The 72,089-nt window shown below is 39.8% G+C and overlaps 1 pseudogene; it reads right to left on the reverse strand.

The window, feature by feature from the left end:
- Positions 1–39,515: 39,515 nt before the first annotated feature.
- LOC135052602 (5S ribosomal RNA) lies at positions 39,516–39,633 on the reverse strand (annotated as a pseudogene).
- Between the last annotated feature and the right edge of the window lie 32,456 nt (positions 39,634–72,089).

Raw genomic sequence — 72,089 nt, forward strand, 5'->3', positions numbered from 1 at the left:
GCTGGCTCCTGAGCTAGGAAGGGACACTGCAGCAGTTTAGCAATGAGGCTGTATAGTGTGGTATAGATGAATTTGAGGTGAGGTAGGGAGAGGAGGGAGGGAGCAGGGCAGAGTGGTGGATGATTAGGCCCAAGGTAGGTTAGAGGTGAATAACAGTGGGGTGTCAGGGCAGGAATGGAAGTGAGGCAGTGGGGCAGATGGGAGAGGAGGGGAGAGAGTAGGAAATGTAGGAGTCTAGGGACGAAGGATAGAGGTGGGAGTAGGGGACAGAGAAAAGGATAGGGCAGACAAGGAGTGTTGGAGGGTGATAGTGACAGGCTAAACATGCTGTAGTATGGAAGAGGTAAATAGGATTATAAGTGTGGAAATAGGAGTATTGGTTGTAAGAGAAACAAAGCAGTAGGATTGCAGAAATGCAGGGGAATGGATAGTGTTGGAAGTGTTCAGTGGCAGTAATTTGGTTAAAGCAGAAAGTTTATGTAGTTGTAGAAATTGAAGTTGAAGGAGGTGTTAGAAATGAGAGGCTATGAGAGGGTAAGCAAAAAGCAAAGGTAATTCAGACTGGATTTGCAAGTGTGTAAAGACAATATGATATAGGTTCAGCATGTGCATGAAGATGTTTGTGAATACTGCAAATAAACATAAAAGTAACTGAAGTAGAAATAAAAATTGTAAATGCATCAAAAACATGGAAATGCAGTGCTTATTGTCCAGGTTACACAGACAGGATTTGTTAGGTGTGATAAGAAGGCAAACTCACAATTGCGCCAAAGAAGATCTTTGTGATCCTGATTATGGATGGAAACTTGATCTTACATATGCTCCTTTCTGCAAATGGATTGCATAGTGTTAACAGAGTGAATGTTGGAGGGTGATACATTTGCACATAAAAATTATATTGATAAGTAGTTCATCCGTTGTTATTTGTGTTGTTAGATGTTCTCTTTCAGTTTTTCATCCAGTTTAAGTCAAGGCTAAGTACAGGCTTTGATATTAAAATTATATATCTTCTCCCTTTGAGCCTACTCCTTTAGAGTCCTACACACTGGATCAATCAGCCAGGCTTAATCAGCCTACTAAACTTTAATATGAACTAATACAAACATGTGTAAAGTATAGGTTCACTGATTAAACCACACCCATTGCCCAACACCCACTGGTGGGCAATAAAAACTAAAACAAACAAATAATGATAGGGGAGGAAGCCATGACAAATTTCCAAAATATCTACAAATTAAACAGACTAAAGTCTGCTTATAACAATAACTCCAGTATGATTACTTATGCAATATAGACAGTGCTATACAATAGTATCCTAGTTCACTGTGCAGTTGGTGAGAGTTGTAGTAATTGTTCTGATTACCTATGCAATATAGACAGTGCTATGCAATAGTATCCTAGTTCACTGTGCAGCTGGTGAGAGTTGTAGTAATTGTTCTGATTACCTGTAGGTGAGAGAATAAGATGTTAGGGTAAGATTGCAGTCCTTTGCCTACTGTATTTCCATCCAGGCTAAGGCCAGGCTTTGATATTAAAATTATATATCTTCTCCCTTTGTGCCTACTCCCTTAGAGTCCTACACACTGGATCAATTAGCCAGGCTTAATCAGCCTACTAAACTTTAATATGAACTAATACAAACATGTGTAAGGTATAGGTTCACTGATTAAACCACACCCATTGCCCAACACCCACTGGTGGGCAATAAAAACTAAAACAAACAAATAATGATAGGAGAGGAAGCCATGACAAATTTCCAAAATATCTACAAATTAAACAGGCTAAAGTCTGCTTATAAAAATAACTCCAGTATGATTACTTATGCAATATAGACAGTGCTATGCAATAGTATCCTAGTTCACTGTGCAGTTGGTGAGAGTTGTAGTAATTGTTCTGATTACCTATATAATATACAGACAGTGCTATGCAATAGTATCCTAGTTCACTGTGCAGCTGGTGAGAGTTGTAGTAATAGTTCTGATTACCTGTAGGTGAGAGAATAAGATGTTAGGGTAAGATTGCAGTCCCTTGCCTACTGTATTTCCATCCAGGCTAAGGCCAGGCTTTGACATTAAAATGATATATCTTCTCCCTTTAAGCCTACCTTCTTAGAGTCCTACACTCTGGATTAATCAACCAGGCTTAATCAGTCTACTAAACTCCTTGCAACAGTTAAACCACTAAGAGTGGGCTTTACCATTATTACATGACATTATACTAACTAGACTGAGACTTTTGCCAGCTATACTAACTCACTTGGAAGACTTTTAAGTGACTCTTTTTTAATAAAAGAAAAAAGTTTTTTTCATTTATTTTTGGAATGGTTTTAATATATGTGATAATATATAAGGAGAATTAGTTATTGTTACATTGTGTTGTACACTGGCTGTGTGTTGTTAATCTATATATATAAAATGCAAATACCTGTACTACTAACTCATCACAAAGTCTCCTGAAATATAAGGACTAGGAACTTTAAATTTGGACAGTAGCTTGCCTTTGTGACATAGGCACCCACTAAGAAGGAATATTTCAAAATTCCACCCACAAAGGGGTTGAAAGAGGTGAGATATTTCTCACCTCACGGAGGAGAGTTAAGACATCCCACCCAGCCAGGGTTATAAAAAATGATTGATATCAGCGATACCAAGTTGCAAAGGGTGGAGGGCACAATGCTCCTGGACTTCCTTGCAGTGGCAGTTGCAGAGCAGTCCATTTTTCAAATAGGAGAGCAACATCAACTGCCACCCCTAAACACTGTCAAACATCGCTGAGTGTGGCTCCCCTATTTAATAATAGACTGCTCTAAATCTGCCACTGGCAAGGAAGTGCAGCCTAATGGTTATGGAAATTTTGTGATGAGTCAGTGGTATTTGCCTTTTATATATAGATATCAGATATAAGTACTTAACCAACCTATTTCCAGTAAGGAGAGGATAGTTTCTCAATTATCAGAGGTTAACCTGTCACTTTAACTAAACATTGCTGAACCTCTCAGATAGCAATAGGAGGAAGGAAACATACATATTTTGACTCTTAAATGCATTAAAGGAATGCATGATAGTCAGCAACTGCTTATCTGCAGTGTAAAGGGTACCAACATCTCTGCCAGTGACCTTAAGTGTTGTGCAAAAATATTTACCTTTTTACCTGAAAGGAGGAGCCCTGAGGAGAGTGAGAAGCTAAGCAAGGAGACCTATGGCCCTTTGGAATAGAGTCAGCCTATTCCTGCAAACCTTACATATTTAACATACAGTGGGCGGAGCTTGGCCTGTCATCCCAGCATTTACAGCACTGAGCAGGGCAGCATCACAGGTGGGATGGGGCAGAGAAGGAGGAATATTTTTCTACTAGGCACCAGCCTTTTGTCAGCATCAATCTGGGGAAGGCGCATCCGGAGGTGCAGACTGACAAAGGGACTAATTCAGACCTTATCGCTGCTGTGCATTTTTGCACAGCGGGTAATAAGGTCTGAACTGAGCAGGTACAGGCGCCACGGTACACTGGCACATGCCACAGATGCGATCGGCATCTCAGCCCAGCGATCGCCTCTGCCTGATTGACAGGCAGAGGCATTCTCTGGGCGGGGGTGGGCCGGCGGCACTCTGGGATGCCATCTTGAGGGCACAGCCCAGGCAACTCAGGTGTGCTCGGACAATGAGGGGGTCGGGCCTTGGTGGCTGCGTGACATCACACGCAGCTGCTGCAACCCAGAGAGCGATGGTTAGCTCCCTGCCAGCACATAGGAGCTGCACTGGTAGAGAGCTACTCTTCAGGTACAAAAGCATCACCGCCGAGCGATGATTTTGTACCTGTGCGGGGGGCAGAGCCAGACATGCAGGGTGGAACAGCCCTGTGCTGGGCATCCCCCCAACATGTCTGTGAAAGTGATCATAGATGTGCTAAATTTAGCACATCTACAACCAAGTCTGAATCACCCCTAAAGACGGGAAGTGGTGGGTGGAGCATGTCCTGTTGTAAGTCTAATTAGTTTACCAGGAAGTCCTTCTTGGAAACATTGACAGCGTGCAGGTATCAGTGAGCCCATCACGGATGGGTGAACTATATCAAGCTGACACAATGGTGAAGGTTCATTGAGGGCATAATGATATAATTGCAGGCTATACTGAGTGGTGCATTGTTGTTGGTGCAAGTGCATACTTGTAATGATGATGAGGATAAAAAGATGATGCATGGTGCTGTTGCATAGATGTGTACAACTTTGGTTCACAGATGTATCCTCTTTATTGTTGCTTCATATAGCAGCATTTCATAGTGGTACCGCAATTCATATGCATCACGGTATACTGCACCTATTTGCAGCCGCTTGCTCCACCATTGAAGATATTGGATAGTATGTGCATGCATTCACATGTTTCCTGCTATCCCATATCATGAATGCCATTTTGCATACACAGTGGCGCATTAGCTATAGGGCTCACCAAAAAGATTCCTGGTAGGCTCACGTGTCTGTGGGTTCTGTTTTGTGAGTGTCATGTGGCCCTGCACCCCACATGACAGGTAGCCCACCGCACTCAGTACACTGCATTGTCACTATTAATTTTGTTATTCCATCTCTGCAGTACAGCAACTCTGCCATGGCTACATGGTATGTTATACCTCTTGTGCTGCCCATCACAGGCCACATCTACAAAATTCTACATTGCCACTTTTAGTTCCCAATCCACCCCTTGTCTGACTTCACAAATGCATCATAAGATGCAAGGAAGGCTGCAATCAGGCCATATGAGAAGGGATCCCGCAACCCTAAACAGACTCCATTCCCTCATCAGACTACACCCCCATTAGGGGTGCTTCCATAAATTTCCCGTGCTGGTTTTCCATCCCACTTGGCCACTGTGCATATATATATGGTGGAAACAATGAATGAGGAAACATCTGTTTGGATGAATAAGGGTACTTACAGTATTTCCTTGCACACAATCCAAGTGTAATTGCCGATGACTTGCATACAACTCAAAATTGGCTCCATAGTCTGCAGTAAAGCTCTAAAATTGAGTTTCTAAATTATTTTTGGAAGCTAAATTTGCATATGAGATATAATATTAAACATATGCACAATGCACATACTACAAATAGGGTTAGAGTTTCATTTAAAAACATTAATGATTTATGTATATTCTAGACAAAGCTAATTAATCCTGCTAATAAAACTTGCCTTGTGGAATACATCACTTCAAACACAGCTTATTTTAATACACTACTGCTATGGGATTGATGTTGAGGCTAAAATGTGTGGTAAAGCTAAGGTTTAGCTGAGCCCTGGTCAGCATACTCATTAGGTGCAAAGTGTTATTTCAAAAACATTTTTATGAACATAATTCTAAATGATATAAGCAATAATGTAAATAGTTTTGTATATCAATATTGTTTTAAATTACACGTGTGTCTATAGAGAGAGGAAAAATATAGCAGCACTCACATTGCCTTTATAATGCATAGTCCATTCCACCCTCATTTATGTTAGTAACAAAATCAGAACCCGGATATTAGGAGGCTTTATTTAATTCATATTTTCTCCTTTTCCTAATCTCTGTTGCTGATAAAAATTAGAACATAAATTCAATTCTAGCACCCTTCCCCTTTGACGTATTCAGCTAGTTGCTATAAGTTTCTAAATAAATATATTTAATTCTGTTTTGAACAAACAACTCTATTTCCTTTTTCTTTTAAATTGTTCTTTTATATTAGGAAGTTTCAGTAATCCCCTATTTGGAGCAGCAGTTTTTTGCTGAAATAGTTTACATTTTAACACTAATTCTTTGATTTTAGAGCTTGATTATTGTTTTTTTCCTCTAAGTATGATATGTGTATCATAACAATTATCAGGTCATGTGTTTAAAACATTCATCAATGTATTTACAGCAATACTACCACTCAATGGCGTTTCTACTGGGGGCGAGCCATGCGATGCGGCATGGCACTTTGTGGCTCCCTGCCTCCCTCTTCCATAATTGTACTCTAGTCGGGGGTGGAGTTTAATGCAATTGCGTGGTTGCATTGTGAAATCACAATGCAACCGTGTCATTCCATGGAACTCTGCCACACGAACGAAGTACTATGGAAGAGGGAGGAGGGGGAGCAGCTTAGCAGTGCTAGCAATTTGGCACCCGCCAGCAAGTATACACCCCTAGCAACGAGCATTATCATTGTAAATGAACATAACCATTGGCAACAAGCATGAACCCCAGCGCATGAAACCTCTGGCAACGAGCATTACCCTTGGCAATGAACATTACCCTTGGCAATGAGCATGGATCCAAGAGCATGAAACCCCTGGTGATGAGTATTACCCTTTGCAATGAGCATGCATCCCAGTGCATGAAACCCCTGCCAATGAGCATGAAACCCAGCGCATGAAACCCCTGGCAATGAGCATGACACACAGAGCATGAAACCCCTGGCAATGGTCAGGTAATTTAAAAGTAATAAGAAACTTTACTGTAGGGCATAATGTATCACTGGCATTGTGGTGTATGGCATAATATGGTGCAGGGGGCATAATGTGGAACAAGGGGCATTACTGTATGGGGCTTAATATGGTAGAATGTGTTTTTTCCTGTGGTTGCTGAGGTCTGTTGTTGCAGTATCAAAAACTGGGGTGTAAGGTAGCCTTTTCCTGCAAGGCCACCTTATTTTATCAAGGCCATGCCCATTATTGCAAGGCCATAACCCCTCATCACATTCAAAATACTTTTTTATGTCTATGGGGGCACATTTTTTATGTGTATGAGGGGGAGGCACATTTTTTAATGCTCGCACTGGGATCCAAATTGTCTAGAAACAGCCATGCTACCACTGACTAAATTGTTATCTATGTTTCCAGACCAAAATGACTATTGTAGCAGAAATATAATAGAATGCTTTCAGTCAAGCATCAAACTGTTTATTATTGTTCATTTAATGAGGAATCCATGCTGCACAGGACTCAAATTGTTTGCTTTCCACACTTCAAATGGGCCATGGATGTTAGCTATATTGCCCTTTTTTGAAAAAAAGAGGAAAAGTAGATCAACTTTTAATAGCAGCACTCATTCCCAAAATTATTTTTTGATTACAAATATGATTTATTCAGATATTTTATTAATAATAGTGTTAATTACGAAAAAGATTCTCAATACCCACATGTGATATAGGTGCCTTTATTATTACCACATATGATGTATTATATGTCCCCTTAATTTTAAAGGGGACAACTGAGTGAAATATTAAAACAATAGAGACAGAATAACGTGTAAGAAAAAATAAATTAAATTTATGTGTATAGAGATGTGTTTAAAAAAAAGTGCTAGTACGCTGTCTTGATTTCTAAATCAATAAATACCTGTGATTCAAAAATTTTTTTTGTTATTTAGTTTGTTTGATTTATTGAAACCACCACTGACTCTTTCTAGCCAGTGATGTTTATACAGGGTTACAGAATGTATCAGTGTTGTAACATTTCTGATGAATTCTCAATTTTATAGATCACAATGCAACATTTGTTGCTATATGGTGAAGTAAAGAGAATGTTAGGAAAAACACTGCAAATATCCGGATGATAGTTTATCTGTCTGTTATAAACATGAGGTTATTATTGCCTCCAATAATACCGGTATACCGTTACACGCTGACAAGTTGTTCTTGGGTATTTGGTATTATAAATTACCCATATTGGAATGTGTGCTCGCTAGCCACTACTCCTTACTTGATATCCTGCTATTATAGCAATGTACTCAGTGAGACTTGCACACAGTACTAGCTCAAAAATGAACCTGCTTAAACACCTATTCATTAGGTTATATAGGGAGGAAACAAGGGATTTATATATGCATTTTGATACTATTGCTGATAATACTGTCTAGAATAAACAGCTAATCCTAACGCATCTAATTGAATGAGGCCACAATCACTGTTTGTTATTATCCCAGTAATGTGTGCTGACAAAAAATTATTCCAAAATATTCAAAGGTGTTAGTGGTTTGTTGAGATCTCTCATATATGGATGTAACAATTCAAGCCTCTGTTGCTGTCTGAATATCTGGCTGGTATTGCCATGCAGCACAGTAAAGTCTATTACAAACAAGCTCAATTTATTCACAACCTCAAATAACTTTTCCTTCCTCATAAGAGATCCATCATATATCATATGTCTCTCATATACATGATGTCTCGCAGGTAGCTAGCACTGGGAGGAAACCCTCCTGTCTCCTATGTACACTATGCCAGCATGTACCGTTTAATCTAAAAAGTAACCCTTACTGATGATTTGGTATACACAGGTTAATAATACATAATGATTATAATACTGACAGCGCACAGCAAAGCAGATGCGCATTTCACTTCATAAGCTTCGTCAGTCGTCAGTATAGCTATATTGCCCTGTCACCATGGAGAAGAAATTAACAAATGCTGAGTATCCCTCTTAGGGGGTCATTCTGAGATGATTGGTAGCTACCATTGTTCACTGCGTAGTGATCAGTGTAAAAAATAGCTAATCTGCGCATGCGTAACCACCGCAATGCGCACCCGTGTTGTACAGGTACAAAGTACATTGTGATTTTGCACTGGTTCTAGCGACGATTCCAAACGCACAGCCAATCGCAAGGAGATTGACATGAAGTGGGCATTTCTGGGTGGCAACTGACTGTTTACAGGGAGTGTTTGGTAAAACGCAGGTGTGGCTGGGCGTTCGCTGGTCGTTCGCTGGGCGGGTGTGTGACATCAAAAGCCATCCCTCCAGCATTAGAGTCAATGCACATGAAGAGTAACTACAGGGCTGGTCTTGTTTTGCACAAAACAATTTTGTAGGAACTCTGCTGCAAGCGTTCAGACTTCTGTAAAGCGAAAATACACTCCCCGGTGGGCAGCGACAATGCGTTTGCATGGCTGCTAAAAACTACTAGCGAGCAATCAACTCGGAATGACCCCCTTAGTCCATAATCTAATGCAAAAATTTCCAAGGCGCACATGATTATTTTGTGATGTGTCATTTAGTTCTATGACAGAACTCATGAGAGGGGCAATGTGGAGATTATTAGATTTTAGGAGATAATGATGTTCTACAGAAAATGTAGACACAGAATTTGGATTAAATCACTATTAAAACCCCAAACACCACTACAGTCAAAATAAGGTAATGCTCAATGGACGTTTAGAATATAAGTAGGCACTGAAGCTTTGTGACTGTTATTTGCCATGTATATGAGTGTAAGAAGAAAGGGGACACTAAGCGCTCAGGTGAGTGAAACTGCAATATGATTGTCAGCAGCCTCTTGTAAAAGGGAATTGCCAATCCCTTAACACACAGAAGTACCAGAAAAAACCAAGTGGCGCTTAACAATCATGTGATATGAAACATTTAATAAAAATAAAATACAATACAACAACCTCCCGGGGGTGTAATACAATGTTAAAACATCACAATATATTAATAAACAATGTGATATAGCTGAACACCTGGTATTTAACTATAGCACCAGTTAAAAATTAATAATGAGGATTCAATTACCAATATTACCACGGGAGTCCCAGATTATGCAGAGTTCAATATGTACACTGATATGTACAGCTGCAAGATAATTTCCGAATGAATGGCTCACAGTGGCGTGCTCATAGAGTTTTACATGTAGTCCGGATTGAATGCATTATTCAGCCAGTATGAACAAATGTTAAGATAAATGGATATATATGCACCTGTTAACGCTGGGCAGGAGCTTTCGATACCTGCTCCCTGGTGCTGTCCCGTTGGCCAGGGGCCAGGTTGAACACCAGAGCCTCAGCAATAGATGTAGAACGGTGCTGCGGTGCACAAGGGGCTTGTTTTAGCCGTCCTCACCCAGACGCCTCCATATCCGAGAGCTCCATGTCCCCCACTCGGAGACCGACAACTGTTAAAGCCGGAGTGATGGCAGAGGTCAGGCCGAGGGCACTGACCAGTATCCCGCCTGTCGTTCGTGCCACCAGGCGGTGTGGAAGCAGCTGTGGCTGGAGCCGTGTGGATAGGAAACTGCAGACTGTGATCTCCGAGCTGCAGCGGTCAATCTGGGTTCCTGTGCGCAGCTCTGATGGGGGATGGAAGTACACAGCGGTACTGATCCTCATGAAGTATCCTGTATTCCTTAACGCGTTTCAACGCCAGCAGGGCATCTTTCTTAAAAGGCAGGTAAACCTGGGAGTAGAGTGTTCAGTTCTTATACCTACTCCACAGGTGAGGCTAATTATCGATAATTAAATTAAGCCATTCTCAATCCTCAGGTAAGGTAAAATGCTTTAAGCTCCTTCATTTTGGAGCAGACACACACATTAGGAAATAAAACAAGGAAGTTACTATATTGATGCAATGAAACAATAACCGTTAATACGGGGCTTATAGACATGCAACACTAAATGCAATTTCATAAACAATACAGATCAATTAAAACAAAAATGGAAACATGAGACTGGAAATAAAAAACACCATCATCAAAAATGTATTATAGTAAATACTAGTAGCCTTGGCATTTCACATGCATATAAATAAATATAGATACACACGGTCCTATATTATTATCACAATGATTCTAAAAAAAACCGTGATAAGAAGCAGCTTATTTTGTGTAGATCCAGATTGGTACATTCAATTCCAAACTCTGCTAACAGCAGAACATATTCTAATGGGTGGAAAAAAGACCATCCCCATTCCTAAAATAGTATGCTTATATACAAAAAAGCGAAAGAGAGGAAATGTGGAGATGCATTGAATGTGAAACCAGCTTAATTGTATAAAGAATAAAGAGAATAACTGCTTGCACATGTCTGATGTCTGAATTAAAAAAAAATGGGGGTGGGGGGAGGGAAAGAAGGGAAAGGGGAAAAAAAGGAGGGAAACCAGATAAACCAGTAAGGAAGATACTGGGTGTATAAATGACAGCTGTTGCACAACAAAGTACCAGAAATCCCTGAGCTTAGAAGGTGAATTGATTCTAAGACACTCCTAAAAGTCCTCAAATTATAAACAGACGATGGACCCCTAAATGAACTCTAGATCTATAGTTTCATTTAGACCTTGCGGATTAAGTGTCTGTAGTTTTAGGATCCATGCTGCCTCCTGTCTGCACAAGGTTCTGAAGCGATCACCTCCCCTGTTGGTGGCTGGAATATGTTCCAGCCCAACCAGAAGGAGCCCAGTAGGGTCGCCTCCATGAAACTCAGAAAAATGACATGGAACACTGTGATTCAAGCATTTATTTAGGATGTTTCTTCTGTGTTCCATAAATCTGAGTTTCAGGGGGCGTATGGTTCAACCCACATAGTATAATTGACATGGACATATTAGTTGATATATCACATGGTGAGTGCTACAATTAATAAAAGTGTTGATTCTATACTCCTTTTTGGAGACATAAGAAACAACACTCTTAGTCTTATTCAAAACAAAGGAGCAAGTGGTACACTTTCCGTGATTGCACCTATAAAAACCTGTGACCTCTGGTCTAATTAGGGTTCTTTTTGTGCTTTTTGAAGCCTGATTCGCATGTCCATTGAAAAAGCTGGGAGACAAAATATTTTTCAGATTCCTAGCCTTTTTAAAGACTATCACTTGTGTTTTATCTAAATGGTCCTTAAGAATAGGATCAGTAAACAATAATCTGTAATTTTTGTTCACTATGCTCTTGATCTTATTAGCAGCTACATTAAATTTAGATTTAAATACTAAACTATACTTGTCTTTATTCTTATTTTTTTTGTATTTTTGTTTTTATTATTAATGTCATTATTTCCATTATTTTTGATCTTATTAAGACTACCAGAAGGAACCTCTTGTGTGAGGATACTATCGTCATAGTTATTCTCCAGGTTCACACCACCTGGGGGACTAGATCCCTGCATGTCCATGTGCCTTTTGTTATCGTCAAACCCAAGAGTATCTTTTCGTATGAGTTTAGAGGCATATATCAAAGTTTCATCTAATACTGCTTGTGGATACTCGCAACCTTGGAATGTTTCCACCAGATCCATAACTTGTTCCTGATACTTTGTATCAGATGTGCAGTTTCTTCTTAACCTATGTACCTGACTTTTCGGTACATTCCTGAGCCAACTTTTATCATGATTGCTAGAATAGGGTATAAAATTACACGCATCTACTGATTTTTTAAAGGGAGAAACTGTAACGACTTCCTCTACCACCTCCACCGTTACATCTATAAAATTAATCTGTGAAGGATGGTGAGTGCATGTGAAGGTTAAACCATAAGTGTTGTTATTAATATAATTAACAAACTCAGTGACTGAAGCAGAATCCCCTCTCCAAACAAAGAACAGGTCATCGATATAGCGACCATAGAGGACCAGGTTCGCAACATGGGCGCCTCCCCAGCGTCAACAGGTGCATATATTTCCATTTATCTTAACATTTGTTCATACTGGCTGAATAATGCATTCAATCCGGGCTACATGTAAAACTCTATGAGCACGCCACTGTGAGCCATTCATTCGGAAATTATCTTGCAGCTGTACATCTCAGTGTACATATTGAACTCTGCACAATCTGGGACTTCCATGGTAATATCGGTAATTGAATCCTCATTATTCGTTTTTAACTGGTGCTATAATTAAATACCAGGTGTTCAGCTATATCACATTGTTTATTAATATATTGTGATGTTTTAACATTGTATTACACCCCCAGGAGGTTGTTGTATTGTATTTTATTTTTATTAAATGTTTCATATCACATGATTGTTAAGCGCCACTTGGTTTTTTCTGGTACTTATGTATATGAGTGTGTTTTTTTTATTTACTTTTTTTATATAAGAGTTATGTGTACTCATTAGTGACACTACAATTTTAATTTGTTGCTATCCATCACTTATGAAACCCACATGTCTAACCATATATTTTTTTATTCACCTTTTGGGAGACAGTGCCTAACCCAATGGTGGATTTCACACTAGGTACTTGGTAGTGGAGTTAAGTTGGGGCTGCTTTGGCAGTCTTGAGGTATCTGGACTGCCCCCAAAATGAAGGGGACATTGTTGTGATGGGGGGAGGGTGGTCAGCCAATAATGTGCCTAGGGGCATTCTGATCCCTGAAAAGTTCCCTGGCCTAAACTATTAATAAAGGAGTGATGATCTGGTCCCTCACTTTAAAATCACATCCTTCTACAGACCAGTCATCCACATACAAAGCCATTTAATTTGATTTTTGGTCAGTTCTACAGGTTCTTTACTTATCACTAAAGGCAACTTTTGTCATTATTTTCCTTATTTGACATTAAAAATGTTTGTGTATTACTAGTAGAAAGTCTTCATATTTTAACATGACTTTTTTTCTAAAGAATTATTTACTGTATTTTAGACATCCTTCCCACTTATCGTTAAGGTCAAGAATGTTGACTTTTTTGTCCTTTCTTTGAAAGAATGTCATTCTTTCTACATGTGCTTACTTTTATGTTATTTTGTGTTGACAGCATCTAGTTATTAAACAATTCCACTGTCCTTGGGCTGAAGCACAAAACCATTGATTTGTTTAGAGTATTAATGTCTACCCTTTAAATGACACGCAGACATGGCTTTGTGATGTGGCAATTGAAAGAATGCCAGTTAACAATGCTGTTGTGTTAGAGATAACAAACAGGGACCCAAAACACAACAGCAAAGTCACACTCTACCATTTGGAAAACCAAACAGAAGGAATTAAAACGTAAATTATTTTACACTTGAACTACAGCTTTAAAATCTGAAGCCAAAATAACATGATGACATGTGAAGTTTTAGACTTTAGAAGTTTAATTCTTTTTCAAAACGGTACATTAACCTGTTTGTTCTTCGAAAAATACTGTGTTTGCCATACAGCAATGATTAAACTTTGTAAAAAATACTCTATTTTCAGAAAGACTTTCTAGAGTGATTGATATTGTTTTATAGAACTTAATACAGAATTTTGAATTTGCTAGCTCTTTATTTTGTGTAATAATATGACAGTCACAAAGAACATTTCTAAAGAAAGACTGTTTAAAAAATTTTTTTTGGAAGTAAATGCTATAGGTTAAAAGAAAACTCAGTAAGAAAATACAGTGTCAGGGCTGTAGAAACTGGTCTAATGTAAAAACAAAATTAAAAGTATGAGCTCAAATCCATTCTAGACATTTTTTTAAATGGTGGACATTTTATGACTGTAGAAACTGGTCTAATGTAAAAACAAAATTAAAAGTATGAGCTCAAATCCATTCTAGACATTTTTTTAAATGGTGGACATTTTATGACTGTTGCCACAGAAATTTATATATTTTTTATATAAATAATAATTATATACATTCAATTAATATATATCTCTTGTTACTTTTCATTACTTTTCATACTCTGACACCCACAGAAGATTCACACAATTATATGCCATACTGTAGTTGTGATTAGTTAAAATCACAACACAAAAATGACACTACATACAAGTTGGTAGCTTAAGCACAATTATATTGGTATAGTATATACAATACATTTATTACTTATAATTTGTAGAGGTTCATATCATTTCTAACACTATTATAATGTAAAACATAATAGTTGTAACAATGGAATGCACACTTTGTTGTTTTATATATGTATATATATATATATATATATATTTTTATTTTATTTTTAACAATATTAATATAAATAATTCAATAGATGACATTTATCCAATCTGATGTTTTGGTACTGGATACTGTGAAGATGGAGAAATGCTATTTGAAAAATTCAGTAATCATCAGTACATAAAAGTGCAAATACTAATAGCTAACATCAACCTCCAAAGTATATATTAATCCTGTATATACTATATACACACAACTTTTAGTTCATTAAACATTATTTTAATAACAGTATATCAAAAATATATTCTATCAAGGAATTTAGAACTATAACTATACAGACATGAAATATAAAACTAAGGCCCAGTAATAAATTCCACGGTGATAAAGCACCAACCAATCAGCTCCTAAATGTCATTTTTCAAACACAGTCTTTAACATGGCAGTTAGGAGCTGATTGGCTGGTACTTTGTCACCATGCAATTTATCACTCTCCAAGGCTTGATAAAATCTGGGCAAACATTTGGATATTATATCTCTACATAAAAAACTGAATAAATCAGTAACGTTAACAATGTCACACTCTAGCAGTCCCGTGTGTCAGGCCACATCACACAATTCTTCACTGACAGTTTTTCTTAAAGATCCTTATGATAAGGTACATATAGATGGAGCCGCGCTCACCTGATGCGGCTCCATCGCATAGCAGCATTCCTGACGTGACTAGGTTATCTGTCCTCCTAGTAACACCAGGAGTACACAGAGACACTCCCATTCAAGTGAATGGGGTGTGTGCACATCATGGGTGTGCCCAGGGACAGATGGAGTCACGATTATCATGGCTCCATCTGTATAAGGAGGGAAGAGAGCACCCAATAGTGTAATACAATTTTAACAGTACTTATTTAACACAAACAATATAAAATGCTAGTACATCAAGTAATAAGAATAAAAGCTTTTCTGGTGAAAGAGGATTGCTGGATACCCTCAATGCATTTCGTCCCTTACACTCTCTGGCTGGACTTCCTCAGGAGTGTATACAAACATACTGCCCCTTGCACTTTATTTATACCCTATGTCATTATGTTAACAAGGGGACATGTGTACCACCGTTTTCCCTGTCATTACATAATTTCCTGTTTAACTCACAGGAAGTGTGGTGCACACCTTATCAGTATCCCCTAATACCATGGGAATACCTTTAATTTTTTAAAGCGCCATGCAACAATAGAGAACCACATCAAAGATGGCTGCCTGGAGACTTCCTGTTTTGATTTTACTGGAGGTATAAAATCACCATAGTAATCAGATATATGAAAACAACAACGTACAAATATTAGTAAACCCATTTTGTTAATAGCGGAAGTGTAAAGTTGCTATAGTAACTGGATACATTGACAGCGTGCAGGTAACAGTGAGCCCATCACGGATGGGTGAACTAGATCTAGCTGACACAATGGTGAAGGTGCATTTAGGGCATAATGATAGAATTGCAGGCTATACTGAGTGGTGCATAGTTGTTGGTGCATTATAATGATGATGAGGATAAAAAGATGATGCATGGTGCTGTTGCATAGATGTGTACAACTTTGGTTCACAGATGTATCCTCTTTATTGTTGCTTCATATAGCAGCATTTCATAGTGGTACCGCAATTCATATGCATCACGGTATACTGCACCTATTTGCAGCCGCTTGCTCCACCATTGAAGATATTGGATAGTATGTGCATGCATTCACATGTTCCCTGCTATCCCATATCATGAATGCCATTTTGCATACACAGTGGCGCATTAGCTATAGGGCTCACCAGAAAGAATCCTGGTAGGCTCACGTGTCTGTGGGTCCTGTTTTGTGAGTTGTCATGTGGCCCTGCACCCCACATGACAGGTAGCCCACTGCACTCAGTACACTGCATTGTCACTATTAATTTTGTTATTCCATCTCTGCAGTACAGCAACTCCGCCATGGCTACATGGTACGTTATACCTCTTGTGCTGCCCATCATGGGCCACATCTACAAAATTCTACATTGCCACTTTTAGTTCCCAATCCACCCCTGGTCTGACTTCACAAATGCATCATAAGATGCAAGGAAGGCTGCAATCAGGCCATATGAGAAGGGATCCCGCAACCCTAAAAAGACTCCATTCCCTCATCAGACTACACCCCCATTAGGGGTGCTTCCATAAATTTCCCGTTCTGGTTTTCCATCCCACTTGGCCACTGTGCATATATATATGGTGGAAACAATGAATGAGGAAACATCTGTTTGGATGAATAAGGGTACTTACAGTATTTCCTTGCACACAATCCAAGTGTAATTGCCGATGACTTGCATACAACTCAAAATTGGCTCCATAGTCTGCAGTAAAGCTCTAAAATTGAGTTTCTAAATTATTTTGGAAGCTAAATTTGCATATGAGATATAATATTAAACATATGCACAATGCACATACTACAAATAGGGTTAGAGTTTCATTTAAAAACATTAATGATTTATGTATATTCTAGACAAAGCTAATTAATCCTGCTAATAAAACTTGCCTTGTGGAATACATCACTTCAAACACAGCTTATTTTAATACACTACTGCTATGGGATTGATGTTGAGGCTAAAATGTGTGGTAAAGCTAAGGTTTAGCTGAGCCCTGGTCCGCATACTCATTAGGTGCAAAGTGTCATTTCAAAAACATTTTTATGAACATAATTCTAAATGATATAAGCAATAATGTAAATAGTTTTGTATATCAATATTGTTTTAAATTACACGTGTGTCTATAGAGAGAGGAAAAATATAGCAGCACTCACATTGCCTTTATAATGCATAGTCCATCCCACCCTCATTTATGTTAGTAACAAAATCAGAACCCGGATATTAGGAGGCTTTATTTAATTCATATTTTCTCCTTTTCCTAATCTCTGTTGCTGATAAAAATTAGACCATAAATTCAATTCTAGCACCCTTCCCCTTTGACATATCTCCTTCCCCCTTTCCTTTTCTGCATATTAATGTGAAATAACCAAATAAATAATTACTTAACTTGCACTGTAATGATGTAAGTAAATGCTTTCATACTGTATGTTGTAAGTAAATGCTTATACATTTCTGTAAAGAAAACATATAGCATAATAATCTCAAGTATTATGACTGTGTTTGTATAGGTGGAAAAGAGAAGGTTAAACAAAATTACATTAGTTAAATCACAGCAGGGTGTGTCCACAATCCTGATTATATTAATGTGTTAATGATTAAGGTTTGAAATTCTGAAATAATTTTAGTAACTATATGTAGATACCATACAAGGATATACCTAATTTAATATGCACCATAAGAGTTACATGGTGAAACATTAAAGACATAGGGCCTAATTCTGAGATGATCACAGCAGCAAATTTGTTAGCAGTTGTGCAAAACCATGTGTACTGCAGGGGGGACAGATATAACATGTGCAGAGAGAGTTAGATTTGGGTGGGGTGTATTCAAACTGAAATCTAAATTGCAGTGTAAAAATAAAGTAGCCAGTATTTACCCTGCACAGAAACAAAATAACCCACCCAAATCTAACTTTCTCTGCACATGTTACATCTGCCACCCCTGCAGTGCACATGGTTTTGCCCAACTGCTAACAAACTTGCTGCTGCGATCAACTCAGAATTACCCCCATAGAACGCTTGTTATTAAAAAGTTTTAGGATTCTAATGAATGGTGCATGATATCTAAAGGATTTGCATTCAATTTACAGTGAATCTGCTAAAATATTGCTTGAAATGGTAAAACAGAGAGTTAGTATAGCAAAAAGATTTAACATTTCTAGATTGTCAAATAATTTATATACCTAATTCAAAAGGGACCTTCTAATTAAAAGTACATAGAAAATTGTGAATGCTCTAATCAAAGTGTGCTTAATCCTAATGTAAGATCCCCAGTTTTGTTGGAGGAAATTTTGAACAATCTTGTTACTTTTGATATCTGTAAACCACTGACTCATGGCCCCTTGACAGCTTGCTGAGCATGTAATAACATTTCCTCTGTATTTGGAGACTAGCTTAGCTGGCTTTACAATAGATTATTGTGGATGTTAAAGTGAAATGTTATTCTTTACTTAAAGCTATCTGCTTCTCAGTAATTAAGGTTGTATAACAGGGCATTAAACACAATGCTGTCCCAGAAGAGAAATACAAATAGGTTAAGATAAAATAACGTGTTAGAGGTCTATTTATACTTTTATTATTAGTGATCATTATTTGTTTGTGAATAGCAGGCTATGAACTTGGCAAAAGTGTATACAATTTTCATTAATAAAAATACATCACAAACATTAGTCTTAATAAACTTTGAGATTGTTACAATTTATTTTAAAACACAGCTTATGTTTCTGTGTCCTGTCCAAAACGAAACATTTAAAGTTATATATGTTGCATTTTTTACATTGTGTAAATTTTATTTTTATGACAAAACAAAATAAACTGTGTCTAATCTACTGTAGCGTGTTGCACCATACAGACATATTGAGAGGAACAGTGATCTGTGAGGGAATACATACTTTTCAACGGCGGCTGGGATTCCAGTTGTAATGATTCTGACAGCTGCATCCCTGACACCAGTATGCTGGCAGTGGGGTGAGAGCGATCTTGTGATTGCCTCCCTTTGAAACATATACGCAAAGCATATATAATCTAATACAAATGAGGTTTATCATAATTAAATCTGCTAATGTCAATATAGATTTGAAGTTAAATGGTGAATTTGATGTCTACAAAGAAGACTAAAGTTCCATTTAGTAAGCAAGAAAAAGGTATAAATTACAAAATTCTGGAGAAGTGAATGATATAAAGTGGAAATGATTTTGAAAGGAGATAATGAGATATCTCTGGGTATATGGGTGAATCATAGGTAATAATGATTCAAAGTCTTGGAAAAGATTAACTAATAAATCATTAGGATTCAAAGAATAAAGTAATTTTAATGGCTGAATTTTACATACTGTAGAATGAAAATGACAAAATAGGAGGCAGGTAAACCAGAAGGATAATGCTGGAAGTTACTCTGCAGGGAAGGTCAAATTTAAAATATGCAGACATATTAAAAGTTGGAAGGGGCATGTTCTACTTTATTTATTGTGTCAAAATAAAGTTGCTAATGTATTGCATGATATATGCAAAGATAAGTAATATTTTCCCTAAATGCAAAATAATAATAATAATAATAATAATAATAATAATTGCATTTCCACATCTTACACTGCAGCATCTCCTGTTCACTGGCAAATTAGCATTTTCTATTTGCTTATTCTTCAAACTTGCCTTCACTCCTTGGATGCCTGGGATAGTCTGAAAATTGTGAGTATCCTTGACTTTCCAAGAGTGGATCAACCTTTGGGATCCTGGTCACTTCCATCGTGAAGAAGGTAGGGCTGGGCCCTTATTACATGATTTGGTGTAAATTGTCTCTGCTGCATCATGATGCAAATTGCAGCATTTGATGGGGCAATTTGCATCATGATTTACATTCCTTCTTTACCCTCCTTTATACAACCCACCAGCTACTATCAGTGCATATGAACTTCCTACTTCAAGGACAAGATTGAAAGGATCTGTAATGAAATGATATTCTCTTCCTCAGCCAGTGATATACTCAATCCCCTGCCAGAACCCTCTGGCTCCTTCTCTTCACTTGATCCCACAAATGAAGATGAAGTATCAACACACTTCTCATACTCTTACTACACTACCTCACCTCTTGATCCTACTGAATACCCTCATTAATCAGTAAAACTATGTATCCTGTGTTCTTTCCAACCTTAACTAAAATCTGTAATCTCTCTCTCTCTCTCTCTCTCTCTCTTCTCTCTCACTCTGGGATCTTTCCTTCACTTTTCAAAGATGCAGTGATTACTCCCATTCTGAAAAAACTCAATTCTGATGCTAAACTATTGTCCCATCTCTCAGCTCCCATGTCCATTCAAGCAACTTGAGAGAATTGCCTATATTTGCCTCTCACACTTTCTTAGATCACACAATTTTTTGATCCACTTCAGTCAGGTTTTTGTTCCCAACACTCCACAGAGACAGCACTGACTAAAGCAGTGAATGATCTGGTTACTGCTATGTCTAAAGACTATTACTCACTTCTTATTCTTCTAGATCTTTCTACTGACTTTGATACTGTTGACCACTATCTTCTCATACAAACACTACAATCCCTAGTTCTTCAGGACACAGCCTTTTCATAATTCTCATATTACCTCACTTCTCTTATTCCACCTCCTCTTCACTACCTCTATCAGTTGGAGTACTGCAAGGCTCTGCTTTTTACAATATATACCATATCTCTTGGCAAGCTAATCAGCTCTTCCTGATTTCAGTATCATTTGTATGTGGATGATACTCAAATATACCTACAGTATCCTCCCCAGATTTGTCACCATTGGTATTGTCTGTGTCACTGAATGCCTTTCTGCCATTTCATCTTGAATGTCTTCTCGCTACCTCAAACTTAATATTTCCAAAAAATAATTCATTATATTTCCATCAACCAACTGGAGTTACCAACCTGATATCTTTATTTCTGTTAATAACTTGACAATCAACCCTACCCCACAAGCTTGCAGCCTAGGTGACATCCATGACTCTGAACTGTCTGTATTTATTCACATTCAATCTGTCTCTAAATCATTTTACATACAGTATATCTAAAAAAACATATCCAAAATATGAGCTTATTCTACACAAGACACTGCAAAAACTCTAATCAATGCAATCATCATCTCCCTCAATGATTATTGCAATAGTCTCCCTACTGTTTTTACAAAAAAAAAACCTCTCACCACTACAGTACAATCGATTTTGAATGCAGCTGCATGGCTGATCTTCCTTGTTAGGAGTTCATAATTTGCTGATTTGCTCTGTAATTTTGCTTACATATAAAACTATTGACCAAACTACACCAACAGATCTCTCTTTGCTCAGTTCAAAATATATCCCTACTTCACCTCTCCGCTCTGCACAAGATCTGCATCTCTCATCCACATGCACTACTCGCTCCCATTCACGATTGCAGGACTTCCTTTGGGCTGCACCTACTCTGTGGAATGCCCTCCCATGCACAATAAGACTCTCCTTTAGTCTCCAAACCTTCAAGCATTCCCTGAAAATTCATCTCTTCAGACAAGAGTATTTGAAGCTTATCAAATTTCAGAACTGCCCCAAATCTTATATTTTATTTTCATAGTTTGATGGATTGAAGTCCCCACACTATTGTACACATTGGGACTGAAATGAAAGTAGGAAAGTATTATTTTTGCTTTATTTTGCATTTTATTTCCATAATGTCGTATCATTTATTGGTGTCTGTTTCATAAAATATATAAGTTATTTTTGACTAATATAATTTTTAAAGTATTTAAAATTGTTATTTTTAATGTAAATGTGAGCCTTTATTAATACTTTGATGACAATATGGAGAGCACATTTTGATTAAGGAAGTGGATTTACCAACTTATATATTGTAATCACTTTTGAACAACCACTAAATGGCTTTGCATTCAGGTAATTAAATCTGTAATACATCTAATCAACTGACATTGCTAATATCTACAGTATGTCTGTTTTTAATTTTCTTTACTGTATATGTGCCAATGCAAGGATAAAATATTAAAAGCTTTAGTTAATGTGATAATTACATTTATCAAAACTGTCATCTCTCTTTGAATATATTGCCATAAAGGAAGAAAAAAATATATTTTATTAGACATTGTTTATTGAATAATTGTTGTTAATACTATATACCATTAGAATGCAAAGAGTACTTATTACTTTTTTATGATTCAGTCATTTGAAATCATATACAAGTGAAATACACATGCCGTATTATATATAGCAATTAAATAATGATGTACACTAGCAATTTAGATGTCTTACCAACAGGTTGTGGAAAGACTGAGTGGTCACAAAATATGCACTACGTACTGTACTGTATCATGACCAAAAAAATGTCTGCCTGGATGGACCATTTTACTATATTTATCAGCACTGCAATTACCATTGCACTACCATTGTTCTACACTGCAGAAGTTTGCTCTTTTCTATGATGATTAGCTAAATATGTGGTTCCACAAATGAAAAAGCTCACATGAGCTGATCTTGGAGAAAGTAACTTGGTTGGCATGTAGCATTGTCCTCTATTTATATTGAAGAATATGAATGAGGAGATCTTAACTGACAAGAACAGTGAGGTTTAAAATTATACCACACCCTACTTTAAACTAGCTGAGCAGACCTGTTTTGCAGGTACTGCCACTACAGTACAATCTGCAAACTAAGGGCATGATGTAGATGTGCTAGGGCTAGTCCTCCCCTCATGCCAGGCCCTACTCTGCCCACCCAGAGGTGTGAAAGCAACACACAGCAGTGATGCTTTCGCACCTGGTGAGTAGCTCCCTACTTATGCTGCAGTGGTAGGCAGTTACCCATGTTTTGGCTTGCAGTGGCTGCGTGTGATGTCACGCAGCCACCGCAGCCTGCCCCAGCAATGGTCCGGACATGCCTGCATTGTCGGGACTGCGCTCCCCCAATGCTGTTTGAATGGCCCCTCCCACCTTGGACAATGGGCTTCAGGGTGCTATCACTGCCATTGCAGTGATCAGTTCTGAATTAGGCCCTAGGTACGATGACAGTTGTAGACATTGTCTCATTGAGAGAAGCAACTAAAACACACTCATTAATGCAAATAGAGTAAAAGAAACATAGAATTTGATGGCAGATAAGAACCACTTGGTCCATCTAGTCTGCTCCTTTTTTTACCATATTTTTACCTTAAACCTTATTTAACCCTAATTTCTTTGTAAGTATATAATTATGTCTATCTCATGCATGTTTAAATTGCTCTATTGTCTTAGTCTCTACCACCTCTGATGATGTCCACTACCTTTTCTGTGTAGCAATTTTTCCTCAAATTTTCCCTGAACATACCTCCTTCCAGTTTCAGTGCTTGTCATCGTGTTCTAATACTTTTCTGGACTTTGGGACAAATTCAGATCTGACTGCAGCAAATTTGTTAGCAAATGGACAAAACTATGGGGGTAATTCCAAGTTGATCGCAGCAGGATTTTTGATAGCAAATGGGCAAAACCATGTGCACTGCAGGGGAGGCAGATATAACATGTGCAGAGAGAGTTAGATTTGGGTGTGGTGTGTTCAATCTGCAATCTAATTTGCAGTGTAAAAATAAAGCAGCCAGTATTTACCCTGCACAGAAACAATATAACCCACCCAAATCTAGCTCTTTCTGCACATGTTATATCTGCCTCCCCTGCAGTGCACATGGTTTTGCCCAGTTGCTATCAAAAATCCTGCTGCGATCAACTTGGAATTACCCCCTATGTGCACTGCAGGGGGGTGCAAATATAACATGTGCAGAGAGAGTTAGATTTGGGTGTGGCTTGTTCAAACTGAAATCTTAATTTCTGTGTAAAAATAAAGTCTGCAGCGTCGGCACACATCGGGTTAGGTGAGCCGGAGGAGGCGGAACTGCGTTCCGTCTTCAAGTAAAACTGATGGAATGCAGTTCCGCCCCATTCCAGCTCACTTTAACCCCTGGTTGGGGGGCTGCTCAGCAGCTGCCAGAGTGTTGTGCTTGCACCCATTGTGACATGCGGCAACTTCAATAAGGTTGCGTGGCCTAATGGGACCGAAGCCATGCTCCAGTGGTCCCGATATGACAGATTTCCCAGTGCTTGGAGATGAAGTCATCTCCAAGCTCCAACCTAAAGAGACTGCCCCCATGTGCAGCGTAAATGGGTCAGCACCGCAGTGAGATAGGGGTAAGTCCCGGGTCTGACCCAGCTAGGACTGTGTTTCAAATCCCAAATCAACCCGGGACTTTGGTGTAAAAGCAGTATAAAGCTCTGCAATATTCACCACTAGAAGTAGTAATCGACTTACTTGTTTTCCAGGAAAAGCCTCATGTTAAGGGATAGTTGCAAATAATTTTGCAGTGCATCTTTCCTAAATGGTGTAGCATTAAATACCATTCATGTATGCTATCATTATATTGAGTTAATCCATATTAGACATTACATGTAACAGTATTTGCTAATATTATAGCACAGTAAATGTTAGAACATAAGGGGTAATTCTGAATTGATCGCAGCAGCAGTTTGTTAGCAATTGGACAAAACCATGTGCACTGCAGGGGGGGCAAATATAACATTTGCAGAGAGTAAGATTTGGGTGGGTTATTTTGTTTCTGTACAGGGTAAATACTGGCTACTTTATTTTTATAAGGCAATTAAGATTTCAGTTTGAACAAGCAACACCCAAATCTAACTCATTATGCACATGTTATATCTGTCCCCCCTGCAGTGCACATGGTTTTGCCAATTTGCTAACAAATTTGCTGCTGAGATCAGATATGAATTAGGCCCTTTGTTAAAACCCTTGGTATATTTGAAAGTTTCTATCATGTCCCCCATTTCCCTTCTTTGCTTCAAACTATATATATATTAAGATTTTTATAGTCGTTCTGGGTATGTTTTGTGATGGAGGCCATGCACCATTTTAGTTGCCCTCCTTTGTACAGTCTTCAATTTATTAATATACTTCTGAAGATATGGCCTCCAGAATTGAACACAGTATTCTAGATGAGGCCGTACCAATGACCCATACAGTGGCATTATTACTTCTTTCTTTCTGATGCTGATTCCTCTCCCTATGAAAACAAGAATCTACCTAACATTCAACATTGCTTTGTTACATTGCTTACCTGCCTTTAAGTCTCCTGAAATAGTGACTCCTATGATACCTTTCTTCCTCAGTTTTTTCCAGTATAGTGCCATTAATACTATATTTAGCCTTTTGATTTTTGAGTCCCAAGTGAATGATTTTTGCATTTTTTGGCATTAAACTGTAATTGCCATGCTATTGACCATTCCTCTAGTCTACCTAGATATGTAATTATTTATTTGACCCCTCCTGGTGTGTCTACCCTGTTGCATACCTTTGTGTCACCTGCAACCAATATCTTATAATTTCAACCATATTAGTATCAAATCCCAAGCTTTCAAGTTTATTTAGCAGCCTGAAATGTGGGATAGTGTCAAAAGCCTTACTTAAGTCTAGATAAGCTATATCTATGGCTCCCCCTTTATCTATTACTTTAGTCACACAGTCAAAAAAGTTAATAAGTATTGTTTGACATGATCTCCCCCCAGTGAATCCATGCTGTTTGGGATCCTGTAAACTGCTGGATTAGAGATAATATACTACTCTTTCTCTTAAGAGTGTTTTCATCAATTTCCCTACTACTGATATAAGGCTCACTGGTTGGTAGTTGCTTGTCTTTTCCTTTCTTCCGCTTTTGTGCAGTGGGACTACGTTCACTCTTTTGTCCTATGGAATTACTCCTGTAGCTAGTGACTGGTTGAATAATTATGCTAATGGTGCTACCAGCACCCCTTTAAGCTATTTTAGTAGCCTTGGCTCTATTGATTTATCCACTTTCATAGAATTCTGTTAGGATACTGCTGTAACTGTATGTTAAAATTCAAACTTGAATTGAATACTTGTAAAACACAATCAAAGCATGTGCCATACACTTTTTGAAAAATTATATTTTGATCTTGCTCCATTAGCATTTAACATACTCCAGGGCACTTGGATATGTATTAATGCACTATAGTATAGGGCAATACACTTGTGAATTACATATACAGTATTAGCATCATTTGTACTGTCAGACACTGTTGAATTCTTGCAGATCTACTGTAGAATGGGTACAGCCTTACTCAGTGAAACTTCAAGGAGCTTGTAAAAGTGGCAGATCAGCTGCCATGGACTATAAATGTACTGGCTTCATAATTGTCATGGTGAAGTTACTCTGCTTACCAGCTGCTCACAAAGGCTCCTTGAAATTTCAGTGACGAAATCAGATTTAAGTCTTCTCCAACTTCACCAAAACCACAATTCCTATATATAGTATATCAAAAAGAAATATAACAAGTAAAATAAAAGACAGTTGAAAACAAATAAAAAAGAAGTTCTTAACTCAAAAAGGTAAATACATAGGGGTATATTTACTAATATTCATGTTTGAGTCGGTTTGTGTAGTGTTTAAACTCATTTTGTATCGGGTGCATTTTCATGCAACTTTTTGAAACTATATACGCAAAGTTACGAAGCAGTCGACTTTATGGTTTTTGTGTTTTCCGATGTCGATGCCAGTCGTTTTTTCTGGACCATTCTCGGCCGTCATTGTCATTTGCGTACGTCTTTTGGTTGTTTTTTCCGGGATTTTTTCTAAGTTAAACGCAGCAGGGTTTTTTTAAGACCCTGGCCGCATTTTCACTTTTAGTTTCGTTTTTCATCCCCGTTCGTGATTGGTTGTGTTTCAGATGTAGGAGTGTCTGTGCGCAACCATATAAATACGCCCCAAACCGGCCGCACCTCGTGGGTTTAGTTAGTGGTGAGGAGGAGGGAGGTTGTGCTGTGGAGGTAGGTGAATTTGTGGTTTGGTGAGGAGTGTTGGTAGCGATTTCTGAGTGTGGTATTGTGTTTGAAAGTCGTCTTGTCATTCTTGTAGTCTTGTTTTTTGTGGTTTTGTCTCATTTTTTGTCCAAGTTATTTTTCTTTATAGTCCCTTGTCAGTGTTTGTGTGTGTGTGTGTGTGTGTGTGTGTGTGTGTGTGTGTGTGTGTGTGTGTGAGTTGTGTAGTGGTAGTGGAGGAGTGTGTTGTTTGTCTTTTTTTTTCTGTGTTAAGTGTTTAGACACACAATTATGTGTGACTCAGAGGTGGGTGAGGTGGAGGGTGTGAGTGAGGGGGAGGAGGTCGGTCAGGTGGAGGAGGTGGGTGAGGTTGCTGCAGCAGCCTCAAGTGACAGTGATAGTGACAGTCAGACAGCTACGCAGCCACGCACCACTACTAAGACTTGGCGGAATGTAAAGTTTAGTTTTGCTGAAAATGTTGCATTGGTGCGTGAGCTGATGAAGTATCAGCAGCAGCTAATTAGGCCTGAGTCCGCCGAGGTGCCAACATGGAGGAAGACGATGTTGTGGGCGAAAGTTGTTGCTGCTGTCAATAGTGAAAGGGTGGTCAAGCGGACGGAGGAAACGTGCTGCAAAAGGTACTATGACATAAAGCGACGTGTCAAGTCCAAAATGGTAAAGGAGGTGAAGTCGGCTCGAAAAACCGGTGGTGGCCAGCCCTATATTGCAAGATATCTGTAGTATGAGGAGCCCATGCGGAGTGTAATACCTCCTGAAATAGTCTCTGCAACCCATGTCCGGGATTCAGATAGGCCCAGGAAGAATGGTGAGCATGTGTATTTGCATTAACATTCTATGACCTTTTTTTTATTTTATTTTTTTTAAATGTGTGTCATGTCACATTGCATATTACTCCATTCTTCAAGTGTGTGTCAGCAAATACATTGTTTTGGGTAATGTTTTATACAAAAGACAATGTAACATCTTACTTTATTGTATGTCATGTGTTTTTTTGCAGTATATTTTGCATGTGTAGTTTGGACTTGGTGTGTCATTGAATTGTCCTGCAATAATGTTTTCCTTTTGGACATTTTTTGTTTTTAAATTTGGACTATGTTTTATATTTAGGTTATCCATGTGCAATGTTTCAAAAACAGTGGTTGTCATGTTAGAGGCTGGAGTAGTGGAAAGTGGTTTGGAAACCACTTACATGTGTAATGTCATTAATACAGAATGTAATATTTTTATTTAAAAATCCACTATTTGTTTGTTCAGTTTGAGTTTGTATTTGTACCGTGACACAACACTGCAGTGTAATTTTTTTTTGTTTGGCTCATATAGTGGTAATGTGTGTTTGGAGTGCCACATCACAGAGCAATTTATATATTGCATCTGTAATATTTTTCCTTTCATTACAAAATGAAGATGTGTGTGTTTGTGGTTGTTAATGTATGTATTTTTACTTGTGGCCTATGTCAGTGTCCTGTACATGTTTCCCTGTGTTTAACTTTCCATAGAGCATATGGCTATTGGACAATGTTTATTGTTTTATGTATTGTTTTTTTTGTTTCCGCTCCTTATGTTTTTCATAAAAATAAAGCAAGCATTTCTTAAAGAATACATGTTTATAAGCATAATAGCATAATGGGTGGATGTATCAACAATAGCATGAATACATGAGTGATTTTTTTTACAGTGTTTGAAAAAAGCAGTACTACTCGTCCTCCAGTAACTCCCAGCACATCTGATGATGATGACGCTGCGGAAGCAGGTAAAGTGTCTATTGTAGTATAGGGTATGTTTGTAAAGGAATGGCTATAACAAAATTTCACTTTCATTAATAGGTCCATCAAATGAAGTCTGGAGCAGCAGAAGTGGGACTTCTGTAAGACATCACCACAAAAAACCTGTGGCAGCAAAGAAAGCAAGGTCTGATGTCCAGGGCCAACCACAGCAGGCTACCCCGCCACAAAGATTATTGACAGTATGTTCTGTCCCCCCACTCCAAATTTTGAACACACCTCCAAGACGTCATCCACACTCCCCTCATCTTGATTGTGAGTATCAAACTGAAATAAATGTAAATATTTTAAGATCGTAATCAAACTTTTTCTTAATAGCATAAAGTCAAAACACATCAAAAACGTATATATTTACCGAAGTAAGTAAAACATGAAATGGAATCCAAGCAAAATGGCGTTGTCCACATCCAGTAAAGATATGTATGTCCACTTGAGCCATACAGTAGCACATTGTGTGTAAGATGCTGCAATAGAAACTCATGTTTGCAAATAGTAAGGTTGTTTATCAAATTTTCACATGTGTGTTTGAGCTCACATTGCCAAATACATATAAAAACATTACATATAAAATTACATTACATTACATATAAAAACATTGTTTGTTTTATAAAAGCTATAATGTAACACATTATGGATTGCAATGTGTTTTTATGGTGGAGTATGTCTGATCTACAATAAAACTAAAGTGTTTGCTTTCACAATTAAGTAACCAGACACATTTGCCACAATCAGGCATATGTATGTATTTAAGTTATGAGTGATGATGTTGCTAGGCAGAATATCTGAAAGCAACAGTGAATGACGTGTTCCATGTGTAGTGATTTGTTTTCATTTATCAAACATTTGGATAGCTAATGGCAAATTTTTCAACATTTCAGCTTCTAGTCCTGTTAACAGCATCCCTCCGCAACAACAGCAACACAGTGACATGGAAGAGACAATCATCTTAGAAATGCAGCCATTAAGCCAAGGAATCAGCCCCCCAGCACCTGTGAGTACACCACCACAGCAAATCACACCACCACCACAACACAGCCCAACAACACCAGTAACACAAGGCCCTGATCAGGTGTTTTGGACCATTTGGGCTAGACAGCAGGCCACTAATGAAGATTGCCTGCGTAGGCAGACACAAATGTTTGCAAGCCTACCATGTCACCTCAGAAGAATAACCAGAAATATGAGTAGACAAAATGAACAAACAACCAGAATTGGCAATACCATGGAACTCATGCGTACAGACATTACACAGGTCATGGGCCTCTTACAGCGCATAATGGAAGAACAGCACAGACTAATGGAAGAACAGCACAGACAACAGCAAAGTTATATAAACATTTTTCAAAACAATCAAAGGATTCATGAAAGTTTATTCTGAATTGTAGACAATCAAAATGCTGCTACACGTGAACTCAATGCCACCCTCACTAACCTGAATGAAACACTCAGATCCATGCACCAACAGCAAACAAGCAGCAGTTCTGATATGACTACTCCAAATATCACGCCAGTCTCATCACCACGAAGACGCTCCACCAGAGCACGACAACATGACAGTGCTAAAGGCAAAGGGCAGGACAAGCAGGCACCCAAAAAAAATTAACACAAAACAAACAAATTTTACATTTCTGAGAAGTAATTCAAAATAGTTAGTAAGTGTATGTTTGGCAAAATATATATAACACTTAGCTCCTTGACAATTTATACAACATCATTAATTATAAGTGGTACAAACAACAGCATAAAATTTGTACGCACATTTAAACTTTACCATCTTTGTTTTCTTTTGGAGGAGGGAAATGTTGTTGGAGCTGCACATACATGTTAGCAGGAAGTAACCAGACCACTTGATTTTTTTCTAATCATTACTCTTTCTAGATTCCAATCATTCTCCTATCCTGCAGCCAATCCACATTACAATGTGATTGTTAACTATTTTACCTTTCTTCTCTATACAACATTACAAGAATAATACAATTGAGTTGCGTAAAAAGCTTTTAATATGTTGTCATTGAATTGAGATAATTCATTGCCAAAATGAATGTCATTATTGTTGGGCCATGTTTGTGTGTGTTAAAAATGAGTAATAATGTTATTACACATGATGCAGAAACCACAAAAAAAAATTTACATCCAAAAAATACATAATGTGTATAATAATGTATATATGTGGCAAACTGTATTTACTCACAAATCAGCAAGTTTACTGCAGCAAACATTACGAAATAAATAATTTTGGATGAGAGTAAGTTTGTGTCCCTTAAATATGATGGAGCATCACATATAGGGACACATGTATTCCTCAAGGCTAACATATTATATGTTGAGGACTGTTTATTTAGAACACAGGTTCTCAAACTCGGCCCTCAGGACCCCACACAGTGCATGTTTTGCAGGTCTCCTCACAGAATCACAAGTGACATAATTAGCTCCACCTGTGAACCTTTTAAAATGTGTATGTGAGTAATTCATACACCTGTGCTTCTACTGGGTTACCTGCAAAACATGCACTGTGTGGGGTCCTGAGGGCCGAGTTTGAGAACCTGTGCATTACGACGTTACACACAATCATGAAGTAAAATACTAAATAAATTACTATGTGGATTATGTGTGCTTGTAATAAATTATCAGTGCAAGTTTAAAACACTTATCCAGACTTAATGCATGGCACTCATAATCTGTTGCTTTGATTTTTCAAATAAACACAATACACATGCGACATTAGTTTTGCATAAAGCAAGGGTATGTTTGTATGTCTCAAGGAGACAGACACATTCTGAGTAATGGTTTTTACAATAAAAATGGGCCAACATCTATTTATGATTACACAACAAATGAAATTAGCAAACCAAACTTACCTTAGAAATAGCGAGTGATGAGCTCTTGCCTAACCTGCCTCCCTACATCTGTACTCCAAGTATCACCAGATGTCTCTAATTCCTCTGCTTGCTGGCTGCTTTCTTCATCCTTCTCCTCCTCCTCCTCCTCAACATGTGCAGATGTTGTTGCAAACACATGTTATGAAGAAAGCAGCAGCAGAACACAATTTGAGTCACCTTCGAGGGACTATACAACAAAAGGCCACCAGACTTATCCAGACACTGAAACCTAGATTTCAGCACACCAAAACATCTTTCTATCACATTCCACGTGGACTTATGTGCATGATTGTAATTGTGTTCAGCAGGGGTATCAGGTCGGGACAATGGAGTTAGAAGCCAAGAGAAACAGCCATATCCTCCATCACCTAAAAGACAGATATAGTAATGTGATTCATGTTAAGATACAGCAACACATAAGTAACACATTGTGGGGCAGATGTATTAACCTGTAGAAGGCATAAAGAAGTGATAAACCAGTGATATGTGCAAGGTAATAAAGGCAGCGGACAATCTGTTCCTAAATGTTCATTTACATATTGGAGCTGACTGGCTGGTGCCTTTATCACTTTGCACATATCACTGGTTTATCACTTCCTTATGCCTTTTACAGGTTAATACATCTGCCCCTGTATTTGGACAAAGTATACCCAGGCCTACACATATCAATTACATACCAGCAGCCATCCATCTGGCATTTGTCCGTCCTCAAACTTATCAAAGAGGGATGACTGACTGAGGATGAAGGAGTCATGGCAGCCCCCAGGGTAACCAGCAACAACACTCATTATTTTGAGATTTGCATCACAAACCACCTGCACATTTGTGGAGTGTTCTTGATGGCGATTAGTATATATGTGCTGCCTGCCCCTAGGTGGTCTCAGCTGAATGTGTGTGCAATCTATGGCTCCAAGTACATTGGGCATGCCAGCCAGCTCATAGAAATCTACCCTGACGGCATGCCACTGAGACTCCTGGGTAGGGAAGCAGATTGAGGCATCGATGTGGGTCTGCAAAACAGCCAACACCTGTGTGTATATTTGAAAGAACAATAAACATGAGATTTTAGGACAGAGCTGTCCACCGAGAAATCAAAAAAAAAAAAAAAAAAGAAGAGGTAGTTAGGTATACATCACCTGTGTTAATATTCTCGAAAATGAGGGCTGTGAGATTCCTATTACATCCCCAGACACAGCCTGAAAGCTACCAGTAGCAATAAAGTGCAACACAGCCAGGAGTTTGTGCAGGCCTGAGACAGAGCGAGAGCGTGCTGTCTCAGGATCTAGGCCCAGTTTGACAAGGTCATACAGACGGAAAATGTTGTTACGATTTAGACGGAACATCTGTATAACCATATCATCGGACAATGCATTCAAGTGTAAACGCCCCCTAAAAACGAGGCCTGCGCAGCCTCCGCGGAACCTGTACAACCTGCTGACCATGTTCAGTTTGTTGGCCCTGGTTACTTACAGGCTGATTTCTGAGTCTGAGGAATCCCACAGCACACAAAATATCACTGGTCCACAGTCCTGCTGCCGTTTCTGAGTGAATTGGGCCTAACATCCTTTTATAGGCATCCGTATTCAGGTGTGATTGATTTTTGAGTTGCAACACATGTAAACACGCCTGAAAAAAGCAGGTCTATCTTTTTGCCGCTTTTTTTAACGATTCGCAAAAAAATACGACTGCATTTGAGCATTCAGAGACTAACACCCAAATATGAATGAATAGTGAATTCCCGTATTGTATGAAATAACCGCCACGTTTGACCGATGGTCTATTCATTCGTATTTCTGAACTTTGCAAATCAAACCATTACGAATAGTCCAAACACTACCGAGATTGGTGCTTAGTGAATTTCCGGATTGGGACTTAGAAAAAAAAACACAAATCGTCCAAATTCGGATTTTTAGTAAATATACCCCATAGTTTTAATTTCAGATTAATTTGGTTGTGATAAATTACCCCACCATTTTCCTTTATAACAGTTTTCCTAAATAAGCAACACAACACCTATATTGAACATTATTATGCAGATGTATAGTGCCTGGGACCTATAGTAATAAATTCCTAGGTATATCAATAACAGTAATGGCCTTGATTGATTGTCATCAGACAGAAAGTCTAAACACACTGCTACTATATCTTAAAGGGAAACAGTGGGCCATACTATGAGGCTGCTGGTTGCTCTGGGCAAAACATCTAAATTTTACACAGATTCAAGGATATGGCCCATCCATTCTACTTCAAAGGTTAATGATTTGCCAGTGTTCCATCATGTGAAAAAGTCAACCCCCTACCACTTTAAAAGCACAATATTTAATTCAGTACAATGCTTCCATTTTCTCATAAATTATTGGGTTTTTTTCAGTTTTAGTAGATTTAATTAATCATCAGAATAAGATTATGTGGAGACTCTCAACATTATAAGTAGCACTTTGTGAATTTGAGAACTGTACATAGTAAGCCTACAAATATAATTATTTGCTGAAGTACAACTGAAAAAAGCAAAGAGCTTCGGAAAGCACACTTATAGTATGTACTGTAGTTACTCTGTGCAAGGAACACCTTCACTTTATTAAACTCTCTCCTTCAGCCAGTGCAAACCTCCACTTATCTGCACGTTACAATCATGTTCTTCAGGTACAGCAATAATTTAGAATTTTGAGATTCCTATTGTATTTGGCACTTCGTAAATGAGTGTCAGTAAAGTCGAAGTGCAATTGCATGCAATCACAGTCCAAGTGCCGGGGGATGGTGACAGGGTGGCTTTGCTGCTTTTTGTGGGTGTCAATGCTGCATTGGGAAGGCACAGTCCAGACAATGGAGGTGTGTCTGAACCATTTGCAAGGCGAGCTGTGGTGACTGCGCGACATCACATGAAGCCACTGCGACCCAAAACATGGCAGCCTGGCGATTGTCCTTTCAGCTAGGCTGCGAAAGTAGGGAGTTTCCCTAAAGATGCGAGAACTTTGCTGTTTAGGGAAGTGCTCATATTTTAGCTGGTTTGAGGTCCCGGCATGCGGGGTGGACTTGCCCTGTGCTGCCCCGCATGCTAGTGGAAGGAGTTGGAATTTTGCGATTTTTCGCAAGACTACAGCTCATGCTGAATTAGGCCCATAGTGCTTTATGGGCCTTATTCAGGTTTATTGGCAAACCAAAAAAAAGCACACTAATGGGCTAAATCATGCTGTACTGCAGGTGGGACAGATGTAATATGTGTAGAGAAATTTAAATTTGGGTTGGGTGTATTCAAACTTAAATCTAAATTGCCGCTAGTGTTTACCATGCACAGAAACAATATAATCCACCCAAATCTAAGGGGGACATTTACTAAGCAGTGATAAGAGTGGACAAGTGAGCCAGTGGAGAAGTTGCCCCATCAACCAATCAGCAGCTCTGTATCATTTTATAGTATGCAAATTATAAATGTTACTTCACTGCTGATTGATTGCCATGGGCAACTTCTCCACTGGCTCACTTCTCCGCTCTTATCACTTCTTAGTAATTTCCTCCCTAAATCTCTCTGCACATGTTATATCTGCCCCACCTGCAGTGCTACATGGTGTTGCCCAATAGTGTGCTTTTTTTGGTTTGCTAAAAAACCTGATTAACCCCCTATGTTTTAAGATAGTACACATTTACAACTAATTTTAGAGGTTACATTGTTGCAAACTTAACTTATTTAATTACTGTATTTTCTTTAAAGTTAACTTCGGTATTTACATATAAATATCTGGCAGGAGTTACCTGCTTTAAATATACTTAATGTTTGGTAAATTACTGGATTACTAAATTGAAAAATAAATTTGTTTAAATGTGTATAGTTAATGAATATATATGATATACTGTAGAATACAGTAGAATACAGTATAAAAGCTTTTCTATAACATCTTCTATATACAACCTCAAATATGTTGAAGTCATTTGATTTATGATGATCTGGTGAACCTTGAAACCTTTTTCCTTATATCTGTCCTACAAATTGATATCTTATTCATATAAATGCATTGTATTACTTTATTAAGTCTAATGTTAAGTCAATTAACTTGTGATGAGTGATGTTAACTCAAAGGGGGACAACATAATCTAATTGCATACAATGCAATGTCTCTGAACTGAAAACATAATATGTTTTTAGTCTATTATCATCAGTCACTGTCAGAACACTGTTGGACAATAAACTATTGTCTTTACTTTTTGTCATCTAAAATGTTCATGGAACTTTCTTTTGTGAAAAAAAATCCAGAAAACAAGTTATGGTAGTTTAGAAATTCACTTTAATAAAATAAAAAATGGAAAAGTGCTTATTTATTTATCAATTTATTCCAGGACCACCAATAATAAATATAAGGAAGTAATATGTCTACAGCTAATTAATAGGCAATGCTTTGCTGTGCATCTAGGTAACTTTCAAGTCCCATCTTGGACAAACTTAAATTTCATATTATATTTAGATAATGACTCAGAAACTGTATGCTTCAACTTCCTCATAGGTAAACTATCAATTTTGACCTAGGTCCAAGTGTTACTTTAACAGCCTCTGACAGATTTCTGCATGATCTAATGACCATGGGGGTAATTTAGACTGAATTGCTGCAGCAGCAGCTATCGCAGTCTGAATTACTATGCGCAGTGAACACGCGTGGTAGACACACCGCGCATGTGCAGCCAGTGAGATGCGAAATCATCTCACTTGTGCGATCGCCTCTGCCTGATTGAAAGGCAGAGGTGGTCGCAGGGAGGTGGGAGGGGGTGTGCCAACACAGTTAGAATGGTCCAGACAATAGAGGCGTGCCCTACCTACCTGGGCCATGGTGGCTGCATGACATCACAAAGAGCCACTGCAACCCAGGCTGCGGCAGGTAGCTCACTGCCAGAGCACAGGAGCTGCGTTGGCAGGGAGCTACTCACCAGGTAAAAAAGCATCTCCACCATGCAATGCTTTTGTACCTGTGTGTGTGTGTCCATGTGGGGAGGTAGGGCCTGAAATGCGGGGTGGACTAACCCAGTGCTGGGCATCCCCCCACATGTCAGAGTAACTGATCATAGATGTGCTAAATTTAACACATCTATGATCAGCTCTGAATTAGGCCCCATGTTCCTTCCTCACACAGGTCCCATTAATTCCTTAGATGCGTAGAGCTGAACTCAAAGCACAGTTAGATACAGACAAAGAGCAGGTTGAAAGAGAATGGGGTTTCTGTGCATGCTATCTGCCTGACAACAGTTCAGTGGTTATCTAAAAAATGAAGCAAACCTACTACTGTACCTCTAGTGCTTTGGTGTGAGTATACTGTTTTATGCACCATGAACCCAGCTCCCACCACCACCAGGAGTGCAAGGTATATATCCAAACTGTCCAACCAAGCCCTGAGGATTCCTCAGGAGTGGGTACATTTTTTTTGGGGGGGTTCCCACTTTCTGAGGAATTTCAAGCCTGGTTTTACCAGTTGGGGCAGGTTCATATTATGTCAGTAGCATAAGGCCCCAGGATGGTTCAGCCAAAGGCTGGTTGTTTGGAAATCAGGTGGACTCAAGACAGTTTTACTCCTGGTTTTCCAGTACTAGTGCAGGCTTAGAGGTCCATGGCTGGTTACTGATGTAAACGGTGAGGGGCATGCAATTTAAAAAAAAATGTATTTACGGGACATCCTAGTGAAGCCTGCACAGATCATAGAGATCTGTGCAGTACTTCTTTCAAAATTACCTACCACAGACAGGGGAGGATTTACCACAAGGCAACCAAAGTGTCTACTTAGGGCCCTGCTGGTCCCCGGTGTGCACTGTCAAGGCTGTATAAAAATAATTTCCGGTGGACTGTGAACTTCACCAATATTGTCCAAGAGCTGGACTTGCAGAGTTTTCCCAGCATGCTGTCAGTGATTAGACAGCTGTTGGGTGCCGGTTTCAAGGCATGCCTGGGTCTCCAGTCCTGCAGTACTGTGCATGTGACCAGTCATGACACATGTGTGTATGACGTCAGATGATTATAGAGAGGAGCCAGAATGTGCCCAGAAAAAAAAACCATGAGGTCTTCCAGTGTACTTTTTTACAGTATTTTTTTAAATTTTGTATAACATCTACCTACTTCAAATTCCAATCAGGTGGGAGTGGGGAATGGATGGGGGTGGACAGTGTTATTATAAGTACAGTGTCTAACATCTGCCTACTGAAATCATTGCTGGGGAGAAGTCACACACTGGTGATATATCAATATGCAATAATATTCTATTTTAAGTATTACGTGAGATGCCTGCTACAGTTGGGGCACTAATATATAATCAATACAGTCACACTGACAGAGGAGTGTAATAAAGAGTATTATAAAGGATGGGGGACCTGCAATGCTGCTACAATCAGAATAGGGGGGAGAGGCACCCATATATAATGCATTTAACACTAATGTAATTGGGTGTAATGATAAGTATAAGGAATGTGGGTGCCTGGCCTGCATTTATATATCAGTGCCCCCCCCCACTGATTGTGATTGAAGCAAGTCCCAGATCCCCTATTAGCAGGTCCCCCATAAATTATATATCAGTGCCTTTAATGTGACTCCATTATAGGAGGTCTGACATTTAAGTTAGCAAACTCACTACCGTGTAGTAGCAGATTTACCTCTAGGCAACCAAAGCAGCCACAACTGCCCAGCGGGTCCCAGGGGGCTCACATACAGATCATGGAGTGAGGAGGGCATTTCTGATTTCTGTCGAAAATGTCCAATTGCTAAGCTGGCTGAATACACCTGGTAGGCTATCAGTGACTAGATAGCTGCCAGGTGCCAGTTGACTACACAAGCCTGTGATTTTTACTGTGATTTTTAACTGCAGCACAGATAGTGTAATGGTGAACATTTGCTGCCTCACAGCACTCAGGTCATGGGTTCAATTCCTACCATGGCTCTAACTATGTGGAGTTTTATATTCTCTTTGTACTTGCATGGGTTTCCTCTGATTACTCCGGTTTCCTCCCACAATCCAAAAATACACTGATACTTTAATTGGCTCTCAACAAATTTAACCTTGTCAGGAATGTGTACATGTTGTAGGGAATATAGATTAACAAAAAAGAAAGGGATGAATCAACAACAGTAAGATGATAAATAATAATAATTTAGTACTAACCAAAGTAGGATACTCAAGGTACGACCTATATCACTATTGTGGTGTTCGTTTGGTGGTGCACCCAGAGCCCAGAGTCAGAGAGAGACAAGTAAATAGTATACAGAGAAAAAGAAGACTCTTTTGTGGGCACACTCTTAACAATCGGTAAATACCATGTAATATGTATAGAATCTAAAACATAACGTTTAATAATATGCCACCAAAATACTCATTTGGCTCACAAAAAACAGCTAGAAAAGAGATACAAAATATACAAAGATGCAGGGTGAGTGTATTGTCATACGATGTGCCGCCTCATAATTAAAGTATCCCAAAATAAGGGTTCACCTGCACTCTTACATAGAAAATCAGTGTTACTAAAAAATTCTGTATGTTCTGGTCAATTTCCATATAATATGGGTTGGGGGTATACTGTCATATATCTGGACTGTAACCTGCCTCCCTGACCAGTACAGATGAACTGTATTAATGATACCACAAATGACCAGGAATTACAAAGAGCCCCACCTGGGATTGGGTAGCACCATACAGGTGATGTTAATATTGTAGAGAAATAATTTTTTTATATCCCCTCTTGAGCAAATAACGAAACCTGCTATGTGGAAGGAAGATAGAGGTGCTTCTGCTGTTAGTGTTTAAGGTTTTATCAATGTTGTAGTAGTTCTCTAGCCCCCTACAACACTTGGTATTCCTTGGAGGTCACCCTTCCATGTACTAACCAAGCCCAAACCGTTTGGCTTCCAAGATCAGACGAGATCGGGCATATAAGGTGTGGTATGGAAGTAGAGTCTCTGAACTGAAAACAGCACTATTGAGAGAGCACCAGAAAGGTAAGTTAAACCAGAAGATGTATACGTTGAACAGGTGTCCCCAAAAAATGTTAGGAAAGTAAAATACAGTCTGGTGAATCTGCTATTTGTGTTAGGCAGGAGAATACTCCTGGATCGCAGATGAGAGTTCACCGAATAAGTGTAGTAGAATTTACAAATTTATTTGCAGGTTACAATTTTTGAGTATGGATAATCTAGTTCTGTACCCATTATGGAGAGGAAGCACAGTAATTAGATAAGATACCTTTAGTGATTATTCTAAAGACAACACATGCTGAGCAACCATTAGCTGATTGGTTAGTAGTTTGCGTATATAATACAAATATCTGCTATACAAAAAAGTCAGTATTGTCTCAGAACTTATAAATTAGGTTAATGAGATAGTCTCCTCATACATACAGTAGGTAAATGTTACCACAGAACCTTTAAATTGGGGTAATCACAGTAGACACTGCAAAGAGCTGGTCACTACACACAGAAATAAATGCAGTCTAGCTTGTGCTTGGAAGGTATACCAAGCTGATGGGTAGTAATACCCTAAATCACGTATGGTGTGTGGAGGAACTGATAGTTCGTATCATTATTGTGTCTTAGTGTTCATCATGCAGTGCTACAATGCAGATATGCTCACTCCTATTCAAAATAACCTTGGTTATAAGAGAAACAGTAGTCAAAGGGGATACTGATAAACAATGGTATGGATTTCCAGAATGATCCTTTTGCAATATGCGCTGGGGATCTTCCAACAGAGTGAGAGTCCAAAGGTGCTCCAGGTCCCAGGTGGGGTTCCAGTGGGAAAACGCGTTTCGTCCAGCAGGCGGGCTTGTTCACTTCCTAGTGATGCCTACTCTTTTCTAGCTGTTCTCTGTGAGCCAAATGAGTATTTTGGTGGCATATTATTAAACATTATGTTTTAGATTCTATACATATTACACGGTATTTACCGATTGTTAAGAATGCACCTACAAAAGAGACTTCTTTTTCTCTGTAAACTATTTAGGGAATATAGAGTGTAAGCTCCACAGGGAAAGGAACTTTTGTGAATGTTCTCTGTAATGTGTTGCAGAATATCTGTGCACTATATAAATAACTGGTAATAAATAATAATAAATACACTAGTGCAACTACCATCCACCTGCCATAATCGGAGGGTGACAGATTGAGGAACATACATTGACTGGGAGGCCACATAATGAGCAGAGACCTGTCTGCTACAATTGGAAGGGTGGCACACTGAGGATTGTTGGAGGAAGGGGGTACATGCTTAGGGCCCCATGAGGTCAAAATCCGCCTCTGAACAGAGGTAGTTCTATTGATTGGGTGGGTTTGCCATTGATTTTGCATTTAGTTTTGGTAATTTTAAAAATGACCATTAGTAAATCTGTGGATTCTATTCTAGTGTATGAAAAAAAAGTTGATTGTTGGTCTGATGTTTTAATTTAGTCAAACTTAAGTTTTTCTTCAATGTGTCATTGGTTTTCATTTTACTTAATGTTTACTTTGCAAAATTGATGGCAAATCAACCAAAATTGACCTTTAGAAAGCTTACCCCCTAGATTTAAATTTTTTTTTTGTATATTCTGTTTTTATTCAAGAAAATTCAAAGATTACATCACATCAAAGTTCAGAAAGCCATTATAAATGTGGTTAGAATTAGGTACAATCCAATCTACGGCATCAAAATAGTAAGTTGTCACAGGTTCTGAGGGTTATTACAAGTATAATCGTTGATATATCGTCCTGTAACATTTAGTACATTATCTATGTGCCTTCTGTTTATACAATAAGCCTAATCATAACATCGAGGTAGAGATAGTGAAGTAATTAGAGGAAGGGGGGTTGGGCGAGGTAAGGAATGGGGGGGGAGAAGGTCAGGGATCGGGGTTGACCAGTACCAGGGGACTTGTGAGTTAAGAGAAGGGTGGGGAGCCTTCATTATGGAGAGCTGGTTGCATTGCTAATTTACTTGGTTGCATAGAGGTACTCTGTGTACTCTTTGGAGGTGGTATAATCTATCTATGGCAGCCACATGGCCATGAATTCTGAGAGTTTGTCTCTAGAGCCCAAGAGAATGTTTTCCATATTCATGTAGTGGTTGATCCTCTCAAACCATAGTTTTCTCGTGGGTGGGTTTGGGGACCTCCATAGTGTGGGGATGATTGCCCGCGCTGCATTGGATAGGTGGCGTAGCAGTGACGTTTTGTGTTGTGCCAGTGGGATAGGGGAGTGGGAAAGCAACCAGAAGGCCGGATCAGTATGGACAGGTGTGTGGAGTATATCTTGAGAGATAGAAATGACTTCTGCCCAGAAAGGGCGTATTAAGGGGCAGGACCACCAAATATGCATTAGGGAACCGATTGCGCCAAGGCATCTCCAGCATTTGTTCGACACTCCCGGATACATGTGATGGAGGAGAGAGGGGTGTCTGTACCACCTCATTATCAGTTTTTATTGGGTTTCCCTGACTTGTATGCACACTGAGCTTTTGTGGGCTTTGAGAAATATCATTCGCCACTCTTTGTCCGTCAATCGAATTTCCAGGTCCTTCTCCCATGCCTTTTGAAAAGATGTGGGTGTTTGGGCTTCAGTGTCTTGTATTAGTTTGTAGAGTGTAGAGACTGTATGTTGGGGGTTGCATCTGGAAACACACAACCTCTCAAACTGTGTTAGTTCCCTTGAAGCTTGGGGGTGTCTATGCCCGGAGTGTATGTAGTGCCTGAGTTGTAGGTATTTCCAAAAATCTTGTTGTGGGATGTCCCACTTTAGTCGCACTTCTGAGAACTGCTTGACCCCCGTGGAGGTTGCTATTTGGCCTACCCTAAAGAGACCCGCGAGGGCCCAATTACCGAAGTGGGATGGCGTTAGGCCGGGTTGAAAGTCGGGGTTGGCTAGAAAAGAAGTCATTGGGCCAAAAGCGGATGAAATGTTTGGCCAATTGCGTGCTTTTTTCCAGAAAGAGAGGGTCGCGTTGATAGTTGGGTGGGTGGTATGGGTCTTAGGCAGGGAGGGAAGCCACGGAAAGATCTCTTGGAATTGCTGCATGTAGAGTCCCTCTAGTGCCACCCATTGTTTAGTGTCCCGACTCCTCGTCCAGTCCAAAACTCTATTGAGCAATATTGCCCAGTAATAGCCTCTGATATCTGGTAATTGAAAGCCACCACTCCGGGTGGAGCGAATCATTGTGGATCTGCTAATTCTTGGTCTTCTCCTAGACCATATGAATTGCTGTGTCAGGAGTTGTATGGACTTGAACCAGGAGTCTGGGATTTGTATTGGGAGGGTTTGTAATTTGTACAGTAATTTAGGGAGTGTATTCATTTTTACAACGTTCACTCTCCCCAAACATGATAGTGGCTTAAGGTACCATCTACTATAGTCAGCTCTGATCGTCCGGAGGAGGGGAGTGAAGTTCAGGTTAAACAAACGGGATAAGTCTTTTGGCAGCAGTATACCCAGATAGGGCAGGTGTGATGTGTTCCAAGTAAAAGGGAAGGATCGCTTAAGTTTATTCACAGTGTCGGGGGGCGAGGATATGTTCAGGGCACAGGACTTAGACATGTTTATTTTAAAGTTGGAAAGTTGTCCAAAGTGAGTCAGTTCCTGCATGAAATGGGGAAGGGAGGTGATCGGGTACGTTATTGTGGCCAGTAGGTCGTCAGCGAATAGGGAGAGTTTATGTTCTGTATCTCCTACTGTCAGGCCTGTGATGTGGCCGTTAGCTCTAATGGCCCTTGCAAAGGCCTCAATGCATAGGATAAAAAGTAGAGGTGATAATGGGCAACCCTGTCGTGTTCCATTATTTATGCAGAAGGGCTCGGACAATGTCCCGTTGATTCGGACTCGGGCTGTGGGTGATCTATAGAGTCCCATGATTCTGCCAAGTGCCAGGGGACCCAGTCCTATGTGCCCCAGGACAGACCTCATAAAACCCCAGCTGACTCTGTCGAAGGCCTTTTCAGCATCGGTAGACAGTAGCACAGTAGGGGGGCCTCCTTGGGACGCTATATGGATTAGGTTTAGGGCCTTAGTGGTATTGTCTTTGGCTTCGCGGTTCAAGACAAAGCCCACCTGGTCATTATGGATCAGGGATGGAAGGAGTACGTTTAGTCTGTTTGCCATTAATTTTGCAAATAGCTCGGCATCAATGTTTAGAAGGGATATGGGTCTGTAGCTAGAGCACACCGAGGGGTCCTTACCGGGCTTAGGCAGTACCGAAATGTGGGCTTCTAAGGATTGGGTCGAGAAATGGGTGTCTGCGGAGATTGAGTTGAAGGCTTGGAGAAGGTAGGGGGAGAGGAGGTCTTTGAATTGTTTGTAATATGTAAGTGTGAAGCCATCTGGCCCCGGACTTTTACCAATGGGAGTCGAGGCTAGGGCACTTTCCAACTCTAGCTGAGTGAAGGGTTGCTCTAGTGATTCTCTATCTGCTAGGGTTAGAACAGGGTAGGAGACTTTTTCTAGGTATGCTTTTGCCTGTAGGAAGTTGTAGGGGGTGGATGTATTGTCGGCTCGGTTCTCTAGGTTGTATAAGAGGGAGTAATATTGTTTAAAGCACGCGGCTATTTCAGGGGACTTGAATCGGGGAGTTCCGTCTCCGTCTTTTATGCTATTAATGTACAGGGATGAGCGTTGTGCTTTGAGGGCTTGGGCCAAAAGGCGGCCGGGTTTATTACCCCACTGGTAATATTTGGAGTTACATTTACGAACAGAAAACTGGATACCATCTGTGAGGGCTTTTTTCAATTGGGCACGAGTATCTATCAGGTCAAGGTAATCGGATTTTGAAAGGGATTTTTTGTGTGAGGACACGAGGCGGTGGATACGTTCTAGTAATTTAGTGATATGAGCTGACCTCTGTTTTTTCATGAAAGTCCCCTGCTGGATGAGTTTGCCTCTTATGGTGCATTTGTGTGCTTCCCACAGGGTAACCTTGGAGACCTCGTCGGTGTCATTAAGGGAAAAATATTCTGTCAGCACCTTTTCTAGTTCGCCTTTGCAGTACTGGTCGTGTAAAAGTAACTCGTTTAGGCGCCAGGTCCATTGGCCCGGAGCTGATTGGGGGGTTGAGATGGTCATATGTATTGGGGCATGGTCTGACCAGGTTATCGAGCCTATGGAGGAGTCTATTAGTTGAGGGAGGTGTCTGTGGCTCAAAAATATATAATCAAGACGTGAGTAAACATTGTGCGGGTTCGAGTAAAAGGAGTAGTCTCTGTCAGAGGGGTGGAGTATTCTCCAGGAATCTACCAACTGTAGATCGTGGAATAGTCGCTTAGCCTGTCGGTGTTGACGTTGGGATGTTTGGGGTGTGCCAGAGGATGAGTCTAAGGATGGGTCCATTGTCCAGTTCAGGTCTCCCCCCACAACCACAACCCCCGAAAGTAGAGGCTCAATTAGGGAAAGGGCAGAGCGGAAGAATGGGACCTGATCTTTGTTTGGAGCATACAGAGCCACAAATGTGTACGGACACATACATATTTTGCAATTGACTACCAGGAGGCGTCCTGGGATCGGTTTGTGGACTGTTATTTCTGATAGTTGGAGAGTCCTGGAGAATATTATCGCTACTCCCTTGGATTTGGTGTCTGGGTTGTTGCTGTAGTAGGCCTGAGGGAAGCGAAAGTTAGTCAAGGGTGGGTTCTTAGCGGAGATTTTGAAATGTGACTCTTGGAGTAGTGCGACATCCACTCTGTCAGCCCATAGGGACCGCAGTAAAGATGTTCTTTTCTCTGGGACATTAAGGCCTTTCGCATTGAGTGATGTTATTTTAATTCTTCCGGGGGATGTCATGGTGGGCGTGAGTCATGAAGGGGGGTTGCATTCCTGGAATGGTCAAGGAAGGGGAGGGGTGGAAGTATGGGGAAGGCATGAGGAGGGTAAAACATGGGGGAAAGGTAAACAACAACATTAACATTTGAAAAACCCGCGTTGAGGTCACCAAGCCGATTAAGGGTTGGAGACCTAAGAGGCATTCCTGCCATGAGCGGGTGTAGGGCGGATAAGGGAACTCCCGCCTAGGGCATCTGGTTATTAATCAAAAGTAGAGCTAAAGTAACTAAACATACATAATGTTAGCTAATCGTAAACTGTTTAATATAATCTATAAATTGTAAACTGTAAACCTCGTTAAACTGTAGGTTGCATCAAGTATTTGGTTGCAATAAGTCTCATATTCAGTGAGTTTCATTTTGCAGTCCGCGCCTCAAGGCGGAGTAAGGGGTCAGGGCCCCACAACTGCTAAATGTCAAATAAAGGTCCACCAGAGGTGTAACATAATCTCACGCTGTGTACAGGAAGCTGTGACCCTCCTTTAGTGTTCCATCAGGTGACTCGTGAATCCTCATCTGGGGGGGCTCCTTTGGAGTTTCTTTTCCCATTCTTTCGTACTTCTGTCCAAGGAGCTCCGGTGTGTAAGGGCTGGAAAGGTGGTAGCTCTGGAATGTGAAAGTCCCAGTCGCGGAGATTAGGTTTCGGGATACCCAATCCCACACAGAATTCCGGGAGGTCCAAGAACATGTTGAGGGTATGGGTTTTCCCCGACAAGGAGACTTGGAGATTAAAAGGGTATCCCCATCTGTATTTTAATTGGCGTTTGCGGAGTTCATCCGTTAGGGGTTTGAGGGCCTTCCGCTGCTGAAGAGTGTGCCAGGACAAGTCTTGATATATTTGGATTGGTGTGCCGTTGAAGTCAACCCCGTCGAGCTGTCGGACTTTGCGCATGATGTCGTCCTTTTGGGAGAAGTAATGCAATCTGCAGATTACATCGCGTGGGCTATCCGAAGAGAGGCCCCTTGGCTTCAAGGCTCTGTGGGCCCTGTCGAAGGTAATATTGTCGTCGGGGTCGTTGCCCAGGATCTCATTAAAGATTTTTGTGAGGGCGTCTATTAGGCCTGTTTGGGTGACATCTTCCGGCAGGCCCCGTACTCGGATATTATTTCTTCTCCCTCTGTTGTCTAAATCCATTAGTCGAGTCTGGAGTGAACGAATCTCTGTGGATTGAGCTTCAATGATGGTTGCCATTGACATTAAAAATGTATCGGAGGAATCATGGTGTTCTTCTAAGCTCGTCACCCGGTCTGAGACGTGGGAGATATCTTGTCTCACGGCCGCCAGTTCACGTCTCACCGTGTCCTGCAGGTCTTTCTTAGTGGGTAGGTTTTTCATATAGGCCAGAATTTCTTGCAGATCTTTGTTTCTTGGGGGGCTATCAAGTGGCGTTTCCGTGCCTGAAGGAGATGGATGAGGTGTCTGCAGAGGGACGGGGTGGTCTGCCACTGGTGGATTATCAGCCTGGGCAGGCGGGGTGGGTTGTAAGAAAGATCTCATAGCGGATTGTGACATATTTCCTCGAGGGGTTGATGTGTCGGCTTTTTTAGTAGGTCTTTTGTTCCTGGTCATCACTTAGCCAGCGGGGGGGGGTCTTATTTCCTGGAATCAGATCAACGAGGTTAGATTTATTTATGTAGCTCGCATATGAATGCCATCAGCAGAGCAGTTCCCTTTGGATTGGCATCAGCGGTGCATTACGGTATTAGTAGCATCGACAGCCAGATGAAATATATGGTTGATAGTGCCATTCACTCAGTATTGCAGAAAGGCGTTTAAATGATTTCTCCTGGGTGGGTTTAAGTGCACGTCTGTGGTGCATTATCTTAGGATGACCACCAGAGGGAGATTCCAGCATGAGCAATGACTCAAGATTTGTGTAAGAGAAGATGCTGGACAGATGCAGAACTGCAGTACTGGCTATTTGCCAGTAATCAAGATGGCGCCTCTAGCTTCGAGTCACAGGCCTTTTATATCTTCAGAGCCCTGAGTGTCTTGTGAACCTTGGAGGTGTCTGTGAGTGTGGGCCAAGGGTTCCGGGGTCTCCTTCTCCCCCTCTCTCATCTGGACTCTCAGCAGGGAACTCGGCTCTCCTCTGGTGAGACTCACAGAGAATCAGCCTAAGAATCCAAGATGGCCGCCGACCAGTGCACAGGTGAGGAAAGTGCACTTTAAATCAATTCCCTGTGGTCCAGCGGTTAAAAGGACTCGTCCTGCTGGCGGCCGGGGGTCTGGGGCAGGCTGGGGAGCGTTGTGGGGAGAGGAGGACAGATTCTGGCGGCGCTACGGGTCCCGTTCCGTCCGTGAATCGGGCCTGGAGCTCAAAATCGGGACGGTGGCTAACTCGAGGCCCCGGTCTCTGGAGCTCTGGTAGGCCGTGATCATAAAAATGTTGCTGCGGCCTCCTGGCGGGTTCCCCTCGTCCAGGGAGACGTCCACAGCCGTGGGCAAGGTCAGGCAGGGAGGGCTCAAGTGTATGGGGATGATGTTATTGTGGGTTTTAGCCCGAAATATGCAGGAGCTCCTGTATAACACGTCTTCTCCTGCTGGCGTCCAAGCCACACCCCCCAGATTTAAATTATTGTTGGATAACTGGTTTAAAAAGTAGATGCTCTGGAGCTACATCTAGTTGGATACATATTTCTGTAGAAGCAGACAGATTTTGTTCCACAAATATTACATTTGTCTCTTTATTTTATGCAACAATTGTCCTTTTTTAATTTTTCAATTGATTGACAATTTATATATCAACACCATAAGGCATTACAGTGTACTTTAAGGGACCAGATCTTTAAATAATTTTCTCTGCATGCTATTTTTCAAATTCATAACCTCATGTTTTTGGAGGTGTTATTTCTCTGCTGATAATGTTTTCTAAAGAGTTTATTTTTAGTTGTTTAGTATAAGAAGAATACAAACTAATTAAATCATGCAGACAGAAAACAAAGCATGCAGGGTAGAAACTGTCTATCATGAGAGATAACATTGAAGATACTGTATATGACAAAGTAGCCAAAAGAAAACATACTGAGATATACCTTTGAACAGAGCTAGAGGATATTCAGTAAAATATGCATGTCAACCAAATTATTGCTGTACTGTAGTTTTATAGTAAAAAAAGAAAGGTGGAAGTGATATGTTAGGAGGGAAGTTGAATCTAAACTGGCTCTAACTATGGTAATGTTTTAATTCTTACAATCACATGATTAATAATTGATCTAGAATATGTGGTTTTATTGGGACAAGCTGCGTTAAGTAGCAGCCCTTAGCACGTTTATCTTGAAAGTTGTAGTGTACACTCATGACAGCATTCCTGTGCTCAAGTGTTCATGCTCAACCTGTTTCTAATCTCAGTTTAGAACAGCAACTATATATTCTTCCTGGACTAACCTCTTTGCTTGTGATAGCTGCTATGCCATGGTTAATGCCTGGAACAACTAATTATTTGGGGTTCATCATCTCCCTTGTCTGGTTTCCTGACTGACATCCTACTTGCTTGCTGCTATGCCATGGTTAATGCCTGGAACAACTAATTATTTGGGGCACATCATCTCCATTGTCTGGTTTTCTGACTGACATCCTACTTGCATACCACTAACAATGAACTGCTAATCCACTATCTGCATTACCAAATCCTTTCTGTTACAGTCAAACTTCTCACCCTAGTCTGACCTGATCAGCAAAAGTGTTGTTACTTTGTTTTTGCTTATCATTCCCATCTTTCAATAACAGTTGTCCACTACACAGCACTCATCACTGACCATTAAATATAAATGATTTACACATTGATCTTGTCCCTGGCTGGACCTCGAACCTGAGACACCAGCTATATAAGGCACTGACCTTAACCATTCAGCCACGCACGCCAGTCATTGCAGCTTCCACACCTGCTGGGAATGTGATGTTATGCATGCACTTTTACAATACAATGTCATCAATAGTGGCTTAGAATGTAATGCAGCTGGGTGGCCTAACACAGAGAGAAAGGGAGGGGGAGAGCGAGGAACAACACATAAAGTGGAACAGGATATTTTTAGAGTATTAAATCTGAAATGATCTCTCTTTCTAAAAAAAACTTCCTGTGCATCTTTACAACAGGGTTCTTTACCTCATGAAAAGACAGTTTACAGATGGCCCAGTAAAGACCTGAATACAATGTCAGTAGCAGTTTAGCATATTGTTAGCAAACACAGGACCCACAAACCAAGTACAGGACCCACACACATAATGATCGAATCCTTTATTTATTCTTGCATTGAAAATAAAAATACTGATAAGAAATAAAAAAGTAAAATGAATTAATGATTTACACAGTGACCTCATGCCTGGCTGAGCCTCAAACTTGAGACGGTGGCTATATAAGGCACTGAACTTATCCACTCGGTCACACAAGCCAGCCACAGCAGCAGCCACACCTTTTGGGAAAGTGATGTTAAGTGTGTGTCTGTGTCATCAATAGCGGCTTAGAATATAATGCAGCTGGGTGGCCTTAAACAGAGAGGAAGGGAGGAGTAAAGCATGGAACAACACATAAAGTGGAGCAGGGTATTTGAACCTGAAACAATCTCTTTCTGAAAAACTTTCTGTGTGTCTTTACAACAGTTTCAGTAATGAAGGAAAGGGGGAAGGGGAAGTCTGTTGCACAGGAAAAGATTCCGTCTATTTCATTTAGACTCATAAGGAAAACCCCTAATATTGTTGATGTGTCAATACATTATATAGATACAGGGGGTGCTACCACAGATCATATTGCTACAACAGGTAAAAAGAAGGAAAGAGAAATAGATCTGTTTTAAGGGACCCTGACAAAGCAAATGCAAAACGTACGTAGGACCTGAGCATCCTACATGCCTGTCTCTCAAGTCTCATTTAATATATGAATCCGGCATTTGTGCTAACTATTTAGTAGAAATTTAATATAAACAATTGTTATGTATACTGTCTCCAAATCAAGTATTTACTGGCATAGCGGGATGACGATATCCTAAATAAAGGACATGGTCACTGTCATTGCAGCTCTCTCATGCATATTCTATCTGTCCGTAATCTAGGAGCATACTAATGTGAGCATTATGTATCTGTCTATTTAAAACAAGATCATCCATTGACACGCATGGCGGGTCAGATAACTAAGGAGCAGGGTAGCCCAATATTTACTCAGAGCCTCAATAAGGGATCGTCCCTGTTACCACCACACTAGCTGGGGAAATGCTCCACTTGCTATCAGTGATATTACATCCTCATCCTAAACGGTGGGGGACGGATAGGCATACAGTGTCGGGGATATATGTTTAGCACGCCACCACATTAGATCCCGCAACCATATTCTTAATAGGGAGAAGTTACTGTTAATTTTTTTAGTAATGGTATACACATCTTAGATGCATCTGATTAGTTTACAAAAGCGCTTGAGAAGTACTTTATATTAACATTCAGTGCTCTTAATCTATATAGTAAATCAATACCACACTACTCCACATTATATAAGGGTGTATAAACATTTGCTTGCTCCGCGCACCCACCTTTGAATGATAGGTGCACGACGGAATTTGCTGTCTTAGATGGGCAAGAATCAATAAACCCCTGTTATGCACATTCACTATACATAACTTTAATCATGACACAGAATAAAGTGTAATGAGGTGCTTTATTAAGGATCTGTAGTGGCATAGGGCCTAATTCTGAGTTGATCGCAGCAGCAAATTTGTTAGCAGTTAGGCAAAACCATGTGCACTGCAGGGGGGCAGGTATAACATGTGCAAAGAGAGTTAGATTTGGGTGGGGTGTATTCAAACTGAAATCTAAATTGCAGTGTAAAAATAAAGCAGCCAGTATTTACCCTGCACAGAAATTAAATAACCCACCAAAATCTAACTCTCTGCAAATGTTATATCTGCCTCCCCCCCTGCAGTGCACATGGTTTTGCCCAATTGCTAACAAACTTGCTGCTGCGATCAACTCAGAATTACCCCCACAGTATATTAGGCTAAGACACATCCAGTATTTATATGCCATATTATTGAACTAACATTGGGTACCTATTAAATATATTTACCCTATAGTAAATTACAGTGTGAGATATAATACTCCCCGTTGTTGTGATATTCTACGTGTTGTACAAAGTAAGAGTAGCAATTAATGTGCTATTACTGCTAACAGTAATTCTAACACTACATACATGGAAAATTATATTGTTATAATTAGGTGGTACAGGATTCATCATACCACTACCTGATGAAATTAGGAATATCATATAAATAACAATATAACGTGTACCTTGATGCTGTGAAATTACATAATATATATACTTATGGTGACGTGAGAAGTGCATGAAGACATATGATATATAATCTGGGATTTCCAATATAGCAAATATTAAAAAGGGAAGGAGAGAATTATTTTTGAATTATAATTACCCATTTTAATCTGACACTAATAGGTGAGAGATTCTGAAACACTAAACCAGATGAGTAAGGATCATCTTAACCTGTAGATCACTACCTGGATCTGACACTATTAAGTGAGAGACCTATAGGTGATACTGGTATCCCGTACACTGTAGAAGCATTTTTGTGAATTTAAAAATAACACTGGTACTATATATGAGAGATGATTTGGCTTCACATCTGACACTATATGTGGGAGGCATCTCATTAATATTCCGGACACTATGGGGGAATTCAAATGTTTGAAAAGTCGGTTGGGTGTCTGTTTTTTCCTGTCTATTAGATAGGAAAAAACAGACACCCAACTGACTTTTCAGACAATTGAATATCCCCCTATATGTGAAAGGAAACTCTATAATCATTTATAATTCATCTGACATTATCCGTGAGAGGTGATTTGGCCCCATACCTGACACTATATGTGAGTTGAAATTTTACAAGTATACCTGATACTTAAATTGAGAGGTAATTTGTAAAACACTAATTGAATCCTGCCTTCATAGGATTTGGCACCGTATATGGTGTCAGCATCATCCATTATATAATGCACTAACAACATACCCGCCACCATAAGTTTAATTGGGAAGATAGGAATTGTATGTTGACACCAACTACAGATGTAGCCACCTTTATCTTGACTGTTTCTCCGCCGAGACGGGCGTTTAGTCACGCTAAGGCGATAGCTGAGTTTAACCACAGGTAGGCGCGTTGAGGCGATCTAGATACTCATCATGCATTACACATCTCCACCACTGTGTGGCTAATGCTCCACTAATCCAGTACTTTCGATTGTACAGTATAGCGGCGGATTGATCTACAGCTCTGGCAATACTGTAGGCGTAACGGGAGGCGGTGGAAAAAGATGGTGACCTACAGTACTGTAGAGTACTGTACTGTATGTGTATGGAGTACTGTATGTGTATGGAGACGCAACTACAGTAATTGTGTAAAAGGAAGAATGTACAGGACAATGTATAAACACCGTGCTTTTAAAATACATGAGCGTCTGAGTTCGCTAATGCATAATGGGAATGGAGGGCTAGCAGGAGGCGGTGGAAAATACCGTGCTTTACAAATGCGAGCGTCCGAGTCCTCTAAGGCATAAACCAACACCAATGGGGTGGGGGCCGGGTGCTGTTTGCAGTACTTTCACACATGAAATTGGGAGTCTCTCATGAGGCGTCGTGGGCTAGGGGTGAAGGCTCCCACCTCCCACGCTGGGGGTCCAGGGTTCGAGACGTGATGTGCCTTCTTTTTTTTTTTAATTGTAATAATACACTGTATTATTTTATCTACATTGTAAGACAGTCAATGGAAAGGTGCACACAAGTTACATATAAATCAGAGTACATCTGCAGGAGCGATTCTTTACGCTAAATGCAACTAAACAGCGGGAATGAAATGAGGGTATTCTGACGCTACTAACTGAGCAAAACAGTACTGTAGATCTTCAGTGTTTGTGTATTGCACAGGACCTGAATTCCCTCCCTGTGCAGGCTCCCAGGGGGGAAGGGCGATGGGGGTAGGGGGAGACGATGAAAAATACTATGCCTTTGAAATGCAATTACTGTACATGAGCGTCCGAGTCCACTACGGCATACTGTAAACCAACACCAATGGGAAGGAAGTGCCAACCTTTTTTTTAATGTGTTCCCGTGACATTCATTTAAAAAATGTTTTTTTTCTCTCTAATACATCCAATGGAAGGATGCACACAGGTTTCACATAAATCAAAGTACATCTGCAGGAGCGATTCTTTACGCTAACTGCAACTGCACAGCGGCAATGAGTAGAAATGAGTGTACTATGAGTGTAAATGAGTGTACTGCTACTAAGTGAGCAAAACAGTACTATACAGTAGATATTCGGTGTTTGTGTATTGCACATGACCTGAATTCCCTCCCTGTCTACTGCATGATCTGTGCAGGCTCCCAGGGGGGAAGGGCAATAGGCTAGCAGGAGGCGGTGGAAAATACCGTGCTTTACAAATGCGAGCGTCCGAGTCCTCTAAGGCATAAACCAACACCAATGGGGTGGGGGCCGGGCGCTGTTTGCAGTACTTTCACACATGAAATTGGGCGGCCATTTTGTCAGGTTGCTAAGCGATCGAGCTCGGTATAACGTAATGTGCATAGACCTCGCTTATCCCGGTGTATTTTAGCTAGGGGATTGTGACGCTCCTTCAGCATTGCCCCCTGGCCTGTAAAATGTATACCATACTGTACAGTATCTCACTCCATATCCGAGCGCTGCCACGTGCTGGGGGTTCACGGTCGGCGGCCATTTTGTCAGGTTGCTAAGCGATCGAGCTCGGTATAACGTAATGTGCATAGACCTCGCTTATCCCGGTGTATTTTAGCTAGGGGATTGTGACGCTCCTTCAGCATTGCCCCTTGGCCTGTAAAACTCATGCCATCTCTCACTCCATATCTGAGCGCTGCCACGTGCTGGGGGTTCACGGTCGGTGGCCATTTTTAGTGTGCATAGAACTCGCTTATCCACATAGGCCCCTGTGTTTTTAACTACTATATTGAGATGCACATTTCTAGGCCTACAGTATTTAATATACAGTAAGCAGCATTGTTGTTAGGCAATAATTGAAGAATTTACATACAGTACTGACATGTACTGTATGTAATGCTTGTACATCTTGTCAGTCGCCCCTTATGCTGTACACTACTGTAAGTCTCACAGGGCCCATGCACTTCCAAGGAGGGTTATTTACTGCATCTGTTTCATACAGGAAACTAATTGCAGTCCATAACACTGAAGTGGTATTTTCAGTACTGTACAGTATACAATACTAAAATTTGAACATCAGGTACTGTATAGTAAACATGTACAGTATTAACTTCTATCATAAAACTCTTACAAATTTTCAGATGTGTAAATTTTAGACTACATTATTCACAAATGTTTTTTCTCCATACAGGAATTATAGTTGGACAACATGCCAGTAACTATCAAAAAACGATGAGCAAGATAATCGCCAACATGAAAAAAGAAAATAAAACCATCAAAGAGATCCATGCATGGCTCAAGGAAAGTGGCATTATAGTCACTTTAGAAACGGTGCCCTATCATGCATTCGTGAGAACAACGCCCAGATTTGTATTTCCTACAAAATGCACATGGTACGTACTGTACACTACTGTAATGTTTAAATGACTTGCTTTATACCATAGACAATTTTTTGGAAATAAAAAAAAAACTTCATCTATTGTATCTGTGATTGTGCTGTTCATTAATTCATATTTTTCATACTGTATTGTACTGTAGGAGAGTGCAACAAATTGTGGAGGAACTAACTCGTGAGCATGATGAGCGTACTGCTTTGCAAATAAAATGAATTCTCCATTCCAAGTATGACCTGGACATATCGGCCACCAGCATCAAAAGGATGCGACGGAAAATGGGATGGACCTTTGGCGCAACAAGGTAAAATACTGAAAGCAGTATAAACCATACAGTAAATGCACTGTTAATAATCCCTTGATACGTGATATAACAATGCCATAAATCATTATACAGAGTGTATACTTTATACTATATACAGTATGTGTGTGTGTATATACTGTATATATTCTATCCCAAAAGAGAAACCTACTGTATAGGCACTCAGAGACAGCAATGAAGCATTGCCGGCTTATTGTGATGATTACATACTGTATACTGTGTGTGTGTGTGTGTGTGTGTGTGTATGTACAGTATGTGTATATATATATATTACTCTGTATATACTGTAATGTATGTACAGTTTAATGTATACAGTAGGTATATAATACAGTATACTGCACATACAGTCTACTGTATATACAGTAATCTGTAAATCTGTAATTTCATAACTGTATCTGATTTCATTATTTTTGGCTCTTCACAGGATATCTCCAATGATAAGAGATGTGAATAAAGAAAAGAGAGTGGAACAGGCACGGTGATGGATTGAGAGTGGTGAAACATTTCATGATGTCATTTTCACAGATGAATCGTCTGTTGCCCTTGAGCGGTTCTCCAGAATGTCATTCCGGAAACGTAACCATATCTCATTAAAACCACGCCCAAAGCATCCATTGAAAGTCCATGTATGGGGAGGCATATCACGATTAGGAGCTGGTCCCCTATTATTTTTCGAAGGTACAGTACTATACTTTATTCTGTGCCTGTGTTCTGTAAAAATACATGCTGTACTGTAGAGTACATGTAACTGCACAATAAAAGGAGTTGCTTATTAATGAACAACATTTTTTGATTTCTGTAGGGATCATGGATAAGAAATTTTTCCAAGAAACAATAGTAGAGGGATGTATGGTGCCATTTGTGAATAAATATTACCCAACTCACCATAGGATATTCCAAGACAATGATCCTAAACACTCCGCCTCAGCCAAATTTATGGAAGAGAAAGGTATGAATTGGGAACGCACACCACCAGAGTGAGTATTCTTTTAACAGTGTACAAGTAAAATTTTGGATAGCACTCTAGTACTGTAAATTTATTTTTTTGTTTAATAAACAGTACAATATTGTATGTTTAATTTTTCTCTATTTACTGTAATGTCATTAATTTTTTCTATACGCTTTTTTTTTTATATAGATCACCAGACATGAACCCAATCGAATTAGTGTGGGCTCAATTGAAGAGGTACATTAGGAGTGTTGCGAAGCCAACAACAAAACAGCAGCTGTTGGATGGGATAAAGAAATTTTGGCTAGAAGTACTCACACCTGAAAATTGTAATAATTATATAAATCACCTGTATAAAGTATTACCTGTTGTAGTCGAAAGAAATGGTCAAGCCACAAATATGTAGTTCTGTACTGTATTTTCTGTTTAAAATTTTAAATTGGTGCATTATTAAAATTTTTTATAAAATTGCCTTTGTCTGATTATTGCATAAACTAATGTAGAATATTATACAGTAGTAATGTTATTGATGTGTATGAACAGTTATTTTCAGTTTTATAAGTCCTGAATAAGAGTACTGTACATTTTGATCAGTGCAGTACATGGAATCGGATGTTGTAATAAATACTTTTTTTTACATTAATATTGATGCTTTTCCAATAAATATTCAATTTTACAGTATGGTACGGTACAGTACATGAGGCTACCTGTACAGTATGATACGTCATTATGGGGGAGAAATACTGTATCCACTAAATGTACAGTAAAATGTTTTTTTCTTATTACAAACACACAAATGCATCTCAGATGGAAATCTGCTATACACAGCAGACAGCTTATGGTGACAGAACTTCCCTACTGTATCCCCACCCATAGTCGTGGTATATTTTAGATTGCCTAATGAGACACTCCTGCAGCATTGCCAATGATTCATGTAAAACCTGTGTGCAAACAGTATCTGTATTAAATGCAAAGTACAGTAAGAGTACAGTATACAGTATTATCAGAGCCATACCTGACCAACATGATGCCCTAGGCTAGATTTTGGCTGATGCCCTCTCGCACAGATGCTACGTAGTTCCGCCTCTAACCCTGCACCCCTTTCCCAGCACCATCACCCATTTTGGCGCTCCTACCCCCTATAATCTAAATAAGAACAATGTGCACATTTAGTGCCAGCCCAAAACAGTGTACAGTATGTTCTTGCTGGGAAGGGGCATGGTAACACAATAATACCCCAAGATGAAATGACACAACACAGTACTGCAACTTTATTCACATTATATCATGCAGTAGTGTCTCTTATTCTCATTACATCATATCATAGTACCACATTACTCCTAACAGTATTGCCCCTTATTCACATTACACCCCACCACATTGATCTTTATTTACATTAGACCACAGGTTCTCAAACTCAGTCCTCAGGACCCCACACAGTGCATGTTTTGCAGGTCTCACAGAATCACAAGTGAAAAAATTAGCTCCACCTACTGTATGGACCTTTTAAAATGTGTCAGTTAGTAATTAATACACCTGTGCACTTGCTGGTTTACCTGCAAAACATGCACTGTGTGGGGTCCTGAGGACCGAGTTTGAGAACCACTGCATTAGACCATGCAGTAGTGCCCTTTCCTTATGTTACACCAGAAAATATTGTAGTACACCTTATACACATACAGTACAGTAATGCCACACATTAGTAATGCATTTCATATTTACATTTTCTGATTTAATTTCATAGAGCCGCAGTCACTCACAGAATATAGGCATGTACTGTAGCATCTCATTTTATTCAGCAGAAGCTGATTATTCCCGTTTGGCTAGTTTGCCGCCTCTGTACAGTATATTACAATAGAAAAAAGTTATAGTGTCAGTGAAAAAAGCACCTCATGACAGATACTGTACACAAGCTCATGTCTAAATACTGTATACTGTAAGCAGTGACATTAAGGGGTACAGTATATGCAATTGCGGTCGAATTCCGGCAGGAATACGGAAAAAATGGACACGGGATCCCCCATCTTTTTAGAACCAGCACCGGGCTCTGCGCCTGGTCCTGGTGCAAAAAATAAGGGGGACAAAAAAGCGTAGGGGTTCCCCGTATTTTTTGAACCAGCACTGGGCTCCACTAGCTGGACAGATAATGCACAGCCGGGGGACACTTTTATACCGGTCCCTGCGGCCGTGGCATTAAATACCCAACTAGTCACCCCTGGCCGGGGTACCCTGGAGGAGTGGGGACCCCTTAAATCAAGGGGACCCCCCCTCCAGCCACTCGATTATCCCTATCGCCCCTGTGTATTGTAGCTAGAGGATTGTGACGCTCCTTCAGCATTGCCCCATAGCCTGCAAAATCTGTGCTGTTACTTGCTCCATAGCTGAGTGCCTCCTAGGAGCTACTGTAGGAGTCACAGGCGGTAGCCATTTCAATTGAGTCTGCCCTGCTATAGAATTGTATGTGTACCGTACGGTGCATAGAACCTTTACAGTAGAAACTCTCCTGCAGCTTTGGCCTGCTTTATGTAAAACTTGTGCTTTGTCAGTTTGCTATGCGATCGAGCCCGGTGTAACGTAATGTGCATAGACCTCGCTTATCTGTGTGTATTTTGGCTAGGGGATTGTGACGCTCCTTCAGCATCGCCCCGTAGCCTGCACAACTTATGCCATTTCTCACTCCATACCCGACTGCTGCCTGCCACGAGGTGGGGGTTCAGGGGTAGTGGTCATTTTGCCAGTGTGCTATGCGATTGAGTACGGTGTACCGTAATACTGTATGCAAACCTACAGTAGCTTATCCCCATCGCCCCTGTGTATTTTGGCTAGGGGATTGTGACGCTCCTTCAGAATTGCCCCATAGCCTGCAAAAGGGTTCAGGGGCGGCGGCCATTTTGCCAGTGTGCTATGCGATCTAGTCCGGTGTACCATAATGTGCATACTGTACTGTAAATCTCGCTTATTCCTGTTGCCCCTGTGTATTTTAGCTAGGGGATTGTGACGCTCCTTCAGCATTGCCCCATAGCCTGTACAATCTGGACTATTACTTGCTCCGTAGCCTAGGGCCTCTGTGGGGCAAGGAGTCATAGGTGGTAGCCATTTCTATTGAGTCTGCCCAGCTACAGAATTGTATGTGTACTGTACGGTGCATAGAACCTTAACAGTAGAACCGCTCATGCAGCTTTGCCCTGGTTTATGTGAATAAAAATAATAATAAAGTGTCTGAAAAAAACTAACATGCATTCGTACTTTAGGAATCGGACCCGGGACTCTGAGTATAGGAAGCGAAACACTTCACCACTTCGCCGCAGACAAATGAATACATCCATTGGTTTTGATTATGCTGTAATGGCTACGGGATTAGGACGATAACATACTGTACAAAATTCCTAATCTTGAGAGGCAATAGTGAACTTCTAACACACATCCATTTGCGACAGTGTACACTACTGGTTTTATGTTGTTTTGTCTGCGGGACATGGACGCTGACATACAGTATTCATAAAGTACTGTAGATGGATCATATACTGTATGCTGTACTATTTGCGTCTGTGTCGTATATACAGTACTGTATTAAATAATGCAGCGTAATGAGTATTTACTGTATGCAGCGTAATGAGACGCCTTAGTAAAGTAGTCCTTATTATATATTTCAGTATTGTATTTTACGGGAGACCACACGCATGCTCAGTGGTGATTGTTAAAAGCGACATCTGGTGGCTGATCGCAGGTATTACACGTAAAGGTAACGCCAAACGCTCTGTCTGCCTCCGTGCGATTAGGTACGCCTCTCTGTGACTAGGCACGCCTCCCTACGCTGCGTATGCTCGATCGGGACAAACGCCTCAGCCACTCAAGATAAAGGTGGCTACATCTGTATCTGCAAAAGACTGTTACAGTAGCTCAAAAATTGATTACAACTTCCATCAACAAATTAATTATCTTTCCAATATATGGCAATATAACCAGTTAGAGCACTCTGGTCAATATTGCTACAATTCTATCCCATTTCAAACATTTCTTCTGGGCAATTTGCCAAGATCTTTGAAAAAGCACAACAGTAACAATTTTGTTACATTTTACATATCCATCACACTAATTTGAGTTGATTCAAAATAAGATACATGATACTAGGGATTCATATTAAGACATTAATTAATTTTTTGAGAACAGACACCATAAAGACGCTCAGATTTTTAATATTTATGTTTATTCTTTTTCTTTCTTTCTTTTAATTCACAGTATTGTTACATTTTCACATAAATTCTATACATGTTTTTTAATATTTTGCATAAGTCATTTTGTAAGACATGAGATTATATAACATGTCAATATCTTTTTCTTCTTAGATTATGAAATAAAAGTTATATTTTAAAATCTTTGTCTCCTTCATTTTACCTGTTGTCTTTGCAACAGTATTCTTTACATCATGTAACAATAGTTTACAGATGGCCCAGTAAAGAGCTGAATACAATGTCAATAGCGGTTTAGCATATTGTTAGCAAACACAGGACCCACAAATCAAAGACAAGACCAACACACCTAATGATTGAATCTTTTAATCCTGTATTGAAGATAAAAATTATACCAAACCCTAGGTGCCAGCTATATAAGGTGCTCACCTTACCCACTTGACCTTGCAAGCCAGCTGTAGCAGCTTCCACACCTGTTGGGAATGTGATGTTAAACGTGTGTCTGTACGGTGTACTAAACAATTTTTGCAAAAGCGATTTAGAGTGTAACGGAGCTGGGTGGCCTAACACAGACAGCAAGGAATGGTGGGAGCACGGAGATACTCATACTATGGAGCAGGTTATTTCCAGAGTATTAAATCTGAAATTAGCTCTCTAAATGAAAACTTTTTGTGTGTTTTTACAACAGTATTCTGTATATTATGTAACACAGTTTACAGATGGCCCAGTAAAGAGTTGAATACAGTATCACTAGCGGTTTAGCGTAAAATGTAGCTGGGTGGCATATCATACAAAAGAAAGGTGATGGCAAGTTAGGAGCAATGTATTGAGTTCGGCAGAGTACACTACAGAATACGGTACTCAAATTGCTCTTTCTACAGTATATGAAATGCTGGGAGTGTGCGTTTTTACACCATGCAGATATCAGGTATGTATTGTTATCAAACACAGGACTCACACTCAACAAATGATTTTGGTCCTAATTCAAGGTTGATTGCAAAACAACATTTTCCCCTAATGGGCAAAACCATGTGCACTGCAGGTGGGGCAGATATAATATGTACAGAGAGAGTTAGATTTGGGTTGGTTATATTGTTTCTGTGCAGGGTAAATACCTGCTGCTTTATGTTTACACTGCAATTTAGATTTCAGTTTAACCACACCACACCCAAATCTAACTCTCTGTGCACATATTATATCTGCCCCACCTGCACTGCACATGGTTCTACCCCTTAGAGGAAAATGTTGTTTTGCAATCAACCTTGAATTAGGCCCTTAAACCTTTATTACACATTCAACTGCAGTTCTGCATTCATGACAAAACGCTGTTCACTACTACAGTTTAATGTAATGAATGTCAGGTTCTGTCAGCTAATCAGCAAGTGGTGCTACAGAAGCTTTGTTGGCTATTTGAAGCATGTGCTGTGCAGTTTAGAAAAAGCAACATGTGGTGGCTATAAAGTTGTATTACAGATTCTTGCTTTTCCAGCACCTCAACACTTTATGTTACAACGTTATGTCACATTAAGCGACTTAGAACATCAGGCAGCAGCACAGCTAGGTGCGACTATCATGGCCCGCTACATGGCATATGGAGCAAAGATGTAGCAGGACACATACAAGTACTGTGCTTTTTAAATTGCTGGATGCATAGTGCCAACTGGCTGATGTTGGCAGGGTTGCTAAAAGTGAAAACCTTATTAGGACAGGCTGCAATAACTTATCTTGTACATAAGTGTCATAAAACCTAACAACTTCCTGGCAAACATTGACAATAATGGGGTAAATGTATTATAGCGGCATGCATAATGCTGCTAGAACACTTCCTGCTTCACCTCATACTGAGGCAAAGCAGGAAAGGACATCGACAAGATGTACTAACATCTTGTCTGCCGAAGTAGGGGAGCAAAAGCTCCCCCCTCCGGTGATGTCCCCCTGAGCGCACAGCAAATCAGCTCAGTGCTGATGCACTGTGTCTCCTACCCGTCCGGCCCCTCTGCGCATGCGCAGATCCCAAGCGCAGTCCGGAGCCTGTACTTGCCAAAGCCAGGACAGCTCTGTCCTAGTTGTGGCGTATGGTCGTCGACACCATGCAGCTGTCAAAATTGATAGCTGAAGGTATCGAAATGGTCACAGGTGTCAGAATGGTCAGCAATGCTGACCATTCATACATTGCCCAAGCATATTGGCAGCGCAGTCCGGAGCCAGCACCCACTGCAGCCATGGAGAGCTCTGTCCCAGCTGTGGTGTATGGGCATTGACATCATGCAGCTGTCAAAATTGATAGCTGAAGGTATTGTAACGGTCAGTGATGCTGACCATTTACACACCCTCCAACATTTTACACATAAAAATCAGTACAAATTTGAAAGGGGCATGGCCACGGGTAAAGGGGGCATAAGCACGCCCCTTTTCCTATACTATCAATTGAAGTTGGAGAGCCAAAAATCGGTAGAGACCATAAAAAAAGGTACTGTACCTGCCAAAAAGGTGCATAACGTGCATAACATAACATGCACTGATACCGCTTCCCCCCCAAAACAACTGTTCTTACATTTACCCATATAATCAGTATGTAAAGCATATTTTTAATTACTTGCTATGGACTTTCTTACACTGTACATCTGTTTTCAATTAATCTTAAAACGGCTGTCTTACCTGGTAACTTGCGAGGGTGGAATACAGAACCTGTGAGAGTTATTACCCAAAATGCCTACACTGATCCTACATTATGCTTACTGTGTGCTTGAGGTTTTTTTTATATGTCTAAGGGTCTTGTTTATTACTGTATTGCTTAAATCTTGTGTATTATATGCATTGTTTTTGATGTCTGTAAAGCACTTTGAGTCCTGTTGGAGAAAGAGCACTATATAAATTAAATAATAATAATAATAATAATAATAATAATAATAATTATTATTATTATTATTATTATTATTATCCCAGCTTCTAGCTCAGCAACTTAATTGCTGATTTTGTAACAATATGTCTAGGGTTTCTATAAACAAGAAACATTTGTTAAATCTAATTTTGTTGTAGGTAAATTGTCCATGTCTAATGGGCTTGATCACCTTCTTAAATGTATGAACACATCTTTTAATTAATCAGTTGCTGTCTGAATGGTATGGTGCTGAAGTTAAGTGCTTTATGCCATTACATTTCACAAATCTTTGAAATTCTCCTGGAATAAAATAACATTTATCATTATCACTACAAATTTGTAATCTATTTTTCAAACAACACTTGTGCAATCACTGCAATCAAAAACATGTGGTCCATAAATGACTTGTGATAACCATATGAATATTTTACCTTGGGAATGAAGCTGGTATAAGTGCATTGCAAAATTTTTGATATCCATCATCACCTTTAGTTATTGATTCAATATAACCATTCATTTCAGACCACCATACCTACAGCAACTTCTTAATTTTCAAGTGACAAGGAGGCCTTCATTACTTTTTTCCAATATTTTGATGTGAATCCTGGTAGGAAGAATTATTTTAGAGTGGCATGTTCACATTCATTGACATAAAAACAGTTGATATCTTCTTGCTGAGAATCTGGAATATGATGACTTGCCACATTTCATCTACTTGGTAACTGTAATAACAATAACATTAGAGAAACTAGATTATTCCCGGTTTCTCAGATGGTGACAGTAGTTTTTATTGCTCTATCAATGTTGAGTGATACACATCTTCTAAACCCATTAGGATATGCTCATCAGGTTGTAGAAGACAGTATGAAAATCTTTTATCATTGCTGTGAGTTTCTTCTCATTACATTCATTGTCAAAATTGTTAACTGCCAAGAATAACAAAAATCTTTTAATCTGGCAAACAAAATTACATTTATCCTTTTATAAGATTGAATATAACACAAGAGAGTTGTGGTCTATTACAATTGGAATTTCTGTCATTAGTTATTAGTTATTATAATGGTATTTGTCACTGGGATTGAGTGCTTACTGTACTATGGCAGAGTATGTAATAGGGTGTCCCATTCTATAAAATTAGGTTTTACATGGCTACTAGACACACTAGTAAGAATGGTTAACAATATGTGAGAAGCTTTCTGACATGATCAGCTTATAATTATTTTGAAAAGCCTATGTACCACTTGAAGAACACTTTCATAGTGTTCCCTTCTATAAGAGTGCATTAAATTATTGTAATACAATTTAAATTGGAGATAAAATTTGATAATAATTCACCAGGTATAGATAAGGTTTTAACTGGACTATAGATTTTGATCATGGGACTCACAGTACAGCATCCACAGTAAAATTCCATGAAGAGGGTGGAATGTGGTCAGTTTGTACATCAAACTCTAAATATTAGCTCTGTTAAAACCAAGAAGAGTTTACCTAGGTTTTATGTTTTCTGTTGGCAATCATTAATCTTTCAGACAGAACTTTTCAACTGATTCAGATTTCATGAAAAATTATTTGGATATTGGTTTGGCATAAAAGTAATATGTTCCTGTAGATTGCAAGGACTTTAACATACCCTTAGAGACCAAATGATCTTCCTTTATCAAATCAGGATCAGTTAAGTAAGAAAACTAGCCTTTTGTGTGTCAACTCAATTAAAAATTTTTAACATCTACAGTAATTCTGGACAATGTACACTCTCCTCGTCCTAGGTTTTATATTGTGCTGGCAATGCAACAGTTAGGTAAAACAATACTTCCATCAATTTCAGGACTCAATAATTGTCTTGAACTGTCTTAACCAAGTTTAAGCTATGCCTCTATTATAGGTCTTTTGGCATCTGTGTCTAAAATTAATATACCTCAGTGATGTCAGGACTATACTGAAGCTTCAATTAAAAAAAAACAGCAGTTGCCTCCACATATTTTTCCAAATGCACAAAGTCATTTTGGGCATAATTATTCCCTAGCAGAATATGAGTAGAGATTCTTAAAATAATATATTGATGACAATTTAATTCAAGAATTAATTTAACTTTTTAATTACCTTGCTGGAGTTCCAATATTTTTTGTTGGATTCAGACCCTTGAATAGATCACAGAGCCTTAAATGCAGAATACAGAGTCAAATAATTTCATTTTAAATATCTGATAATGTCCTTCAGCCTAGTAAAAGCTTCACCTACTTTACAGTACTTTGTCTATGATATCTTTAGGGATATCTTAGACCTGTATGTCATCATCTACTGTATCTATATGAAAAAGTTATATATTGTACTCACACAGTTTAGAAATGCATCATATTCCTGTGAAAATTTCTGGAACATCCTAGAACACATAAACTGAATGCTAAGGTAGAAACATGTACTTTTGGTATACACAGTATTGAGTATTTGGGACATACTGTATTTGCAAGTGGAATAGAAATTGAAAATGCAAAACTTAAGCAATTCAGAGTTAGCCAGAGCCACAAGATGTACAGGCAGATGCTCTAACTGGTGCCACCTGCATAATACCAAATACAATAAAACAGTGAATAAATTAAAAAGGACTGGAATGTCCTGCAGCCTGAGAGATTGAGGGACCTCCCCAAAAGTCCAAAGTGGTTCTGAGATATTTTTGTGTGAATTTCCTTGGTGCTGGATATCACATCTATTTTCTTTGAAAAAAAATGTAACAAACAATGTGCAAACGCTAATTTCAAAAAAGTTTATTTTGTGGGTTCTATTTGTGGTCAGAATTATTCCTGTATACTCATATGATAATGGGTAATTGATCTATAGAAAAGATCAATCAATGGGTTAATTAAATAAATTTTATTGAATTAAATCATAAAAGCACATATGTCTGGGGTATTCATTATTTAACTGCCAGAAACTAATAGAACACAATGATATATAGCAGATTGTATTTGGGGTATAAGTCTTACTCGCTGTGTCTACATGGGAAAAAAATACAGTAATGGAGAATACAAAGCAAGTCTATTAAAAATCAGGTCCTCAGGCAGAGTGTGGAAGTAATCCGTTGCACTGAGAAATGCATTGCAGAGACATAAGCACTTTCTTTCATGTGAGAAATCAATTTCTATTTTATAATTATTGTACTTTTTTCTTTTTAGAATATATAATCAATATTTTTTTTCCTAATTTGTTTTAAAATATGAATTTTTGTGATTTTATATATATATATATATATATATATATATATATACATATATAGTTGGTTCAGAAGCATTTTAACAACACCTGTTTTTAAGAACAATCTGCTATTTTTTTATTATTATTATTATTATTATTATTATTATCCTTTACATTTTGCAGCGAGAATTCAACATTGCCTAACAAAGTATGTAAACCAATGATCAAAAGAAGAAAACAATGACAGCACAAGACAATGCAGGTAAAGTACATGGTATATAAATAATGCTGCATCATAACACTGAAATAAGCATTAGGATGGCAGAATCTGAGAGTGAGGTGACTTTGTAGGGAGGATGGAGTAAATGAGGTTAGAGCGCACCGCTCGTGATAGCTTATATTCTAAAGGGGAGGTGCAGACAGACAGGGGTGACACAGATGGGAAGAGAGTAGGAATTGACTAGAGGGTTAGGATAAGAGATACTGGGTTTGATGAAAAAAGTGGGTCTGGAAAGATCATTTGAAGTTCCATAGAAAGTCTGATAGGTAGAGGTAGAGCATTTCAGAGATATTTGCACATGCAAAATCTTAGAGTAGGTAGTGGGAGGTAGTAATCAGTATGCAAGAGATTCTGCATGCATTTGTGGAATGAAGATGGTGGGCAGTAGTGTAAAGGAAAATAAGGTTAGATATATAAATGGGAGAGAAATGGTAAAGGGTTTTGTAAGTTACAGTAGATTGACAAAATTACAGATGGGAGCCGTGCTCATCTGAGGCAGCTCTATCGCAGGCATGGACTACCGGCATGACTAGGCGATCCACCCGCCTAGTCATGCCGGGAGTGCACAGAGAAGCTCCCATTCAGAGCGTCTCCATCTGGACGCCTGCCCAGATGGAAATGCTCTCCATTCAAGTGAATGGGGCGCATGTCCATTATGCGCGCGTTTGCCAGAGATGCTCTCAGCGCTAGGAATGCCTGGGTAGGCATGCCTAGTCACAAATGGAGCCAAGACTAGTGTAGCTCTATCTGTAAATTAGATTAAGAAACTTTTAAGAAGAGGAAGGGGAGCTAGTGTAGGGTTTTTAGGAGAGAAGTGGCAGACAAAGTATGTTTGGAGAGGAAGATGAGTCAGGCAGCAGCATTAAGGACATATTGGAGTGGATAGAGGCAGTAGTATGTCAGGCCAGATAGGAGTAGGTTACATTAGGCCAATATTAAGATGACTAGTGAGTGGATAAGGGTCTTAGTAGCATCCAGGTTAAGATCCTGTCAATATTTTTGAGATGTAAATGGCAGGATTGTGAAAGGCACTGAATGTATGGTTTGAAGAAAAGGAGGAGTCAAGCAAAACGTCAAGACAGTGCACTTCAGGACTAGAAGAGATATCATAGTTGTGACATCAATAGATAATTAAATTGGGGGAGGTAAGTTTATCTGGGAGGGTGGGAAGATGATCAGCTCAGTCTTAGACATGTTGAGTTTAAGAAAGTGCTGGGACATCCAGGAAGAGTTACAGTATCAGAGAGACAGTTGGAGATACAAGTGAGGCGAGAGGGGGAGAGGTTAGGGGAGAGAAGGTAGTGTCAAAGTCAAAAATATTCCACACAATCTCCAAACAGAATGGCCTCTGTTCGTGCGTGTTGCCGCCGTGCGCATGCATACATGCATACTACGTACCCAGGCCATGTGTATTAACGCATGGCAAGAGTATATACGGTAGAAAACGCACTTGCACAGAAAATCCACAAAGACATGTTCTATACTTTATTCACATAGTGCAGAATTTACACATAGTCTCCACACACTTTGTCAGCAACGTACATACACTTAAAAGGTAAAACAACAGAGATATTCAGCTTTACATGATGTGAGGGGATCGAGTAATGTTAGGACTTAGTGTTTGGTATCCAGATGTGCAGTATTTGGAGATCTATACTCCAGTTGCTATTTGCAGTTTATTGCATGTTTCTGAGTGTAGATATATACAGAATTGTAATATTCACAAACTGCTGTAATACTGTACTCATGATATTCGGCGGGAACCCAGTGGCGAACATCTGCAAGTACACCTGGACCAAGCATCACCCATTCATTCAAAACAACCTATGACCCCTCATGTACTGTAAATGATTTGCCCTCTGACCTATGAAAGGAGAGCTTACAGTTCCCATTGTACTGTATTTGGACACATTGTATAAAAGAGAGGCCTCCTGACCAGGCTCAGTCTCTATTCTCTGAAGGTCATCTTGCTAAGACTGACTGAGTCCTGGATCCACGAGCGCTCGCGATCAAACATATGTATTATTGGTTGTAGCTCTTCTATGTATATTGTTGTATCTTTTACCTGTATAATATATATCCATTTTAAGTAAATATTGTTGCTGCATTGGACCACAACATTAAATTTAACTACCGGTGTCGCATTCCATTCTTGTTTGGGGTAAAGTGTATTCAGCCACATGTGTCGCTATATAGTGTGCATAATGTGTCAGCGTGTATACGCAACATATATGAACAATTTAGCGGTTATATTATATGATTAGTAGCTGCAGCGGCTCAAACCACAGTGTGCGTATGTATTGCTTTTCCTTGTAATTTAAACAAACTTAACAGTAGATCTTAGTATTAGCAGCATAGAGATGATATAGGAGGTGAAAGCTGCTTATGAGTGCACATACAGAGGATATATAGTGAGAAAAAAGGAGAAGTCCAAAAACAAAACCTTGGGGGACTCCTACTCTAGGTAGAAGTGGGGAAAGAGTGGAGTCATGAGAGGAGACAGAGAAGGAATATTTAGAGAGGTACAGTAGGACAACAGACAGTAGAATGTATTATCATGCAGACCAAGGAAGTGAAGGATTTGCAGGAGGAGAGTGAGCAAAGTAGTATCTCTTGGATTTGGCAGCAGGGAGGTCAATGAAGGCTTTTGCGAGGGAAGTTTCAGTGGATTGGAGAGGATGGAATACAGACAGAAACTGGTTAAGGAGTGAATGGGAGAAAAAATAAATGGTCATGAGGTGGTTGTAGACAATATGTCCCGGCATTCGGGGGAAAGGGGTTCCATGTGTAAACATGGAACCCCTTTAGTTTGTTGGTTCGGGCTTTTTTTTTTTTTTCCTAACCCTGTGGATTACTTCAGGAACGAAGAGGACCAATCATCACTTGATAATAGGAGAGTATTTTGGCTTTTATTTTCACAGGTACCCCTATTGGATTCTATTGGACAAGGGGACGTGATTTGCCGGCGTGGGATGTAGGTAAGTATGTATGAGTGTGTAAGTGTGCATGCATGTTTATTCAAGTTTTGCTGGCCCGGTGTGTGTGTATTGTTTTTATTTGGGTATTTATTTTATTGTAGAACTACAGATACCAGCGGGCCCGTTATTTCCCCGCATGCTGGTACTTGTGGTACTCCAAGTAACCGCAAGCTGGGGAGGCTTTCTGGGACTTGTAGTTCCACAACAAAAGACAATATTCTTTTTTTTACACTTGGAAAGACTATCAGCACCCCAACCACTGCCCAGGGATGGGGGGTACAATCTCAGGCTTCACCTCTGGCCCTTGGGTGCTTGGGGAGGGGTGACCCCTTGATTTAAGGGGTTCCCACTCCCAAAGTGAACCCCAGCAAGGGGTGACTAGTTGGGGGGTTAATGTCACAGCTGCCGGGACCAGTATAAAAGTGTCCCCCGGCTGTGGTATTATCTTCTCGGCTAGTAGAGCCCGGTGCTGGTTTTAAAAATATGGGGGACCCCTACATCTTTTATCCCCCATATTTTTGGAACCAGGACCGGACAAAGAGCCCGAAGCTGGTTGTCTGAAGATTGGTAACCCTATGCATTTTTCCCCCTTTGTTTTAACAACCAGGACCGGCTCAAAGAGCGCAAGGCTGGTTATGTTTAGGACGGGGGACCCCACACAATTTTTTTTAATGATTTTAAACTCTTTAAGACTCTTTTACACTGATAAGCATGCACAGATCTTACAGATACGTGCATGACTAACCAAACACGCCAGCAAAAAGCAGTTATATTTGGAAGCTCCATATTTTTACAAATTCTATGCTTTCCCAGCAGTGTTTGGCTATTGTTGGCAGTGATTGAGAATATGAATTCTTATTAAATTACTGATTTGTATAAAATAACAGCCGTGTTTGACTGATGGTCTATTCATTCGTATTTGAGTGGTCAGCAGTGTATCTCAATATGAATAGCCCTAACACTGCTGAGATTTGTGTTTAGTAAATTCCTGAGATCACACTTTGAAAAAAAAATACTCGAATGAAATCGGGACCTTAGTAAATATACCCCTCAGAGTCTTATGTTAGATGGGGGTCATTCCGACCCGATCGCTCGCTGTAGTTTGTCACAGCGCAGTGATCAGGTCGTTGCTGCCTAGCAATTGCCTCTGAGACAGAGGCGGTCGCTGGGTAGGAGGGGGCTGGACCATTGGGGGGGTGCCATGGCGGCTGCGTGACGTCTCACGCAGCCGCTGCGGCCAGTGACACACAACTCCCAGCCAGCCGCAGGAGCTGTGCTGGCTGGGAGTTACTCCACAAATACAAGAGCATCGCCGCTGTGCGATGCTTTTGTATTTGTGCGGGGGGGGGGGGGGCGGCGGCACTGACATGCGGGGCGGACTAGCCCTGTGATGGGCATCCCCCCGCATGTCTAAGTTCATGATCGTAGCTGTGCTAAATTTAGCACAGCTACGATCAACTCGTAATGACCCCCAATATGTAAATTTTGCTGGTTATAGTCCAAAGGGGAAAATTTCAAATATTTTGTATTAAAATATGACACTGTTCAGGTCACAGTCAATTGTAACATTTTAACTTTCACCAGGTAACTTTCACAACAAAACTATCTACTTTTAGCTGATATTAGGAAACTATAACTCAGTTCAGTCAGGTATGGGTAAGAGACTGGACAAATCATGCTGCTCTGTATCACGAGCCGCTGAGCGTCTCCTTCTTCCCGTGAGTCCCGGTTGATTGCCCACCATGCAAAGGTTATACTATTTTAATTGTTTTTGTACAGATGTGTCCTCATACACTGAGCATCTTTACACCGTATGGTGTGTGATGCCTGCACAACTAAGACGCTCTAAGATGAGTGAAGTACAATATTTTTCTAAATGTTGCATCTTAATCACATCACAGATACAGCAAAAAGTAGGTCACAAAGTACCAGAAATGATAGGCTGTACCTTCAACTACACATTAGCTTTAATGAAGATCACAACGTAGAATACACAGTTCATTTGTTGTTATATCAACTGGTCTATTTATTAAAATGATAACAGCAGCAAAAGGGGCATGGTCATAAATGCAGAGGGTGTGGTCTCATGGGTATCATCACTCCGAGGGCAAGTCCAGCATCTCTGGAGATGCTGGGCTGTAATGGACTACACTGGGCTGCCCCCAGCGCTGTGACAGGAGCCAGGTGCTGTAGCAGACTTTCACATGGCAGCAGCCAGT

This window comes from Pseudophryne corroboree, chromosome 2, assembly GCF_028390025.1.
Source record: "Pseudophryne corroboree isolate aPseCor3 chromosome 2, aPseCor3.hap2, whole genome shotgun sequence".
In the NCBI taxonomy this organism is placed as follows: Eukaryota; Metazoa; Chordata; class Amphibia; order Anura; family Myobatrachidae; genus Pseudophryne; species Pseudophryne corroboree.